The sequence below is a fragment of the Callorhinus ursinus genome, unplaced genomic scaffold (genome assembly GCF_003265705.2).
Source record: "Callorhinus ursinus isolate GAN/ISIS: 27379988/994484 unplaced genomic scaffold, GSC_fseal_2.0 scaffold57, whole genome shotgun sequence".
In the NCBI taxonomy this organism is placed as follows: domain Eukaryota; kingdom Metazoa; phylum Chordata; class Mammalia; order Carnivora; family Otariidae; genus Callorhinus; species Callorhinus ursinus.
In genome coordinates, this window is record NW_027397119.1 from 8,287,916 (window position 1) to 8,359,028 (window position 71,113).

The window sequence follows — 71,113 nt, forward strand, 5'->3', positions numbered from 1 at the left end:
GAGGAGAGAGCAGCAGGATCTGAGCCCTTGAGCATCCTTCTGGAACCCTGGCCTCAGGCTCCTAGCCTCCATCTCTTTCAGGCTCACACTCCCCCTCCTCCCAGTGCTGGACGAGGGCTTGTCACCAGGAGAATGTGTCTGCCTGCTCAGCACCCAGGGGCCATTAGCTCTTCCCTGGACATCACTAGGAAGAAGTAGAGGGACACCTGTACTCAAGCCCTGACCTAATGGCTGGCACCCCAGCAGAGGCTACCATCAGGAATCCTGTGTGTCCTTTGGTCCTTGGTAGTCTGGCCCAGAAAGGGATATTTGCTTTCTTGGATGACATAGCTCCCCTGTGGTCCTAGCCTCAGGAGTTACGCTCCGAGGGGTTCCTTGGTACAGACTCCACCCAAATCCCAGGTGAAGGTTTCTTGTCCTATCTCAGGGGAGGGGTGAGCAAGCGATTACTTGCTGGCCAAACCCAGCCTGCTGCCTAGGGCTCGTGATATCAGAACGGTTTTTAAATGTTGGGGGGGGGGAAATCTAAAGAAAAATATTTTGTGATGGGTGAAAATTGTATGAAATTCACATTTCAGTGTCTTTAAATAAAGTTATATTGGAACACAGCCACGCTCATTCACTTACGTGTTGCCTGTGGGCTGCTTTCCCGCTCCGACAACGGAGTGGAGTCACTGCAACAGAGAGAGAGCATGTGGCCCGCAAAATGCAAAATATTTACTATCCGGCCCTTTACAGAAAACGTTTCTGTTCCCAGACCCCTCCTCTGGGTTATTTTAAGGGAAAGAGGGATACCACCTTTTTCTTTTCTTACTTACCTTGACAGGTTAAATCGGTACAGCAATATCTTGAGACAACGGAAGGAACTTAACATTTGTTAGGCACCTACTGTATACCAGGCACGTTTTTTTCTGCTTGTCCCATAATCTTTACAGCAATCTTGAGAGGCACAAGCAATAATAGTTGCTTACATTATGGAAGCACGGAGGCACCAAGAGATTGGGAAATCGCCCGAGCTCTCAGCTACTCAGAAGAGGATCCTGGATTCAAACTCCGGTCTGGCTGACGCCAAAGTGCATAGCCTCTCTAGGCCACCATGATGCTGAGATGACCTCCAGCAGCCCAGTAAGGGCCCACCCAAATGGCTGCTGGTTTGGAGATTCCACCCCTCCCCCCACCCCCTGTCCTTCCCCTGAACAGACAGGGGAAATTGAGACTCAGGTTAGGTACCCAGGCCCCTCCTCTGGCTCCCTGAGCCTGATCTTTGGGTGAGGGGAGTGTAGACCACAGGCAGCAACAACATGGCAACTGTAACAACTCCACATCTGCTCCCCTTCCCTCCTCCTGCCTGCTTCCTCCTCTCCTACTATCTATTTTCATCACTTACTAGCTTTCCTTCAGGGAAAGTTCAATTTGCATTTAAATAGAAAACCTCTGGAATGGCTCAGATATAACGTTAAGGTGCTAATTACAAATTCATTCCTTCTTAAATATTAAGGCACTTCAGTTCATCTCAGGGGTGATGGAAGGTAGAGGGAATGCTTGGTATTTATGAGTAATGAATATTGAGCTGTTTACTGCAAAGCCCTTACAACTCCCCGCCAGTAGAGGGCAGAGAGGAGGTGTTCTGAAGACCCACGGGGGTGGTGTGTCTTGGGAGCCTAAAATCAACTAAAAATAAATGTCTAACAGCAGTAAGAAGCCGGAAGGCGGCCAGGGGAATGGAAGCTGCTCAAGGGGCACAGGGACATCCTCAGGCTGCCAGTTCCGCGAGCTGTTTGTAAGCATTTCAGAGCAGGACACACGCCTGTCTCATTCAACCCCCTTTCCCATCACCAAGCCTGCAGTAGGTACCGAACGAACATGGAATGAATGAATGAATGAGTCAACCAATCAATTATGAGAGAGATCATTCAACTAGCACTATGAGTCAGGCATTGTACTAGATGATTTTCATAAGCCTCCTTGTTAAATGATTTAGTCCTTTGCATTTCCCCCAGAGCTGAGCTGATGATACACGTAATTCTCCTTTATCTTGAAGAGTAGTACTTTGCATTTTACATACTGATTTACAATGGCATACTCCTATGCCATGGTTAATAATGATAGTAAAATTGTTAGGTATATCAAGTTTCAATATTCCCATTTCATAGGTGAGTAACAAACCCAGAGCAGGTGAAGAGGTTAGCCTCAGAGCACCCAGTTCAACTGAGAGCTCAGCCAGGACCCGCCCCCTGGTCTCAGGCTCCCAGCCTGGGTCCCCTTCTTCCCAATGCTAGCTAGGTTACTCCAGTATTCACAGTGTCACACCCCAAACTTGGCCCTGGTCCTCAAGTTGCTGGGGAGCCCAAAGTGCAGCCCAGCCTCTGGCCAGGCTCAGTGCCTGGGTCCCAGCCAAACTGCTCTCTGGGTCTCTCTTTTCCTTTCTCCACACCTCAGCTTAGTGCTCTCTGCTGGACACACTCCTCGCTGCATGCCAAAATCCTATTCATTCTTCAGTGCTCAGTCTCAATGCCACCTTCTCCAGGAGCTTCACACTATCCCTGCAGGTGAGAGCAAGCTCTCCTGTGTTTCCATAGAACTTTCTATAAGTGCCACCGTGTTAGCACTTAATGACTGCCTTGCATGATAATAACCATCCTCACCAGTATTCAGAAGGCTACGCTGAATTCTTTACACATTTTCTATAATTTAAATAATAGTTAGCAAGCATATGGTGATCATTACACGTCATGAACTGACCTAAATTTTATGATTGTGTGCGTGTGTAATTTAGCCTATAAGGTAGGCACTATTATTATCCACATTTTACAGATGAGGATACTGAGACTTGAAGGTCTACGTGACTTGGCCAAGGTCACATAGCCAGACTAGGGTATGGAGTCCAGCATACCTGATTCAAGGAGTCCATATACCCATCTGTGTAGGTGTTCTATCTTTTTCACCAGATGGTAAGCATTCAAAAGCAGAACCCCGTTGCGGGCCATTCATGCAGCTCCTTTGGAGCCAGGCACAACAATTTGTAGCGCTTGATATTGAATACGTTGAACTGAATTCAGACCAGAAGCCAGAAGCCCTGGATGTTGGGTGTACGTCAGTCAGTCTGTGCCCTAAATGCTGATCTCTGAATGTAATTATCTGGGTTAAAACCAGCTGGGAAGGAATCCTTAACTTCAAAGCCAGAGAGGCCCAGCTGAACAAGAAAGGCACTTTGAGACCCTCGCCTCTCCGCATCTCTGCTGGCCTGTCTGGGCGGAGCAGCCCTCCTCCCGTTACCACCACTCCCTGGCAGGGGCCGCTAGGAATGCCACCACCACACTCTGCATAGACAGACTGAAATAGAACTTACCTGACCTGGGAATAAAGGATATCAGGTGATCATCTGCCAAAGACAAAGCAGGGGAGGGGGCTGCAGAGGGTGGCGCAGGGGTTGGCTTGGAGTCTCCTCCCAGGAGCCGGCTGGAGCCCCAGGGTCCTGAGGGGCTTCCTCCACAACGGACAAGTCCACGGCTGCTGCCTCCAGCCGCTGAACCAGGATAAAGCCAGGGCGGGCTGCAGAGGGCCCCACCCTGAATGCACGGAAGCTCGGGGGTCCCTGAGCTCCAGGAGGCCTGAGCGCATGGGCCAGAGCCCTGGAGTCTTTGCCTGCCTCCCCCGCGGCGAGGGCCCGCTCTGGAAGGGGGAGAGGGTGAGGGGCGGACTCGCTCGCACACACAGACAATGACTGCCATGGAAACTAACCAACAAAAAGAAGATTTAGGGAGCCGGACTCCTCTGCCAGATGGAAGAGAATGGAAGGAAAAGGGAAAGGGAAGGGCGTTTAAGCATGGGGCAAAAGCCCACCCCAGCCCTTAATCCATTGATTGCAGGTTTGCTCCCTCTGCACGGGGCGGCGGGGGGGGGTTGCTGTGGGCAAAAGGGGGAGAAGGGGGGTGACCTTTTTGTGCTAGAGTCCCGAAGAGCCACCCCATACCTTTGCCTTTCCGTTCTCAGATGGGGCAGCAGCGTTCAGAGAGGGTGAGCACCTGCCTCAGAAACGCTCAGCGCTGCTGGCCAAGCTAGACAGGCTCTACCAGGTCGAGTTGAACCTTTCAGGACAGTGTGGATCAGGCTCACAGAAGTTTCTTAGATGAAAAGCCCAGTTTTTCAAGGGATAACAAAACACGGCTGCCTTTTAAGCCCGGCTGCCTCTGTCCGTGAAGTTAGAACAGTGTCTGGAGTGGAAAGAGAGCAGGTGCGGGCTCACAGAGATGTGGTCTGGGTGCTTCTCCTTTCTAGGACTTTGAGTTCTGTTTGGGGGCATTATTTCTCTGGAGTAAAAGAAAATCTTAACTAGGGGAACGTTTTTGTATTCTCTGAGGAGGTACTGTTGGGGTCAGAATGTAAACTGAAGGGGCACCTGGGTGGTTCAGTTGGTTAAGCATCTGTCTTCGGCTCAGGTGATGATCTCAGGGCCCTGGAATCAAATCCTCCCGGGAGCCTCATGTCAGGCTCCACACTCAGCAGGGAGTCTGCCTCTCCCTCTGCCCCTCCCCCCGCTGTGCTCGCTCATAAATAAATAAATAAATAAATAAATAAATAAATAAATAAATAAAATCTTTAAAAAAATGTAAACTGAACACGAGACATCCACTCCAACTATTTAGCTGTGAGACCTTGGGCAAGTTCTTCACCTGTAAAATGAGACCGGTGGCGTTGTGGAGAAGATTCAATGCGGGGATGTGTGAAACGGCCTTGGAACAGCGCCTGGCCTGGTGTGTTTGCCATTATCATTGCTATTGTCATCAGGCTTTGGGTCCTGTTTCCTCAGCTTTAAAACTGAGCCGGTAACACCAATCTGTCTCATGGGCGTTCAATGTGAGGATTCATTATGAGCTCAGACTTGATGGGGTGGCTGCAAGGGTCTATACATTTGTCAAAAAAACATCCAATGATGGATTTTTTTGTATGTAAATGACACCCCGATGTTCATGTGAGTTTATGTGACCAGATACATCAGCATGAGCATTTCAACGTAGGGAAGAGTCACTCCCTCCTTATGCCCTAGCCTTCTCCCCATAATGAGAGGACAGAAAGGGAGCATGAGAAGTTCAAGGGGGCGGTTGCAGAGGGAGGAGGTGCTTGTACATCAGCCCTATTGATGTTGTCAGTAATGGGCCACCTATGGAGACTCGAGATATTCTGGAGGTTTCCTGAGGCTTGAACATCAATCTCTCAGCTGCAGAGGCAACACCTGGGTGACTGAGTTGCCTTTAGTAACGCAGCTCCTCATTTCATGACCTGGTCTAAGAGAGCAAACGGTACTCCAGTTTGCTTTCAATATCTGTTCCAGGAGCCATTTCTTCACCATGGCCTCGCTGCCAGAACTATCCCTTTGTCTCCCAGACTCCCCTCGGAGCTGCACTTTGGCCCCTGAACAGGGTCACATGGTGACCATTGGCTTCAGGCTGTCACATCTAATGAAGTGTTGGCCTGGGAAAACAGCTGTCCATCAGAACAGCCGAAGAACGAACTATGCACCACATTAGAAATGCCTGAGAGATTGCTACAGCCCAATTAAAGAGAAGGTGTGTGTTTGTGTGTGTGTGTGTGTGTGTGTGTGTGTGTATAAAGCGACTAGAGGGGGTGGAAAGTAGAATATAATTAAGAATCAAGTGAAACTGATCCCTGGAGACAGATTATAGACCACAAGCAAACAGCTTGCCTAAATGAGATCTGCCAAGTTGCCAAACGGCCCCAAACCAAAGGGAAGCTTGCCGATCCCTGTTTGTCCTGTGGGGAGATGCCTATAAATAAATAAATTCCATAATCCATAATCTGAGAATAATTTGAACCTCAATTGGTGATGGTCCATTCTAAGCAAATATTTGGAGGCGTTGGCTCTTCTTTCTTCTCTGTTTTGTTCGGGGTTTCAAGACTGAGTGAGAGACAGGTGTGAAGATGGTGATGGATGAAGATGTTTCAAACGTGAAATCCATTGGGGAAAATTCTCATCTCTCCAGTGACGCTCACACCCAGGGCCAGGGAAGAAAAGGGGAGGAGGCGAGACCATGACAGCAAAGGTAGCCATTAAGATGATGGCTGCCCTAAATGACAGTTCTGAACGTGAAATCCTGGGGACAAGGAGGTCTGATGTGCAGCCCAGAACCTTTCCAATGATGAAAACGACTCTTTTGGCAGTGATCTGATATTAGGTGATGAAATAAAGAAAACGTGTTCCAGGGGCGCCTGGGTGGCTTAGTCGTTGGGCATTTGCCTTCGGCTCAGGTCATGATCCCAGGGTCCTGGGATCAAGCCCCACATCGGGCTCCCAGGCTCCCTGCTCCGCAGGAAGCCTGCTTCTCCCTCTCCCACTCCCCCTGCTTGTGTTCCCTCTCTCGCTGTGTCTCTCTGTCAAATAAATAAATAAAAATCTTTAAAAAAAAGAAAGAAAGAAAGAAAGAAAGCGTGTTCCAGTTGAAATTAGCAGGCTGGGGTCCAGGTTAAAAAGCAAACAAAGGAAAGCAGCCCGGAGTCAGCTGGGGTTCTGGGATACAGATAAGTCACAAAGCTGGCTTTATCTGCAGGTGTCAGAATTGATCAGCCCAGGGTCTATTTCCAAGGCTCTTCTCTACTCAGCCACCACCCCCAGCCGCTCCCCACCCCGACCCTCGCCAAAAAAAAAACAAAAAACAAACCAAAAAACAAAGAGGCCCAAGCTGAAATATAAAAAGGTGCTGGATCTGAAATCCTGCCTAATTTAAGATCTGCTCACAAAGAAGGCCAGAGAGCACAGGGAGGGGTGGAAATCAAGTAAGTAAATGTCAGCCCTGCAGTTGGGTAGAAGCCATTAGCCAGGCAGAGCATCCAATTAGAAGGCATTAAATTAGAGCAGTAAGAGAGGAGGCCTGACATCAGAGGGCACGGCGGGGAGGGCCAGTCGAGGGGGGGGGGGGGGGGGGGCGCGGCACAAAGCAAGGCAGGCAGTCAGGAGGGGATTACTGTAAGACGTACAAATGGCAGGAGCAGATGCCTTCCAAATGACAGAGCCCCCAGTCCAGACACCCTTCATAAAATGCCCACATGATGCCTTTGTCCTCCCCCAAATCCTGCCTCGGGGAGCCCAGCCATCCTATGGGCTATTTTGGAAAAGATTCCTCCCTTCTGCCTGAACCCAGAGACAAATGGGTAGCTTTCAACCACTCTGGGGTTTACACGCCAGACAAAGGAAGGGAGCAAATCCCTTGGCAAATAGTGCCCGGGAGATTTCATTTTTCTCTCTTCAGTCCAAACCTACTCAAACAGATGTAGAAATACACCTGTCCGCTTGCACACACAAGAGAACTTTGTTCACAGGGAGATGTTTTCATTTAATGTTATAATAATTATCTTATTTTGTAACGTGTTGTCAATGTTGAGTCTTTTTTTATTCCTTTTTATAAACTCGTGTTCCTTTGTCCAGAGAAGGAAAAGATGAACATTTCTCCCCTTTCTCCTAAATTGGAAGATTTCAGATTAAGTCTCTTAAAAGCCACATATGTCAGGGATGCCCATGTGCCACTGACTGCAGGATTTAACAGGGGAAGATCCACTCTGAAAATGAAAATAAAAAGTAGCTTTGATTTAGGACAATCAAGTCTCTTTTTTTTTTTTTTTCACTTAACACATAGCTACTGGGCACCTCCTGAGCACAAAGCATGAGGAGGGGTAGCAGGGACGATCTGTGTGCTTGGGAAGCTTTCAGGCTCTAGAGGGGATAAAACACAGGACATACATTTCCAGAGTGGAAGGGGCATGGGTTGAGTGACGTAAGACCAGCCTGCTTTTTTGAGGTGGAGAGGAAGAAGAAATCATAATTATTTGAGAGTACCAGAGAACACCTTTGTTTGTTTTTAAGATTTTATTTATTTCAGAGAGAGAATATGAGTGGGGAGAGGGGCAGAGGGAGAGGAAGAAGCAGAACCCCGCTGAGCAGGGAGCCCAATGCAGGGCTTGATCCCAGGACTCCGGGATCATGACCTGAGTCGAAGGCAGATGCTTAAGCGACTGAGCCACACAGGTACCGCCAGAGAACACCTTTTAAGAGAGGTAGTCTCTGAACCAGGTCTTCAAAGGTATGTCAGAGCGGAAGGCATTTAAGCAGAGACAAAGTAGATCCATGTTTGCAGACTGACTATAGGTTGTCAGATAAAATACAGGACACCTGGTTAAATTAGAATATTTAGGATATACTTATACTAAAAAAGTATTTGTCATTAATCAGAAATTCTGATTTAACTAAGGGCATCCTATATTTTTATTTACTGAATCTGGTAATCCTATGACAGGAGCAAATGACCGCTCTCACGTCAAGTCCCTACAATATTTCAGGTGCCTAAATGTGTTATTTGTAACCCACTGCGACGACCTCTACAAAGGCAGCACCCATTTTACAGGTAAGGAAACTGAGGCTTACAGAGTTTAAGCAGCGTGTGACTCTAGTCAAGCATTGACGGGTGCAGAGACAGGCCTTCGCCCTCAGCCTGACAGACTCCTGAGATGCCTTGGGAGTGCTGAAATGCCAGGTGAGGGGAGGCTGGGAGAGCCAGAGCCAGCTCGTGCTTGAGTGCCAGGCTACGGAGCTGGGCTGCTCCAAAGGCAATAGAGAATCCTTGAAGGTTTTTGAGCAAGGGAGTGAAATGATCAGAGCAGTGTTTGGAATCTCAGTCTGGCTTCAGACTGTAAAATGGGTTTGGTCCAGGTGAAGAGCTGAGAGAGAAGGATGCCATGCTGTTTTCCTTTCTATAGTGGTTTATGGAGCATCCACGAGGCATCAAAGTCATGCTGATGAAAAGGAACGGCATAGTCTTTGTCTTCTAACCTAATAGATCGACAGGCAACTGATTTCAATACAGGGTGATGAGTTCCATGAATGAGGAACTTGGCCTGCTTTGAAGACTGTGCAAATAGCATACTGGCGAAGAGATGAGGACCTGAATTAGAGCCATGGAGATGGGATTGTTTGTTGCTTTTGTAAATCAAGATTTTACAATATATTCAGGACATGCCCAAGTGGTTTAATTCTTTTTAAACATTTTAAAATTTATCTTTATTTTTTAAGTAGGCTTCACGCCCAGCATGGAGCCCAACACAGGCTTGAACTCATGACCCTGAGATCAAGACCTGAGCGGAGATCAAGAGTCAGATGCTTAACCAGCTGAGCAACCCAAGAGCCCCTGATTCTTAATTATAAGGATAGTTGGAGTGAGAGAAACATAGATCACTAAAATCTAGCAGTCACTCTAAATTCCAATTGCATAGTGTCTCATGCTCCCTGCTCCTCTATGGGCTATGGATGTATTTGTGTCTATTCAAACAGTAAAGCATAGTGGCTAAGAGTAAAAGCTCCAAAGACCTAAATATAAGAGCTGCAACCATAAAACTCTTAGAACAAAACAGGGACACAAATCTTCATGACCTTGGATTAGGCCATTTTTTTTCAGCTTTATTGAGATATAATTGACATATATGTAAGTTTCAGATGTATAAGTGATGATATGATTGATGCACGTATATATTGCAAAATGGTTACCACAGTAAGGTTAGTTAACGGCTCCCTCACCTCACATAATTACCCTTTTTTTTGGTGGTGATAACACTTAAGATATATTCTCTTAGCAACTTTCTTTTTTTTTTTAAGTGTAGGCCTTTTTTTTTTAAGATTTTATTTATTTGACAGAGAAAGACACAGTGAGAGAGGGAACACAAGCAGGGGGCAGTGGGAGAGGGAGAAGCAGGGAGAAGCAGGAAGAAGCAGGTCTCCTGCTGAGCAGGGATCCCGGCGTGGGGCTCGATCCCAGGATCCCCGGATCATGACCCGAGCCGAAGGCAGATACTCAATGACTGAGCCACCCAGGCGCCCCAACAGCTTTCAAGTATATGATACAGTACTGTTAACTCTAGTTAGGCAATGGTTTCTTAGTTAGGACACCAGGAACAGAAGCAACAAAAGAAAAAAATCTTTTGTATCAGTACTTCATTTCTTTTTTCTTTCTTTTTGCCTAATAATATTCCATTGTATGGACATGACACATCTTTTTACCTATTCATCAGTTGACAGACAGGGTTTCTTTGGGGGGAGGGTGTGATGAAAATGTTCTAAAATGGATTGTGGTGATGGTTGCACAGCTCTGTTTGGTAAAAGCCACTGAATCATACACTTTAAATAGTTACATTGTATGGTATGTTAATTATATCTCTAAATCTTTTGCTTTGTTTTTTGTTGTTTATTTATTTTTAAGATTTATTTATTTCAGAGAGAGAAAGCACGCATGTGCACCCATGTGGGTGGAGAGGGGTGGGTTGCAGAGAGAGAGGGAGAAGGAGAATATTAGGCAGACTCCCCGCTGAGCTCAAAGACTGTTGGGGGGCTCAATCCCATGACCTGAGATCATGACCTGAGCCAAAATCAAGAGCCGGTCACTTAATCAACTGGGCCACCCAGTAACCCCTTTTTCTGTTTTTTTTTTTTAATTTTTTTATTTTTTAAAGATTTTTATTTATTTATTTGAGAGAGAGAGAATGAGAGAGAGAGAGCACATGAGATGGGGGGAGGGTCAGAGGGAGAAGCAGACTCCCTGCCAAGCAGGGAGCCTGATGTGGGACTCGATCCAGGGACTCCAGGATCATGACCTGAGCCGAAGGCAGTCACTTAACCAACAGAGCCACCCAGGCGCCCTCTGTTTTTTTTTAGGAGCAAAGCTGTCAGCATCATGTAGATATGGGTTTGTATCCCAGTTCTCCACTTGATTTTGAATAAATCAACTTTCTGGGTCTTAATTTTTCCTCATCTGCAAAATCAGGATTATTATAATACCGATTTCACAGCACTGCTGAGAGAAGTAAATGAAATAATGCATGTAAAAACACTTAGCACAGCTTCAAGCATACAATAAGCTTTTAATTAACGTTACCTATGCCACTAAGTTTGAGTGAGTACCAAACTTATTGTGTGACCACAGACCACACTTAATTCTAGCACCTTCACTTATACAAAAGTATGCTCTGGAAACTTCATGGGCCTGTGTATACGTTTAAGGAAGTTACAACTGTGTCATTCCATATAGCATTTCGAAACGAGGGAATATACTTCTCAACTGTTGAAACTCAATCCTCAAACAAACAAAGACAGCCATGGTTTAACTTAAAAGTTTCACAGCAAACTCAGCATGGGGCATTTATGTCAACGTCACACCCTTTGAGAGGAATTCAATGAAGACATCTTAGTAGGTATGTGATTGACTAAAAGAAGGTATAACCAGGGCCAGAACAGCAAGGAAAAGTTCTACCAGTTTCTTCAGCCTCCACATGTGTTTATTTTTCCATCATTCAAACGTGAACCGTGAAAATTAAGCATTTGTATTTACACGTGCAAGGTATGCTGGGCAAACATAATTGCTTATGAACATATGAGAAGATTGGAAAATAATGTAAAAAAGCATAGAGCAAAAAAGAAATCATTTGGAGGAACAACTTTAACAGTTTAAATTTCTTCTAATCCTCTTGTCTGACTTAAATGGGGAAAGACTTACAAGTGTAGATAAGACAACCAACCAAAGGGATCTCAATTGGGGCAAAGAAACATTATATTAAGAAGAAATGCTGCTTTTTGAATACCTGCTATGTACAAAGATTTTTAATATATTATCTACCGCACAAAACCCATGTGGGGGGATTATTTTAACTCCTGCGTTATAGATGAGAAAACGGAAGCCCAGAGTGAGTTTCCCAAGATCACAGAGGTAGGAGATGGTCGCACCAGAACCTGACCCCCATGAGTCTGATACCATACAGAAGCTTCTTCCCCTTCTACCACAGATCACTGGGGCCTCTCTCATAGTTGGCCTGGTTCTCCAGTGAAGACCAATCTCAAAGCCACACCGCCTCCTCTTCTCTGAGCTAGATCATTTGAAAGGTTTTAACCTTCCCCACAGTGGCCTTCACCTAAGGCAACTCATTTCCAAACTTGCCTGTGTCCCTCCACCAGAGAATCTTATGTAATTGGTCTGGGGTACAGCCTGGGGTCAGAGAGCACTTAAAAGGTCCCCAAGTGGGGCACCTGAGTGGCTCAGTCGGTTGAGCATCCCACGCTTGGTTTCAGCTCAGGTCATGATCTGGGGGTCCCAGGATTGAGCCCCGCCTCAGGCTCTTCACTTGGCACAGAGTCTGCTTGTCCCTCCCCCACCCCCCCAACTCTCTCTCAAGTTTAAAAACAATGAAGTCCCCAAGTGATTCTAATGGGCATCCAGGTTGAGGACCACTGGATCAGGGGAATCTGTATGGTAAGGATTCTGAGCCTTCAGTCCAAACCTGCATCGTGAAGGACCCTGAGGAGATGCCCCATCTCCACTTGCGTGGCCCAATCAGATTTGCGCAGAAGCTGCTGGGCCTTTAAGATAAAGAAGAAAAATACTTCCTTACCAGGCCTAAAGACAGCCTAGCCAATACTCTTGCATCGTAGGCTCCTGTTAGATAAGAAGACCAAACCCTAGGCTCTGAGCCAGCAATCCCGGGGTCAGGCAGTTGCTTAGTCAGTTCAATAGTTGCATGAACAAAATGCACCCCTGCAGCAGTTTGTGGAATTCGATGCAAGGAAAACCAGCTCTCCTCCCACACCTACCAGGTGGCCTGGACAGGAAAGACAGCTGATTAAGCAGCCTACCTCTCTCATCTGGCTTCTCTCCAACGCTTCAAGAACAAGGGATGACTTGGCCCCCAAACAGGCTGGGAGGATCTGTGTCATTTTGGGAAACACAGGAGAAAGACATCCAAGGAGAATGACGGGCAGGCGATCAGGAACCAGAGGAGTAGGGAGCCCGTGTGATTTTCCCTGGGGTTTCTCTATTGTTGGCAAACCCCACACTGTGAGGACACTCTGCCCATCTCAGGGATTGTGAAAAAGAAAAGCAGAATGTTAACATTCTGAATTTTAGCCCTCATATTAACATTAATTGAAAGGTAAGATTCACCCTCCCCTTTTCCCTTTCAGGATCCACATGCGTATAAACACCTAGTTTAATCTCAAAATCATTTACGCAGAAATCTCAGCTACCCAGGACAAAAACATGGGCTTGACTTCTGTGACAGAGGTTCAGGCCCTCGTTTTGAGCCTCTTGACCTACATTTTCTCTCCAGTCCTTATTAGAATTGTGTTCCCACTAACATTTACCGGATCCTTACTCTCCGTCAGCACCAGCTAGGCACTGGAGACTTATCGCGGATCCAGACACGGCCCTGGTGCTCTGCGTTCACAATCTAGTTGAAAGCTACACATCTGCCCCTTACCAGGTGATGAGTCCGACTAGGCTAAGAGATTTAATAATAATAATAATAGTAAAATCCCAATCAATTATAAGTCCAGTGAGAGGGTTTCTCCATGTTGGTTTGTAACCTCCTCGGGAGCTACTCCGGTGAAATCTGAAACTGCACCCCCCCACCTCCCCCACCTTCCCAGCCTTCCCCACCCCCACTTCCCCAGCCCCACCCCCATCCCATACTCAGAGGGCAGGGAGAGACCAAGGAAGAGGCAGGTCACTCCAAGTTGGTAGGTGACAATTTTAACATGCCAAGGGAACTTACACAGGAGGCTTGTCTTAGGCAGCGGCAAGATGAATGGATCCCCACAGCCGCCCCCTACATCTGAAATTTAGAGAGAGAGAGAAGCCTTAACTGGGTTCAGGCAAGCATACTGTCCAGGTGTTCTCAACACCACTTCACCATCTCAGGGCTACATCGTTGGAGCAGCCTCTGGGAGTGGAAAAGGCAAGGGGAACCCACACTCTGAGGACAGGGGAGGGGGTGAGGAGCCTCTGAGTACCCGGATCCAGCTCACGCATCAACTGGCTGTCACATCTTCTCGATGACCTTCCACAACATTCCAACCTCCAGAAGATTACAGCCAGAAGATGCAAATGCAGGGAAGAACTGCTGGAAATAGTTGGAAGTCTGAAAGCAGAGGGAAAAAAAAACAAACAAAACCAACCGCTCAGAAAGCACAGCAGTCTGGGGCTTTTAGTGCAGGGCAAGCTGTCTTATAGGCCTCTGTGGGCACCCCTATTTTAATATGGCAGTAAAATATAACTAATAATAACAGCTATGACTTATTGCTAGATGCCGCACCATGTGGGGGCTCCGGCATAGACGGCTTCAGTGAGCCCTCACAGCAACCCGGCGTGACTCTCAGTTCCCCACTCAGCAGAGGGGGGACTGGAGCCCAGCCACGCAGCTTCCCGGCCCCCCCGGCTGGCGGGTGCTGGGTCAGAATTGGAGCCCACATCTATCTCGCTTTCTACCCATCTCCAAAGTGATGCTCACGGTCATGAAGTCAAAAGCACATGAGAGTTGGCAGGGAGGTCCTTGTTTGAGGAGGAAACAGAAGGGAAAGTCATTCCGAATATGCAAAATTATATTTATTAAGATTCTTTGCTTAAAAGGGCAAAGAAGGGTATAACATTTCAGGAAGATTTCTACCAAATATTATCCCCATAACACTGCCACAGCCTGGGTTCCCCAGGCGCAGAGCCTGAGATAGACACTTGGGGTCTCTGACTTGTTAAGAAGTGTGCTTCAGGGGGCGCCTGGGTGGCTCAGTCAGTTAAGCGTCTGCCTTTGGTTCAGGTCATGATTCCGGGGTCCTGGGATCGAGCCCCGCATCGGGCTCCCTGCTCAGCGGGGAGTTGGCTTCTCCTTCTCCCTCTGCTCCTCCCCCTGCTACTGTTCTCTCTCTTGATCACTCTCTCAAATAAGTATATAAAATCTTGAAAAGAAGAAAAAAAAGAAGTGTTCTTCAGGGGGTGCCTGGATGGCTCAGTTGGTTGAGCAGCCAACTCTTGGTTTCAGCTCAGGTTGTAATCTCAGGGCTGTGGGATTGAGCCCTGTATTGGGCTCCGTGCTGAACGCTGAGTCAGCTTGTCCCTCTCCCTCCGCCCTTCCCCACTCTAAAAATAAAAAAGAAGTGTTCTTCAGAAAGACCTGTGAGGCTCTGAAGAGGGATAAAGGGAAAGAGTCACATAGAGCTTTGGTGCCAGGCAAATTGTAGCCCTGGCCTGACTCACGGTAGATGGGTGGGCAGGCAGGGTCCTCTGGATCATAAATAAAATGGCAGAGTTGTCCTCTCCCCACTTTGATGCCAAGGGGCTGCCCTTTCATTTTTTCCATATCGGTTAGTCTGTAGGTCTGGGCAGCTGTAGGCTGCCCAGGGTGGGTATAGACTGAGCAGGAGAAGTAGCCCTAAGCAGCTGAGGACAACTCTCAGAAAGAGGGGTCCTCCATGAGCTTTTAGCAGCCAACCCACACAGTAGGGCTGGGTACACTGGGCCAGGGAGGAAATCCGGGCAGAACACCAAACAGCATCCACTGACATACTCTGGACAAGGTGTAATCCTCTGTGTCTTTGCTTTTTCCACCCGATCGTGAGCTTCTGTGTCATTATATCTCAGTTCTCAGCACAGGGTTTGGCACATAATAGGCTCTGTGTAAATATCAGCAGAATGATTCACAGGAGGAAAATTACCACTGCTTTCAAAGAGGCAAACTACAGTTATCTGGAAAAAAATTGCCATTTAAGTGAGGTATCACTGGGCTTAGGGCCACACTGGAGCTCAAGAGAGGACTGGCAGAAAGACTCATTGAATACGGGGCCCCAAACTTCCATCAGCAGCCGGGTTTGCTGAGAATGCAGATCTATTCATCTAAGCAATACTGCTTCCCCACTTTGGGAGAGCATATCACATCAAAAAGAACGTTTTGATAGCTTCTCACAAGCAGGAGACTTATGTGCTGTCACTGAGAATTAATTGTCAAAAGTCTAGCCTAAGGAAATGCCCGATTTTCTCCTTTTTGCTACCAGACTTGGTATAAGCAAGAAGTAGACTGGCAGATGATTAGTGATGTGTTCTCTACACCTCTCCAAATGGCCTACTTTTGCACGCAACGTCCCACCTTTAAATAAAGCTGCTAGCAAATGCAGAAAGCTGTCTATGTTCTCTTGCCAAGCTGCAGTACTGGAGTTATAAGTGAAATACAAGAGACCTCTGGAATCCTCACGGCCGCTACTACTCCGATAAAGGAAAATCCCTTGACCCTGGGATCTCACATACTGGGATGTACTTCCACTTTCCACACTTGTCAAAAATCAAGAAGGATGCACGATATTGTCTGACCTCTGAATACAGTTACAGGAACGGACACCAGATGCAGTGGGGAAGTGGATTGGTTTCAAAACAAAAATCAAGAGATGGAAGGCATCAAGTGAGATGGGGCTGTTAAGGGCTATTTCACTAGATCTCCATTAAAACCAAACAAAATAATGGTAAGCATTGGTGGAATTTGGGGGGTGAAAGTGACTTTGGGGCTAGAAAATGCACGTGGGTACCTCAGATCTCAGATGGGCTCTGCTAGAACCACCCCAAGGTTGATGCCCGCATATCCACGAGTTACAGTACCTGAGTGGGCCCTTCCTGTTCTGGCACATTCTGGTTGGGTTCCCATGGGCACAATGTGGAAAGTCAAGGGCTTATCCAGATACAGTTTGTCTCGGGGGGGAGGCTGCCAAAGGAAGAAGAAAAGGGCAGCAGGTGCTCCCACGTGGCATTTCCATAGACGGAGAACACTGGAGGTCTGGAAGCAGAATATAAACTGTAGATGTATTTTGTTTGGCCCACAGTTTTGTTTTGTTACAAATTTTGAATGAGTTGCCAATTTGAAGACTTCAGAGATTTCACCTAAATACCCAGAACTTTCGCTCTTCTAGAAAAATCTACCCACATCGCTACGCATGGCACATCTTGGTTGGGCTGGGGAGCCACTGCTCCCTCTGGCATAATGCACGCCCTGCAAGTCACGGGGCTCACACTTCCCTTTGTGCACCTTGCGTGGCCCTTGTGGGTGTGTGAGTGAGTTTGAGACCCCTGATACTGTGGGCAAATGCTGTGGATAATTGCTTGGTTTCTTTTTTCTTTTTTTTTTTTTTAATTGTAGTAAAATATACACAAAATTTACCATTTTAACCGTTTTTCAGTGTACAGTTCTGTGACGAAGCACACTCACACTACTGTGCAACCATCACCACCGTCCATCTCCAGAATGCCTTTCATCCTCCAAAATGGAAACTCTGTGCCTATTCAACTCTCCACGCCCCCTTGGCAACCAGCATTCTACTTTCTGTCTCTAGGAATTGGACTCTTCTAGGTACCTCGTAGAAGGGAAGTCCTACGGCACATGTCCTTTTGTGACAGGCTCACTTCACTTAGCACAATGTCTTCAAGACTCCTCATGGCTTAGGTTCTGACTCAGAATTCTGGGGCTCAGTTTATGGATGAAACTGAGGCCCCAGGAAAGCCCTACATTCTTACAAGCAGCGCGGGGCGCAGATGGGATTGGAACCTGGATCCTCTCGGTCCCTGCTCAGGGCACTTTTCCTCCATGTCACTCTTCTTCTTCCTTCTCTTCTTCTCTTTCTCCTCCTTCTCCTCCTCCTCCTCCTTCTTCTTCAAGATTTTATTTATTTGAGAGCGAGAGAGAAAGAGAGAGCACACAAGCAGGGGGAGCAGCAGAGGGAGAGGGAGAAGCAGGCCTCCCCGCTAAGCAGGAAGCCCTATGTGGGCTGAAGGCAGATGCTTAACCCACTGAGCCGCCCAGGCGCCCCACGTTGTTCTTCTTAGACCAGACTTCAACTCCCCAGGAGGGCGAGTCGGAAAGATGTGTTCTTCACAGCAGCAGAGTGATCCTTGTGCATACGGGTTGTGAACCTGCCCTCCTCCTGGTTGGCCCCTTGGAGGGGTTGCCCAACATCGGTCTCGTGAAAGGGGAAAGAGGTACCCTCTAATGAGGACAGTGATGGACATTAATAACCTATTCCCCTCCTAAAGGCCAAAACATAGTTGCAACCAAAAAAAAAAAGACAAACTCACCCTGTCCCCTGCACATACTTTTAGTGAATCCTTGAACTCCAAAGAGGATTTTAACAATGGCTCTCTAGGAAATTGTAGCTGTCACACCATTCTTATTGCCAGGAAATGAGAGCCGCCCTCATTCATGTCTGAGTGTTTCTAGAATAACCTCCTTCTGGCTCTCCGGAGATTGATTCGCGAGGTTACATCCCTCCACCCCCACCCCAACACACAAGAGAACATTCGCAGGAGCAATTATTTAGCAGCGAATGTGGTCTTCTAAGGCTGAGAGGGAGCTCGTGGTAACCATGCTGATGAGCATGCATATGTCCTCCCCGCTCCCTGCTGCACCTCCGTGGCACCTGGCCCATCTGCCCCCCTCCTCTGCACTCACCTGCTTTGCCAGAACGCACCAGAAGGATGCGGGGGCAGGCTGCCTACCCAGGTGGGCACGGGAGCTCTGGGTGGCAGCAGCACTGACATTCTGTACCCTCTTAACAGGTTCATTCCTTCTTGAGCAAGCTTGTTAAAAATTAGGGGGCTTCACACAAACTAACTGGCTTCTGTCTCATTTTCTGCGTAGAAGGAAGGCACGCAGGTTTCTACGGGGAGTCTTCCTCCGAAAGCACACGCTACGGTGGTTAGGCACTTTCTCATTTGAGTCTGGAGATCATTTCTTGCTTCAGGAAAGAGTGAGGTTTAATTTTACTCCAAACATCAGCCCCTTCACATTACTCTAATCAACAAGACTTTTCTTGGCTGGGGTGGGGGTGGGGCCTGGGGAGAGAAGGAAAGTGGGGGCGAACAAAAAGCAAGAAAATGCAACCTCCCCAACGTTAATAATCTTTTTTCCTTGCATGAAGAATTATCATCGGCTACTATAGATATGAATAATGTGGTCTAGCACTTCTTTATTTATGACTGTGGCAATGAAAATAACTTGGTACTTAACCAATTATTTTTAAGAGGTGGTAGCACAGTGTTTCTTTGAATGTTGCAAACCAGAAATAGAGATTTTAAGAATTTCTTCCATCTGCCAGCCTGGATGTTGGCTGGGTAGAGATTTTAACAGCACACATGTGATAGGATGGGCCTCCTCGCCCCCTATGCAGAACACAAGCCCATGAAACCCAGCGCCCCTCTGTGACATGCAATTAGCTGGATTCGGCTTTGCCAGCCAGCACTCCAGCGCTGAACTGTTTGGCAATCAGGAGAAACAGAGCCCCCTGTCTGGGCGGCAGGTCTTCCCCGGAGGTAAGTAGTGACATTTACAGGAATGAGCGCTCTGCTGCTCTGGGGATGACAGCCTGTTACAGGGGTAAACACTGCATAATGAGGTTGATTGGGAATGCCTTTCGGCAGCAGCGGCTTGCTCATTTTAGGAACTTCTCACAGGGATGAAAAGGAGGCAAAATCTGGGGTATTGGTTTTGTGGTTTCACATGTCTATTTGGGTTGGAAAAGGCTTAAAAAGGAAGTGGGCTCGTTCTGCATAGAGTGAAGCCGGCACTTGGAGAAGAGATCCAGAGATGATTAAGATACAGTCCCCAACCCAAGCAGCTCCAGGATTTGTAGGGGAAGGCAGACGAGTAGTTAGGACTGGAAAAATACAACATCCTGATGACTGGGAGTCTGCTCTTGACAAGAGGAGAATAAATCTCTATACAAATTCCCTTTCTATTACTGAGACTAGGGGGAGAGGGAGGCTTGCCTGAGAATTTGATTTGCCCCAGGGTAAGAAAATCTCAGTGTCGTGGCTTCTGCTGGATCCATCTGGAGCTGGAGGTGGGGTGGGGGCAGGTAGTGACTCTGTTGGGAAGAGCACCCATGTAGGCTTACGTCTCTCCTGCCCACACTTTAGCTTCCTCTTTATGTCTGAAATTTCCGAAAAGCCTATTAGATAGCTCAAGTTACAGTGCTGTGAAGAATTTGGGCCCAGGGCCGTGGTGGAAGTGGCCTTCTCTGCTCCAGCCCTCTGCTGAGGTCAGCTTGGTGGTGGCCGTTTCCTATGGACGACGCTGTCTTGGGAGGACAGTCAGTCCCACTTCCCATGCACAGTTTCCCCACATGACCAGGGGAAGGTGAGCCTTGAAGAGAGGGTCATGAAATACTTGAGGGTCATGAAATACATCACCAATATTCAGAAAACAGGGCAAGTGCATTTTTGGGGGTTTTAACGATTTCCTTTCATTCCCCACTCTATTTGCCCTGGGCAACCGTGGCCACTCCTTTTCTCCCTGGGTGGCCCATGGAGGTGCCCCCCGCTGCTCTCCCGATGGATGTCTTCTCTCCTGTTCTGTATGCTTGAGTCTCTTCCTTTTAGACAAATTTTTTTCCCAGAGAGGGAACCAGTCCCCAGAGTACATAGATTCTGGATGGACCTACCCCACTGGTCCTCTGGCCTAACTCTTAGGGTCAGCCTGGCTGAGGCTTGAGCTAGGACTCTTCCTACATAAGCAGCTGATGGTGATGAACTGCAGCAGTACTTTTTAAACCTTAATATGTGTGGGAATCCTGGGATCCTGGGATCCTGTGAAAATGCAGGTTCCAGCTTAGTAGGTGAGGGTAGGTCCTGAGATGCTAATGCCGCTGGTCAGGGACTCACACCTTGAGGGGTAAGGCAATAACCAGGTGCCTTGTGCAGTCTCTTTAACTGATTCCAGGATTCTAATTTACAAAAATTTATTAGCAAAAGTGGAAAGCACTAAAGCAGCCTTTCTAGGAGACATTTGGGTTTTTTAATGCTTAATTATATTAAGAACCAAGTGTCCTTTTTTAAGAACATGTGACCATCTCTGTAGGTTGCTTCCTCCTATTCTTGTACCGAATCCTCTTCTCCCCCTGTTTGTCTCAAACAGCGGCTGCTAAAGCTCAAACCCTCACTCTCCCCAGCCTCCCTTACTGTTCTTCTTCTTCTTTTTTTTTAAGATTTTATTTATTTATTTTGACAGAGAGAAAGTGGGGGAGGGAAGGAGAGAAAGCAGAAGCAGGGGGAGCAGCAGAGGGAGAGGGAGAAGCAGGCTCTCTAATGAGCAGGGATCCCGATGGCGGGGCTTGATCCCAGGATTCTGGGATCATGACCCGAGCTGAAGGCAGACGCTTAACCAAGGTGCCCCCTTCCCTTACTGTTCTTACGGATAGGGATGTGGTTAGCCCTTGTGTTCTGCCTTAAATGCTAATGCACTGGCCTAAACTGCAGAACTAATTTCAGCAGTTCAAAGATAGCAGGCCAGGGGCGCCTGGGTGGCTCAGTCGTTAAGCGTCTGCCTTCAGCTCAAGTCATAATCCCAGGATCCTGGGATCGAGCCCCACATCGGGCTCCCTGCTCAGTGGGAAGCCTGCTTCTCCCTCTCCCACTCCCCCTGCTTGTGTTCCCTCTCTCGCTGTGTCTCTCTCTGTCAAATAAATAAATAAAATCTTAAAAAAAAAAGAGAGCAAGCCAATGTCTTTGTGATTCTCTCAGCCTTTCTCATATGCTTTTTACCTCATGGTCACAGAATAGCTGCTGCTGCTCAATAAGATCTAACATCTCTCTCTCTTTTTCAGTAATCTCTACACCCAGTCTGGGGCTCAAACTCATGATCCTGAGATCAAGAGTCACATGATCTACCACCTGAGCCAGCCAGGCAGTCCCCAACATCTCTTAATGTCACTGAATAGCTAGTCAGTTTCAGATTTTTTTGATCATAATTTTTTCTACAGTTGATTTAGTTGAATCAGAATCATATTATGTTTGGTTATTTTTACCAATGTTGTATGTCTTAAGCTCCAAATTTCTTATGAGATTAAAAATAAATTCTTATTTAAGTCCCCTTACCAGAGTGTTATGTTCCTTGCAGTCGAACGGTAATACAGTATTACCATTTTTAAATATTAAAATTTATTCTCTCTCATTAGCAAATTAACTCACGCTGCTTACGAAATCTTTACAAATGTGGAAAAGTAGGAATAAGGAAAAGAAAATTAGAGAATCCCAGGGCGCCTGGGTGGCTCAGCTGGTTAAGTGACTGCCTTCGGCTCAGGTCATGATCCTGGAGTCCCAGGATCGAGTCCCACATCAGGCTCCCTGCTCAGCGGGGAGTCTGCTTCTCCCTCTGACCCTCTTCCCTCTTGTGCTCTCTATCTCTCATTCTCTCTCTCGCAAATAAATAAATAAAATCTTTAAAAAAAAAAAGAAAATTAGAGAATCCCATCATTGAAGTACTGTTAACATTTTGTGTATTTTCTTCTGGTGTTGTGTGGACAGTGGGATAACACAGTAATAACAAACCCGTGTCTTTTGTGTACCGTTAACAAAAGTAAGTTAAAAAAATAAAAACTTTAAAGTAAATTAGGGGTAGGGAACCTGGCTGGCTCAGTCAGTAGATGTGCAACTCTCGATCTTGGGGTCATGAGTTTGAGCCCCACATTGGGTGTAAAGTTTTCTTTAAAAAAAAAGCATATTAGGGGTGATGAAAATATTCTAAAACTGATTGGGTAATGGCTGTACAACTCTATGAATATACTAAAGATCATTGAATTGTACACTTTAGGTGAATTGTATGACTTGTAAATTATATCTCAATAAACCTGTTATTAAATTTTTATAAATAAGCATTTTCTCTTATGATAAATTCATTGCTAGTATTTTTAATTGTTGTATAATCTATCAAGAGGCTATACTTCCATTTATCAAACTATTCCCCTATTGTTGGATATTTGGGATGGTTCTACATTTTGGTTATCATAAAAATTGCTACAGTCAACTTATTGATACTTAAGACTCCTCTTGGGGCACCTGGCTGGCTCAGTCAATAGAGTGAGTGACTCTTGATTTCGGGGCCGTGAGTTCGGGCCCCATGTTTACTTAAGAGTTTACTTAAAAAAAAAAAAAGACTTCTCCCTCTTAACTATAGAGAACAAATTCCGGGTTACCGGGGGGGAGGGGGGGGGGGGGATGGGTTGAACAGGTGATAAGGGTTAAGGAATGCCCTTGTTGTGATGAGCACCCGGTCTTGTATGGAAGTGTTGAATCACTATATTGTACAAAAATGAAACTAATATTGCACTGTATGTTAACTAACTGGAATTTAAATAAAAACTTTAAAAAGAGAGGGATGGGGGAAGACGTCTCTGTATCTAGAATTAGTCCCTCCAGGAAGTAGAAATATTGTGCTGAAGTGTAACATTGCTTGAGCATTTCTTTTTTTTATTTTTTTAAAAAAGATTTTATTTATTTATTTGACAGAGAGAGACACAGCGAGAGAGGGAACACAAGCAGGGGGAGTGGGAGAGGGAGAAGCAGGCTTCCCGCCGAGCAGGGAGCCTGATGTGGGGCTCAGTCCCAGGACCCCGGGATCATGACCTGAGCCGAAGGCAGACGCTTAACGACTGAGCCACCCAGGCCCCCCTGTTTGAGCATTTCTTGAAGGCTTATTACCCATTAGGTGTGGATCACACTAAGTACTTTGTATGGATTATTTCTTCAAATTCTTCATTCCCTAAGAGGTCTATTCTATCCCTACTTTCAGAAGTTGAAACTGAAGCACAGAGAACAAGGAACTCACCCAAGTTCACAGAACCAGTAAATAGGGGAGCCAGGCGCCTCCCCAGCTCTGCCTGCTCCCGGAGGCCACAATGCCAACATTCCCTCATCGGGCATTAATTTCTTCAAACCTTGCTAGTTTGGCAAGGTTGGCAAAAATGCTGTCTTGTTCTAAATTGTTTTCCTTTCACGACTGGTGATGCTGGATACGGCTCTGTGTTTGCCAAACCAGACACATTCTTTTTTTGTTATTTACCTGTTGTGTTGTGGCCTTTCGCATAGTCGACTCTACCATTGGAAGAGTGAATAAAGTGGGACCTATGGGCTTAGCACCGCAGTTCAAAAGAAAAAACACCAGGCGTGGTTTTCTTTTCAGAAGTATGCTCAAATGTGGCAGCGTTTTTAATGATGGCCAGCATGACTCAGGGAATTCCCTGTCCTCAAGCTCTTGGACAAGAGTGCTTCGTTCTCTCCCTCGCTCCTGCCACCGTGGATGCTGGTTTCAGGTCATTATGACTTTTGTTCATTCCCCTCTACCGCCCTGGCCTATTTCCTTATCTTGAAGCACGAGTGGTGAACTAGACAGTGTGTAAGGCCCTTCGGCTTTGAGATTATGAGCTGGGTACGGATTTGTGAGAGCAGCATAGTGGGAAGCTATGGGGCTGGGCATCCCCCTTCGGAGCAGTCTTTCTGTTCTCTCCTGCACCCGGTTACTTCCTAAAGCACTTAGCCAAAGAACGGCTTCCTTTCCACCGTTATGTAGACAAAGATCACAATGATGAAGATGCCAAACATAGCAAGCTTCAAGCCCACTGGAAGAATTTCTAGGTTCCCACACTCAAAACTCCTGTTCACGGGGCAGTAGTCTGTCTCTCGGGTGCTACTCCATCCTTTGAATCGGGTGTCTGATGCTCTTGAAGGTAACCTGTGAAAACATTAGTGGCTCTTAGGGTTGTGGACAGCTATGATTTGAGCACCCCCTTAAAGAATGTGGCCCTTGAGCCCCAAGGGAGCAACCGTGGTGGGGCTAAAATTTAGTGAGCAGCCCTCTACTTGTTTAAAACCTATGCTGATTTCAACAAGTGAGATTAACAAGGTATCACAGGGATGTGAGATCCCTAAAATCTCTAAAAGCATTTATTTAGTATTACCACCTGCTTGCATAACATCTTTCAATGCTGGCCCAAGGCCTGCCGCAGGGAGCCGCAGATCCTTCAGTCCCCACTGGAAACCGGTACAGGTGGATGGGGGACACCAGGACCCATGCTCTCTCCTTTCTCTCTTCACAGGTGTGAATAAGGGCTACCCCTCAGGGGTGAGATGGGAAGTGCTTTTGAAATCGGCTAATGTTGGTTTAAAAGGACAAGATGGTACGTTCTGAAATCTCTTAGAGTTCTAGGTACCCACTTGTCTAATCCTGGAAATCTGCCTTTTATTCAGAAGTTCTGGAACTTTCCAGAAGACTTTACTTTCTGAACAACAAATAATACAGCCTGTCTTGAGCTCTTATTTCAGCTACCTGCTCCTTTTCCCCCCCTCTCTCCCTATTTTCCAAGACACAAATAGGAATAAACGTCTCCAAAGACTACAAATCAAGACACATGACTTCTGGTCTCAGTTCATTGTGACTTTTGGCATCCTCCTCAGCCTTTCTGGACTGTTTCTTTATCTCCAAATATAAGTGGTGAACTGGACAGTATGCAAAGTCCTTTCAGCTTTGAAATGATGAGATACAGGACGCCTGGGTGACTCAGTCGGTTAAGCATCTGCCTTCAGCTCAGGTCATGATCTCAGGGTCCTGGGATCGAGCCCCGCATAGGGGGGGGGTCCTTGCTCAGCGGGGAGCCTGCTTCTCCCTCTGCCTGCTACTCCCCCTGCTTGTGCTCTCTCTTTCTCTCTCTCTCTCCCCTTCTCTGACAAATAAGTGAAAATTTAAAAAAAAATGATGAGATACTATGAATCTTTCTTCTTTCTCAACAGATTCTTTTCAGCCTCAAATCTTTCACAGAAATCTGAATAACAAATTTTCCCCAGGAGTTATATAAGACAACAATATCCTCTCGTACACTAAGAAAAGCATTACCTTATTCTCTCAGAAGTCTTACAAGCCAGGCAGTAGATATCTAGGGCTTTTTGTTTAGTGATGGAAGTCTCGGGTCTCTAATGAACAGAAAGAAAATATCAAGAAGAATTTATTGTTTCCAATGTCTTGTACAAAGGACTTTATTTTTTTATTCTAGAAAAAGTCATATAATCTGAGTCCTGATAGATGTTTTTGGTATGTCAGGTATTTAGCCACCTCATAACACGAACTTTAAGTTTGCCTTTACTCAGTAATTAGCAAAAACATTCAAGTGCCATGGAGTAATATTTTACTTCAGTGACTCACACATTAACAATAGACACAAAAGAGGGTCACATGATGGAAGTAGCATTCTGGTCTTAAACATCAACTCTTTATTTTGCTCTTACTTGTACTTTATTGCTTGGAGCTTTCTCTACGAGCAGGCGTCATTTGTATATAAACAATAACGTCATTTTAAAAAACAATTTCGGGGGGCGCCTGGGTGGCTCAGTCAGTTAAGCGACCAACTCTTGGTTTTGGCTCAGGTCATGGTCTCAGGGTCATGAGATTGAGCCCTGCGTGGGGCTCCGTGCTCCATGGGGAATCTGCTTGAGATTCTCTCTCCCTCTCCCTCGGCAACCACCCCCCGACTTGTGTGCTCACATGTGCATGCTCTCTCTCTCTCAAAAAATAAATAAATCTTTTAAAAAATTAAATAAATAAATAAAAAATACAAATAAAATAAAAAAGCAAGTTGGCCATGGACAAAAACTGGAAAGTAATTTCAGAAAATGAAAATGTTGTCCTGTAAGAGGGATAGAAGTCGGGACTTCAGCTCAGGTCATGATCCCGGGGTCCTGGGATCGAGCCCCATATTGGGCTCCCTGCTCAGTGGGAAGCCTGCTTCTCCCCCTACCCCTCTCCCTGCTCATGTTTGCGTGCTCTCTCTCTGTAATAAATAAATAAAGTCTAAAAAGAAAAAAAAATAACATACGCAAAATGATGAAAACATCTTCTGGCATATAGTCAGCATTGAATGAACATTAGCAATAATAATTATGATTCTGGTAATTATTATTCATTAATAATAACATTAATAATAACAGCATATTAATAACATTAATAATAACAACAACAGCGCGTTGCTGTTTTTCCTCATATGCCTGGTTTTCCTTGATTGTCCACTCATGGTTATGATGCAGGCCTCCTCATCCTCAAATGTCTGCAATGTCCAGGCCAGGTGTGTTGTGTCTGCAGGACCGATGGTCTCAGCCCAAGGTGGGCTGGGGAGGGCAGGGCCTGGTGTGCCATCATTTACGGCTGGTCACCCCTTTCCCGGTACTGGCCACAGATGCCCAAGCAGCTACGGCCTCCACCCCTCGCCTCCACTCCCTGCCTCACCTTCTTAAAGAAGTTGTTCTTTTTTTTTTTTTAAGATTTTATTTATTTAATTGGCAGAGAGAGAGAGACAGCGAGAGAGGGAACACAAGCAGGGGGAGGGTCAGAGGGAGAAGCAGGCTTCCCACTGAGCAGGGAGCCCCATGTGGGGCTCGATCCCAGGACCTTGAGATCATGACCTGAGCTGAAGGCAGTCGCTTAACCAACTGAGCCACCCAGGTGCCCCAAAGAAGTTGTTCTTAAAAGTGGTTTAGTGGTACCCAAGCCAGGCCTTTGCCGATGGTGGGAAGCTGTGCCTAGCACAGGGGTGCCGCATCCAATGAAGCTGCTCAGTGTAGACACTGCACACGTACACACCTCTACGATTTCCTGGAAGAGGGGGACCCTTGAGGAAAAGGGACTTTGAAAATTCTCACCAAGGAGCCATGTGGGCTAGTGTTTGCTCATCGAGAGACACTTCAAACTATTTCCAAGGGTGTAGGAAAAATTGTTTATAAGCACATCATTTGTTTTTCAACCTTTTTAATTACAGAAAGCTTCAAGCAGACGCAAAAGTAGACAACAGTATAATGAGCCTCCACGTACCCATCACATGCAACTTCTTAATTCTCTTACATGTAAAAATAGGTCTGTTAAATAAAACACTGGGGGTAGAAGCTTTTTGCAAAATCAAATTATAGGATTTCACAGCTCTTAGGCCATCCAATACTCCCTCCCTTCTCTTCTCCCCTGCCACAGCAGGTTTGGGTCTTTGATTGCCTTTTCTTTGATCATTGCTGTCCTTTACTATCATTCACATGTAGAGTTCTCCTACAGCATGTAAAATGTGGACATTGTGATTTTCAAAAAAGGAGCAATTATGGCCTATTAACCTGCCTGTGCAGCCATCAATAATAATAATAATTGTAAAGTCAGGGGAAAGGGTTATTGATCACAGTAAACAGCGTATAGACTTGTACACACACGGTGATGGCAATTGGCTAAACTTACCCAGCATAGGCACATAAACAACACCTAGAGGGAAATAGAAACAATGAAACGGTTTTTGTGTCAGGTGGCGTGTTTAGAGTTAATTCGTTTTTCATTTAAAAAAATTATTTTAATGTTGTTAAAATACGGTTTTCAGATGAACACCATTTACAATGGAACGAAAAAATATTGGTGTTCATTAAAGCAATGGCTTAGTGGGGGTGAAATCGTACCCATGGGGGAGTGTAATGCTCCTTTCTCCCTATGCCCAGAGCTAGAATCTGCAAAAAAAAAAAAAGCTGGCTATTTCCAAAGCATTCACAGCTGAAGGTGAGGGGGGTGTGGGGCCGCCTCTGCTTCCCCACCTTCTTCACTACTGCCCCTGGCTTTCAAGTCAGAAAATGACACCCATCCACATATCATTGATCACAACTGTAGTTACAAATATAATAATTCTGAGATATGCCAATGCAATAAACAATGAGTGTCTTAATATAATCCTAGCTGACACTTATATAGTTATTTCCTGTGTGCCAAGCACCACTCTAAGCATCTTACATAAATAAACCCATTGAATTCTCAATACCACCCTATGAGGAAAGTGCTTTTATGGTGCCCATTTCACAGATGACAGAACTGAGGCATGGAGCATTTAAGTCAAGTGCCCTCGGTCACACAGCTGGTGAGATGGTGGAGCCAGGAGTCAACTCAGGTAGTGTAGTCTCAGAGCCCCTGCTGACGATCACCCTGCTGTCCTGCAGAGGGTGGATAATGAGGCTTTACTAGAAGAGAATTAGAAATACTGTGTTCTGAGCATCTGTTGTCTTGGGCATTCAACATACCCCGAGCCACGTAATCTTTCTAACAACTCTGTAGTGACCATTTTATAGATGAGAAAAGAGAGGTTTATGGGAGTGAAATTTTTTGCCCAGGTTACACAATTAGGAAAAGGCACAACCGTAACTGAAACCCCCATATTCTGTCTCCAGTGCCCCGTTGTTCTTGTTTTATAATATTTCTATTGGGGAAACATCATGAAAAATAGAGCAAAAACATGTTTCTAAAAACTGTTTTCACTAATTGATAAATGATCAAATCATTAATTCATTTCCCGTGGAAGTGACACTTGTAGCCATCTGATCTCTTCTTAAATATTTTCGATGAATTGTTTTTTTTTTTTTTCAAGAAGATTTTTCTAGGTAGGCTAATTTTGTGCTAATTCTGGCCTACTTAGTATATCTGTGGAATCCGAAAGTGGAGCGTGTATGAGGTATTATGTTCTCCTGTATTACAGGGAAGTACAAAACTCTGGGCTAATATCCAGAACCAGAAGAACAAGAATCATTTTGTTTTCCCATTCAATACTTACTCATCAAAAAACGTATTTGGTTTTTGAAAATGATCACCTTTGACTAAAGCCATTCATTTTGGGGCATGAGGAAATACAAGTGTGTTTGCATTTCCACGAGATGTATATTTGACAAGGTAGGACCCAAACCAAGCCAGAGATATCATAGCCTGACCCCTGTAGTTAACAGGCAGTCAGAGAGGGCGTGTCGTGGGCTGTGCCAACTTCCTCCCCGTTCCTTTCTCTTACTCTCCCAGGACTTCTTCTTCTTTTTTTAAATTTTATTTATTCATTCGTTAGAGACAGAGAGAGCACAAGCAGAGAGAGAAGCAGACACAGGGAGAGGGACAAGCAGACTCCCCGCTGAGCAGGAAGCCCGATGCAGGACTCGATCCCAGGACCCTGGGACCAGGACCTGAGCCAAAGGCAGCCGCTCAACCGACTGAGCCCCCCAGGCATCCCTCTCCCAGGACTTCTTACTGCTGGCCTCTGAGGAGTCAGGAGGCAGTGCTGTTCCTGGCGGTGGGGATGAAATCCTCTCCTAACTGCAATGCGTTACACTTTCCACTCTATTTCATGGACGCAGTTTTTCAAAAACAGCTTATATTATAGAAGCAGACATTTTTACCAATGGCTTGGCAAACTGGCACTTGTGAACCTGCTCCCAGTTGGGAAAAAACCTTTTGATTTAGAGCTCTTTAAAATTGAGTTAACCTCAAATCCCTTTATTGACTAAAAATGATTCTGTTAATAAAAGATCCTACAGTAATTTCAGACTCTTCGTTGTTTTTACCTCAGCCTTGATTTAATAAAGCTCTCATTTTCAACATTGTGCTCTGTTAACCTAAGTCATGATTTTGAATTTATTAAAAGCCTTCTAAAGTAATCTGTACCACATTAACAAAAGAAAGGTTGGTAACCTTATGATCATCACCATTCCTGGTTTTGTTTTGTTTTTTTAAAGGGAATCTTCTAGCAAACCAGGAATAGAACGGGAACTTCTTTAACTTGACAAAAAGTGTCTTCCAATACCTACACCAAAAACCATACTCAAAGGCAAGATGCTAAATGCATTTCCTTTAAAATCAGAACAAAGGAAAGAATTCTTTGTTTGTTTGTTTGTTTGAGAGAGTGAGAGAGACAGAGAGAGTCGGAGCAGGGGACGAGGGAGAAGCAGATTCCCCACTGAGCAGGGAGCCAGCCGTGGGGCTCGACCCTGGGACTCCAGGATCATGACCTGAGCCAAAGGCAGACACTTAACTGAGCCACCCAGGTGCCCCCAAGGAAAGAATTCTTATTATCACTCTTACCTAATACTATAATAAAGGGGTCTTAGCCAGTCCAGTAAAACAAAACAAGACCAAAAAAATGAAAGGTATACAAACCGGACTAAAAAAAATCTAGAGAAAAATTATTATAATTGCAGAGGGTCATTGTTATAAGATCAATATGCAAAAGTCAATTTTGTTTCTATATACTAACAACAAACCATTTAAACATAATTTTTAAAAGATACTATCCCCAATAGTAACAAAAATTAAAAACCTAGCACAGCTACCTACTAAAGCTAACAAAAGATGAGCATGACCTACACTGAGAAAATTATAAAATCTTACTGAAGGACATTAAAGAAAATGTAAATTAATGTGAAGAACATGAACAGGAAGACTCAACAGAGTAAAGATTTAGCTCTTTCCAAATTAATTCATAAAGTCAATAACATTTCAATCAAAATTTCAATATGAATTTTTCATGGAACTTGATACGCTCATTCTAAAATTTATATGGAAGGACAAAAGCATAAGTTAAATAGAGACACTATTTTAAAACAACAAGGAGGATAGGGGCTTGCTAAGATCATTAAAACATTCTGCTGTCGGCACAGGCTGGACAAGCTGATCAGAATAGAGACCCCGTTGAACTAATCACGGCTTTTGTTTTCCATGGTTTATGATGCTTTGACATCTCGAGTCTTGTTAATCGTAGAGAGAATGCACATGAGCAAGCCTTTCATAGGCAAGTCAACCAACCCCAATGCCATATCCCCAGCTACCTCCTTTGTCTCTCATATGCCAAGCCAATATTTTCCCCTGCTGTAATTCAGCCCAGTTACCGGCCAACTAGGAACCAGTCTTGTAGCCCGGAGTCCACTGAAATTGTTCAAACTAGCCAATCCTAAAATGCATACCTTGCCTGACCAATTTCTTCCTGCAAAAACCACAGTAAAGTCGGTGCCCATACCTTCCCCTCACTGCCACCCCCCCACTTGACCCTGATACTTCCCCACGTGGCCCTGCATGCCATGAATTCTTTCAGTGGTAGTGCCTCATGTCTGTCACCATACCTGATGGGTACATTTTGAAACACCCATGTAGGTATGGAAATTTGATATAGGACAAAAACTAACAACGCAGAGCAGAAGAAAAAGGACAGACTTCAAAAATGGGATTGGGAACAAGATGGGATAGATATGCTTCTCTCAGTTTCTTCTGCTGAATATCTCTCCCAAACCTGGACATTATATATAAAGCAAAGGTGAGAAGACACTGAAAGGTGGAGAGAAGCAGAGGGACTAGGGACCTTGGCACCCAAGGACTGATGTGTGGTGAGTGCCCTGGGTCTTCTTTTTACCTCCCATACCCCAGAGGCAGTGCTGGAAAAACTGGCAACCTGAAAACGGTAATGGGTGCAAATGGAAAAAGCCCCCAGAAAAGCCAAAGGACAGGAAAGGAGAAAGGGGCGGCCAAGTAAGACAGAAGACTTTTTGACAGTCACTGTCCTACCCCAGCCATAGAGCCTACCCCCGTCCCCACCAGCCAAGGTGCAAGGGGGAAGCCTGGACCACCAGCCCCAGGTGTCAAACCCTCCCTCTTGCCACAAGGGTGGAGTCAATGGAGGCCACGTGGGAGCCACCCCAGCAGCCCAGCAACAAGGCACCCCACATGAAGACCAGGGTGGCTGTGGAGGCCCAGTGGGGGACCTGGACTTCTATCCCCACCTGACAGCAAAGAGCTGACACCCCTCTATCCCGACCAGTGTGGAGTCTGAGGAGGCCTGCTAAAACAAAAGATTTAACTGAAATCCAGAGTCTCATAAACATCAACAAATGGAGATGACACAAGTGTTGGAATTATCTAACCAGGATTTTAAAGCAGCCATCATAAAATGCTTCAAGGAGCAATATGAAAAGGTTTGCAATAAATGAAAAAAAAAATCAACTCCTTGCAGAGAAGTAGAAAATATACAGAAGAACCCCATGTAAATTTAGAAGCGGGAAAAAAAATGCAACCACCAAAATTAAAAACTCACTAAGTGGGCTTGACAGAACAATGGGGAGCACGGAGGAAAGAATCAATCCGTGTGAAGACAGAACTGTATAAATCACCCGCAACAAAACACAGAGAAAACAGAAAAAAAAAAAAGCACAAAAAACAGACAAACAGAGTCTTGGGGGATTACAATAGAAGATCTAACATTTGTGTCATCAGAGTCCCTAAAGGAGAGGAGAATGAGGTCAGGCTGAAAAAGATATTTGAAGAAATAATGGCTGAAAATGTCCCAAATTTGGCCAAAGACATAAATGTACAGATTCAAGAAGTTGAGTGAATTCCAAACAGGACAGATGCCAAGAAATCTATGCCAAATCCAAATCATAATCAAACTTCTGAAGACCTTTGTGCATGAAGAGACATCACCAAGAAAGTAAAAAGGCAACCCACAGAATGAGAAAAAATATTTGCAAATCTTTCATCTGATAACAGCCTGGCTTTCAGAATATATAGAACTCTTCCAACTCAACAATAAAAAGACGAGCAACCTAGTTAAAAAATGGACAAAGGGCTGGACTAGACATTTCGCCAAAGAAGATACATGAATGGCCAATAGCACATGAAAAGAAGGCTCAACATCATGAATCATTAGTCATCAAAATGTAAATCAAAACACATTGAGATACCATTTCACATCTTCCAGGATGGCTACTAAAAACAAGTTGGCATAGAAGGACAAGTGTTGTCAAGGATATGGTGATACTGGGTCCCTCAGACATTAGTGTGAATGTAAAATGCTGCAGCTATTGTGGAAAATGATTTAGCCATTACTAAAAATGTTAAACCCAGAAATACCACATGACCCAACAATTCCACTCCTAGGTGTATATCTGAAAGAATTGTAAACAGGTACTCAAATACTTGTCCTTGAATTTTTACAGTATTACTTTTCCCAATATGCAAGAGGTGTAAACAAGCTAAATGTCCATCAACAGATGAATGAATAAACAAACTGTGGTCTTTTCATATAATGGAACACTATTCACTCAAGCCCTGATGCAAATATATGCTATAATGTGGATGAAGCTTACAAACCATCAGCTGGGTGAAAGGAGGCAGTCACAAAATATCACATACTGAATATTCCATTTATATGAAATAGCTAAAAGAAGTAAATCCATAAACAGAAAGCAGATTAGTAGTTGCCAAGAAGGGGCTGGGGAGGATCTGCTTAACGAGCACCGAGTTTTAGTTTGAGGTAATGAAAATGTTTTGAAACTAGATAGAGGTGATGGTGTCACAGCACTATGAATGCCCCAAATGCCAGTGAATTGTGCACTTTAGTAAACTTTAGGGGCGCCTGGGTGGCTCAGTCGTTGAGCGTCTGCCTTCGGCTCAGGTCAGGATCCCAGGGTCCTGGGATCGAGCCCCGCATCGGGCTCCCTGCTCCGCGGGAAGCCTGCTTCTCCCTCTCCCACTCCCCTTGCTTGTGTTCCCTCTCTCACTGTGTCTCTCTCTGTCAAATAAATAAATAACATCTTAAAAAATAAAATAAAATGGTGAATTTTATGTGAATTTAATCCTGGTAGAAAAATTTCTGGGGCATCTGGGTGGATCAGTTGGTTAGCATCTGCCTTCAGCTCAGGTCATGATCCCAGAGTCCTGGGCTCCCTGCTCAGTAGGGAGTCTGCTTCTCTCTCTCCCTCTGCTGCTCCCTCTGCCACTCCCCCTGCTTGTGCTCTTTCTGCTCATGCTCTCTCTTTTGAATAAATAAATAAAATATTCTAAAAAAAAGAAGAATTTCTGATTTTTGTCACTGTAGTGTGAATATCCTTATGTCTTCAGTCTAAAGAAATACATACTGAAGTTTTGGGGAGGGAGTGAAATGATCAGGATGTTTACAATTTAGTCCAAGAAAAGAATAGATAAAATTATAAAACAAATATGGCAAAATGTTAAAAATCAATAAATCTGGGTGAAGGCCACAGAAGATTTGTTAGAAACTTTCTGTAAGCTTGAAATTATTTTTTTCATTACTTGTTTTTAAAGGCACTGAGGAAAGAGTGAAAGACAAGGCGCAGGTGGGGGATGGTAATGGAGGAGGCTATGCATGTGTGGGGGCAGGGAGTAGATAAGAAATCTCTGCACCTTCCTCTCAATTTTGCGGCGAACCCAAAACTCCTGTAAAAAAAAAAAAAAAAGATAAGCCCAGACTACTAGAAGACATGTGCTACACTTATGACTGACAAAGACTTAGTATCCAAAATATATAAAGAGATGCTGTAAATTAACAAGAAAAAGATAACCTAATAGAAAAATGAGCAAAAGACACGAACCGGCACTTCGTAGATGAGAAAACACAAATGACCAAAAACATGTAAGAAGATGCTCAACCTTATAAGCAATAATGAGCAAATTATTATTATAATGAAATACAACCTTATACCCACGACTTTGACAAACACTAAGTGTGGCGGTACTAAATTTTGAAGAAGATTGAGAATGACGGAGCTCTCCATGAATTGCTGGTAGGAATGTAAGACGGTGCGGTCACCTTGTAGGGTGATTTAACATGATCTCTACAGTTGAACAGGGCTGTGTCCCTGGCTATCTAGCAATTGCACTCCTAGGTGTATTCATTCAATCAGAAAAAAATTCTTGCACATGTATATAATGGTTCACACATCACAATGTTTGTAGCAGCATTGCTCATAACAGAAAAACTTGGAAACAATCCAAATGTCCAATAAATAAGGAATTGACCAATATATTTTTACAATAACTATATAGCAGTGCAAATGAAAGAACCAGCACTACAAGTATTGGAAGAAGCCCATGGCATAATGCTGAATGATAATGGGAAGTTATAGGAGAATACTTACATGATGATGTTATTTATTTATTTATTTATTTATTTATTTATTTATTTATTTACTGAGGGAGCGAGGGAGCGAGGGAAAGTGGGGGGCAAGAGCACGGGGGCAGAGGGAGGGAGAGAGAGAATCCCAAGCAGTCTCCACGCATGACCTGAGCCTAAATCGAGAGTGGGATGCCTGATCAACTGAGCCACCCAAGTGCCCCATGATGATGTCATTTAAATAAAATCTGAAATCAGGAGAAACTAAAGTTGTGGATACTATAAAGAAAGGAAAAGAATGAGAAGTAGTAAATTCAGGATAGTGGTAACCTGGGGGGAAAGGAAGGAAGAGGAATATGATCAGGGAGGGCTACATTGGTCTTCAACGGAATTGATTTATTTTTTTAATCTCTGGGATGGGAATCTAACTGCTCATTATAGAATTCTTTATATCTTTTTTGGATGCATAAGATCTATTATCATAAACCATCAAAAAATATTTTCAGGTTTGAATTTTTTTCTATTCCCTTGGGCAAATTCCAGCTACCCATCTGCATATCTGTCAGCCCACTTAAACTGTGCTGATTTCTGTACCAGGGCTTCTATGTGTGAATGGAAGGGCCACCAAAGAGTGCCTCGTATGGATTCTCATTACAAAGCAATCATCAGAAAAGAAGCCTCTTGCTTCCATGGGTGAACAGATGTCCAGGAGTCCTTCTGCGATATCATGGAAAGAGACACTGGGGGGAGCTGTTTCACTACTCAGGTGCCTGGTTGTCTTTCCTTGCCTTATGGCAGCCTGATCTAATGGAAACGGCAATAGGATGGAAATTAGGAGGCTGCAAGTCCATTTCCGATTTTTCTGCTACCTCTCTGTGTGGTCTTGGGCGAGTCATAATCCCTCTCGGCCCGTTTTCCTCATCTGTAAGGAACCACACAGCCTCCTTCAAGAAGACTTTCAAATAGGAAATTCCATGATCAATAATTACAATAAATCACTCCTGAACTCATGAATTGTGATGAACAGGGCCTGGTGCTTGCAAAACCTTAACAAGTCCCAAGAGATTAAAGTAATCTGGGGTTCTCGTATGGGAGGTACAACGGGGAAACTCCTCTCCCTAAATTGATACATATAGCCATAGACCCATAATGCAACGGATAAATTAGCTAAAGTCAGGGTTATATTCGGAGGTGAAAAGGAGAAGCTGAATTTTCTAAATAAATTCATATTTTCCAGTAGAAAGAGAACACCACTACTCATAATTCAGTTTTATGAAAATAACTTTACCTTTATTAACATATTATCACTGTAATCAGAGTTTGGTTTCACTATCTCTTCCTGCTGTTCTTGTATTTCAAAAACTGGGTTCTATTACATCAGCATGTGATCAATAAGATAAAGTCATATTGATCATTAAGCATATTTAAGCATATCTACCAGGGGGTTAGTATTTTTATAGGGAGAATGTTGAATTACATCCCTTGTAAAGACAGCATTTAGCTCCCATTAGCACATGTTGCAGGTAAGAACAGAGGGCTTATTAAGTAGTTATAGAATATGTAATTTACCCTTCACTTCATCCCAAGTGGAATATACAACTACTACTGGGAATAAGGATGTTTTTCAATTGATTACAAAACTGTTACAGCGATGTTTAACGTCGGTCTCCTAAAACCTTTACATACAACTCAACCTAAACTGCACACTTAAGTAGTCCTTTAATACATATTCCCTTGGCACATCGGGCTTCCCGATGGCAGCATTTGGGGTAGTCAATGCACCTGCTAATTATAGACCTACAAGGTAACTTATCAGCAATATTAGGAGAGTAAAAATCTTATTAAAGTTTTGGCACAAAGATATGGAAACAGACCTCAAAATTGGAAGCAAAAAAGAGAAATGAAGCTTTCCTTCCCTTCCTTTTCCTCCCCTGGGAGTCAGCGTGGGAAGAGGGGACATGGACGCAGAGGGTCAGCATGTCCAGAGGCCAAAGAGATGGAGTGCAGGGGGGCTGCGTATATGGAGGGGGGCACTGGAGTGCCTCGTGGCTGAAGAATGGGAACGGTAGGGGAGGGGACAGCAGGAAGGCATTAGTGTGCCCTGTGTCCAAGGAAGAGAGACGGTGAGGGAACGGTCACGTGGAGGGTTTGGCAAGTCCAGTGGTGGGGGAAGGGGTGATGGGGGTTATGCAGAAGGAGTGGTGGCTGTTACGATGGGAGATTGGTTACACTGAGTAAAATTTTTAAATTGAGCAAAATATATTGAGGATAATGGAAGCCAGGTTTCTCACAGTTGTAGGAAGGGGAAAGGTTAGAAGGGACACTGAAATGGTGGATTGGAACTGGAGATCAACATGGACTCATGGCTTTTAACTTTATATAGAGAGAGTTATAGGCGTTTAGCTGTATGTGTACATTTGCAGACATTTATTTTTTATCTCTATTCACTGAGAGGGCCTGGAAGCAATGACTCCCCAGTAGCAATGAGCTCCCTAAAGGTCTAGATTTGGGTTTCCAAATACCACCCTGCAATAAAAGGAACCAAGGCTCCCAGAGCAGGAAAAGCACAAGAAGGGGCTGAAATATCTTGTGCCAGAAATTAAGAAAATCCTCAAGGAATAATGAGGACATGTTAAAAGGACACAGTATCTGTTTTGAAGGGGCTCCCACTGGCCAAATCTGAAACAATTTAAGCATTAAAATGATATCAATGTATACAACCTACTGAATCAAAAGGAATCAACAAGTCCATGCTAATATATATATGGATTAATGAACAAGGGGAGCTCTTCCTTACAGTAGAATGTCAACTAATAAATATAGAAGGAAGGATAGAAATAGAAAATCTTTTTATCCTTATTTTTGATTTTTTGAGTAATCGCTCTGCCCACCGTGGGGCTTGAACTCACAACCCCGAGATCAAGAGTCACATGCCCCACCAACTGAGCCAGCAAGGCGCCCCTAGGAATAAAAAATCTTAATGGGCTATCATCATAATGGAGGTGGAATCAGGCAGTCCTTCACGGGTGCTGGGGCTAACGGATGAGGTTTGATGAGGAACACTATGTTGGTATCATTTCAGAATAATTCCCCACAAAAGACCATTCAGTTACAAAGGGGAAAATGACGGCTTTATGGAGAAATCTGACAGATGCCAACTTTCCCAGGTGATTTAGGTTACCATCACCAGCAGTGGACAGGATGACATTGTTCCCCGTTGTGACACTCTGAGAAGAGCATAGCACCCCGTCTGAGGAATTTCTGCCCAGAATGCAAGGCCTCTATGAATAGTCAAAAGGAAAAATCAGACAGAAAAAAAATCACCCAACAGAAATGAAAGACCTGTACTTTTTAAAATAGTCAAGGGCGTGAATGACAGGAAAAGATTGAGGTACCGCTCCTCCAGACCGAGAGGCAAAGTGCATTCCTGGATTGGTCGTGGAGCAGAATGCAGAAAGACATTTTGGGGACAAGTGGTGAAACTTGTATGGGGTCTGAATACTAGACGGTAGCATTGAATAAATGTGAATGTCCTTCTTTGGAGTGTCACATGGTGGTTATGGAGGAAAGTGTCCTTTGGTGGTAGGCAGAAGACGTGCAGGGGAGCTGAGAGACTTCCCGTCTACAGCTGGCCCTCAAACGGTTCAGACACGATGGTAGGTCGCGTGCGTGCAGACGCACATGCACGTGCACGCATATGCACACAGAGCAAATGCAGTAAAAGCTAACCCCTGGATGATCTGGGTGGAAGCAACCTAGGAGTTCCTTATACTAATCTTGCCACTGTCCCTAAATTGGAAGTTAGTTCAAAATAAATTATTTTTTCAATGTTTCAAAAGGCAGGGGAAGGATTTAGCATAAAATTAAGAAGGAGTCCTTATATACAAGGAGGGCACATAGGACTTTTTTTTTTTTAAGGTTGGTCTGCCTCATTCAACACACAGCACTCACAGGGATTATTATCACAGATAATTATATCTGTATATTGGGTGCCTGGGTGGCTCAGATGGTTAAGCCTCTGCCTTGGGCTCAGGACACCACGATCTCAAGGTCCTGGGATGGAGCCCTGCATCGGACGCCCTGCTCAGCGGGAAGCCTGCCTGCTTCTTCTTCCCTCCCTGCCTCACCCCCTGCTTGTGCATAAATAAAATAATAAATAAATAAAATCTTGTAAAAAAAGATAAATATACCTGTTATATAATTATATAATAGATAAATATACCTGTGGGCACTCTGATAAATCCTTCTCTGCAGCACTTAGGAGTTCAATACTGAGATTCAGTTGCCATCATATTATTTTCCATTAAGCAGTTTGCTTTGTTTTGTAGATAATTAAATATCGTGCTTTTTCCATGATAGTACTGATGATAATAGTAGTTATTATTGTACTTATATGGCTCTTACGGTGTAGCATCACTACTCTGTTTTACATATGTTAACTTAATCCTCGCAACGCTCTATGAAGTTGAGACCATTATTGTCCTGATTTACAGATGAGGAAATTAAGACTGGGAGGTCAGGTGTCTTGTCCAAGTCAGTCTCAGAACTGGGATTTGAACCCAGACAGTCTGGCTCTGGAGTCCAGATTTTTGATACACATATTCTTTGTTTCCAAAGCTCATTTTAAAGTTTCTCCAGGGCAGGAACCATGGCTCCTTTAGCATCTATTTTCTTCCTCAAAAAGGTCTAGCACAATGCCCAGTATAAATAGTTGTTAACTCACAGGCTGAGACCCAGGGGTGGAAGGTCTGTTCCAACCGTTCCCTGGGTGGTCATCAATTCACTGTGCCCTAAGCATTGTCCCTCAGGAGAATACGTTAAGGTATGTCTAAGAGACAAAAGAGATAGTACAGAATAGGAAGTCAGAGAAAGGGAGAGCATCAACATAAATATATAACAAAGGTTCCCTTGGGTTCAGCCAACAAAGACTGAGTAACTCCCTCCTCCCTCTCCCCATACGGCTGGCACTGGATTCAATGCAGAGGATTCAAAGACATAGGTTTTCACGCTCAGAGTTTTACAACCTGAAGCCAAAGCTCTTAGGCAGAGGGTGGGAGTTGGGGCAGATTGAAAGGGCAGATTGCTAGACCCAGACCCACAGAACACATTTTTAGAAGCTCCTAGAGGAATGTGTCGCATAGGTGGCAAGATGAGAAGAGTATTCCGGGCTGGGAGAACAGAGAACCAGGATTCTGGCAGGAATGAGCATGCGTGTCTGGAAGGGAACAAGGAGACACCCAAGGGGCCAGGAGCGCTCCAGAGCACACAGCTCCCAGGCCCAATAGCCCTCTGGGATTGGACAAGCAGCCGTCCAGAGATGGGAGTGCATGTGCAAACATCTCCACCCCTGGAACCACTCTTAAGCCCAGGGTGCCCAGATGCCCTGGTTTGCCAGGACAGTCCTGTCTGATTCCTGTTATTCCAGCCTCTCTTCTAGAAGTGTCCCCTTTCATTCTCAAAAGCATCCTGCCGGGGGTGTAAATGACATGGTCGCCTTACTCAGAGGCCACTTTATGCAGCCTGACGCTGCAGATCATTCTGCTTCCCGAACACCCCAAATCCCATTTCCCCCTCTTTGGTAGAAGGGACTTAGAGCCTGCATTACACGCATTGGCTTTCCTGCCTTCTCCATCACAGGAGGCACCTGCTGCGCCCCAAGTCCATCTGATGAAGAAGTCCCCAATTAAAAAATATGTATTGGCCTGACTTTCTGGGTGATCTTAATCTCCAAAGCAGTGGGCTGCCTTCGCGATCTGATAAAACACTCACACATGCAGGATTACAAAGCATCCGGAAATGGACATGATCAAAATCTCAAAGTGGTTTGTATTCCACTGGAAACCCTGCTAGGATGAGAGGGAAATATGTATTCGTTGATGTTTCAAAAAAATGAGAATTCTGCCTCTCCAGCTACTCTGAGGGCAGTTAGGTACACACCACTGCTCTTAAGTAATTAAAGTCTATGGTGTTAGACAATTGACTCCATAAACACACTTTTTACCACCTTTTACATGGAAATTTAAATGCTTATTTACATTTACTTCAGAATTTAAAGTTGAACAGATGTCTTGAGGCCCTTCTGAGAATCAGAACGGCTTATATAAATCCTTCAGATCCAAACATTTCGGGCCCTCACAAACTTTTGGTTGAATTCTATTGCCAATTCAAAATATTGATGTGGTTTTATTTCAGGTTTATGGAAAGCAAAGACCCGAAGGGCGCTGGCCCCGCCCCCATGCATTGCAAATACTCAGGTTGCTTTGTTCTCCCCTCCGTGTCTGTGCAGGATCTAGACAAAGGGGTGCTCTGCCCACAGGAGGTTTTTTGAATGGAAAGGATTCCTCTGATGAGCCATTTGGGAGATTTAAAACATCCTTTTAGAAAGTTTGATAAGCTATCAGAATTACTTCAACAGATTTGAATTCTGTTCAAACGGGAAGCCAAAGCTACTACCAACTATAGGAATGTGTACTTGGGGTTTCCTTTTCACTTGCTGAAACTCAGTGAGGAGTTTAAATACTAGACCATACTGGGGCACCTGGGTGGCTCAGTGACTAGGTGTCTGCCTTCAGCTCAGGTCATGATCCCGGGGTCCTGGGTTTGAGCCCCGCATTGGGCTCTCCGCTCAGCGGGAACCTGCTTCTCCTCTCCCTCTCCCACTCCCCCGCTTGTGTTCCCTCTCTCGCTGTGTCTCTGTCAAATAAATAAATAAAATCTTTTAAAAAAATAAAAATAAATAAATAAACACTAGACCATATTGGCAAACTAACCTGTTTGTCGCTAGAGGAGTTTGGCAGATGCGATGAGGTGAGCTCTGGGCTCCTACTCTGTGTGGGAGCCTGTACCAGCTACTGCGGGGGAGGGAGGGCAATTTTAAGCCGATGCACAGGCATGGCTTTGGAGTCGGGTCCCTAAACAGTCACAGGATTTGAACCAGAAGAAAAATGGGCAGGGGATTGGGGGTGCGGAGGATGAAAAGAACGCCAGACATAAGGAACGGCTGAGGCAAAGGCACATGGGAAGGAAGTGAGAGAGGTGGGAAACCAGGGAAGAGTCTGGAGGGTGATGAGGGAGATACTGGAGTCTCTTCGCGGTGTGTGGTAAGTTTGCGCCTTGTTTCCAGGCAAAGTGAATGTCATGGCTCAAGCTCTGCTTGTACATCTGAACTGGAATCACGAAAGGTTAGAGGCGGAGGTCAGTTAGGAGGATATTACAATTGTTCCGATAAAAAATAAAAAATAATATGGGGGCGTCTGGGTGACTCAGTCGGTTAAGCGTCAGACACGGAAATAGTTTCACAAAACAGAAACCTGCATTACAACAAGCTGCTGTAAACTAGGGTTTTACCGCTGGACCAGAATGGAGTCACTTGCTATTCCCTTTCTTAATACATAGGGGGAGTGCTATTTCCTATATTTAATATATTATGGGTAAAAGTATTCATGCGTTAGAATTGTACATACTTTTTTGGGTCCCTTGTTTTTTTCTGATGAGAGAATGGTATTTCCTTTCAAAATGATAGTGGCATTAAGCTCTGGATCATGGAAAACAAAAGGAAAATAGGCCATGAGAACATACGAGCTAGAAAGGGAAATAAACACCACTCATCGGGGTGAATTCTACCAATTGTAGGGCAGAAGAATTTCATGAGGGGAATAAAATTCACTTTGCCCTTCCGAGGGCAAAGGGCATTTCTGCAGTGGCCTTTGTGCAAAGCGCTGAGGCCTTCCCCGGGGGACACGGGGAGGGCTCCTAACAGGAAGGCCATCATGTCTGTCTGACTCCGGGAGAAATACATTGCTGAGCTCAAGCTGGCCGCTCCTCTGGGCGGCTGGTTTCAGTCTAGTTGGTGCCCCTTTGAACCAGCTGCAAGCCTCACGCATCCTTGAATGTCTGGATCGGGCGGGAGGATTTTCTCCTTCTGTGTCCGAAGAAGCCCCCAGAGGAGGGAAGGCCAGACCTGCGCTAAAAGGCTTTAACATCCGGGAAACTGCTGGGGGCAGGAAAGGTGGCTGTTCATCAACCCTTGGCTTCAGCCGGTGGAGAAGCATTTTGATAAACTCAGAGCAATCAGGGGCTGTTACACACTCAGAAGAGCTGTTGGAGGGGATTTTAAAGGAGCCCTACGACTCCAGAATATTTGGGAAGCTGGAAAAGAGGTTCGACCATTAAAGCTATGTCCACTCGGTGCCAAAACAATGAGTGAAAATGAGAAAAAAAAATCAAACCCACCCATTGTCTGGATAACCTACTGCTTCGCCTTAGGTCTGAACTGGGCCCCTGTCACAGGCTCCCCACCGCGACCCCACCCCATTACGAGGTGTTTCTGTGAAGCGCCCAAGGCTGGATCTCCCCAGGACCTTATCAGTCCCGTGGCAACCCCTTCATTCTGATGGCAACGGGGTCTCTGAGGATCCTCCAATGAGCAGACTCAAACATCTGATTCAGACCTGACCCGGAGACAGCAGTCATTGCCTACTTGACCTAAGCACTGTCCACCGGCACCATAGCATTGCATGACAAGGGAGGGACTGACCCAGAGCTTTCACCTCTGACCTGACTGCCTGCAGTTGGCTGGCATCAGGTGAATACAGTCTGTAAGGCAAAGGCAAAACTTACAAACTGAAGGACCCATTTTCTCGCAGCCTGGGCATACATGCCCCTCTGCAGAGTGCTGCGCGCTGGGAAGCAAGAGAGCTTGGCCTGGGACCACCACAGCTCGGCTGTGCTGCTTTGACCCGCAGTCCTGGGCAGCTGTGAGCAATAAGGACACAAGGCTTCCTCCCTGGAATCTTCCAACCTGGCCCTTCATTTCATCAGAGGGCTAGTCTAATCCCTTCAGTTCCTGTGTAGGGCAGGAAACACACGCAGTCCCAGGCCTGGGGCAGGACTCTGAACATATCCCCCAACCAGAAAGGGTCTGGGGTATGCTCAGGGGCCGGTGGGTCCATCCCCCAGTCCTGCTGCTCTTTCAAATGAGGCCAGCCACGCGGGACTTAGGGGAAGCTCTCAGAACTGCACCACCAGGGGATTTTTCAGAAGGCCCCAGGCACTTACCTTACTTGTTAAACTATTCACTTGAGCTGTATGAAATTGCCATTTTTTGGTAGGTCAAACATGGTCAAAAAGGTAATGTGTTCATCCTCACAATAGAAATTGTGAGAACAGTGTAAGGCGTGTGGCGGAAAGAGCACAATTATGAGAACCAGACCTGGGTTCAAATCTCAGTTCTGTCACCCTCTTTCAACAAACACATTGTGCATTCCTGCTCCGTGCCTGGTACTGTTCCAGGAGCTAGACGTGTAATGGTGACAGAGACAATGAATCTTGCTCTTCATGGCACATTCTGGGGGTGCTTCCTAGCTATTTGATGTTGGGCCGGTCACTCAGCTTCTCAGAACTTCAGCTAAAAGCTTGTGAGGGTTAAATGAGATATTGCACTTAAGGCCAGAAGTGCAGTGGTGGCCTTCAAGGCATGGTAGTCCCTGTTATTTTACTGTGGCTCACAGAGGACTCCTAATAAATATTTATTGAATGAAACAGCCTTGGAATGGATTGTAGGAATCTTCAAGCCCACCTCCTACAGGAGAATGGTGCCCGTGGGGGCAGGGGCCACCGGAACAGAAGCCCCTGGATCCCCACAGCTCTGCACCTACCCTGGGGCCCAGAAGAGACCAGCTGTGGTCAGCTCCCGTGAAGTCAGGAGGGCAGTAGGCATAAGAGTTCTGGAAGGTACCATTTGGTTCATCTTTCTGAATGGATTCGAAATCATTTAATCTGAAGAAAATAATTGTCCCATTTATTGATTGAGGCAAAGCAGAGGTTGGGACCTCAAAGGAGATGTGGAAACTACCTGCAGGAACTCGCGGTTTTAGAAATCAAACACAGAGTTGGCTCTGGCTAGTAAGAGGACATGCAAATTGACCAGATCCGCCCCCCTCCATTTTCCATCCAATGGGGTCGCTGGCATGAACATGGACATGGAATAACGGATTCCTCTTGCAGCCCAGGCACTGTGTGCAAACAGGCCATCTGGACATTTCATAGGTCACCCTTGCATAGCATTTCAAACTATATAGATCATCCCAGACAAGGTATGAATAAGCACGCAATTGCCATCTAGCAGCACAGCCTCTGATGGTACCTTCACTGTCGTCATCATCCTGAGCTCCGTCCATCTCCTCAGGTCCAGTCATCACAGGTGATGCACAGGGAGGTGAGACCAACAGTTGCACCAACTTTTTTTCATACACTTTTCTGGTGGAAGCTGAAGAAGAATGTGGAGAACAGATTAAGTTATCCCGTTTGTGTAGGCGATCCCACTGCACATACGGTATTTCACCACGGGATCCTTATTCTTGTAACTTACACTGTTGGTTAATTATGGCCTTTTACAACTGGGCCCACCCCACAGCTACTCAACGCACTCCTATCCTTCCACAAACAATTAAGTTGAGGCCTCCATGGATTAGCCAGGGAGGCAGGCATTTGGATATATCCAAAAGTAAGACTGACAAAGTTGCACTTCCCATCTATGGGGAATATGAACAATAAGTACATAAACAGTTAACATAGTGCACATCCTAGAAACGATAAAAACCAACAGGGTGATACAACCAAGAATAAATGGGTTTTTCTTGTTGGAAAAAAACAATCCTTTCTCTCAGGCATCATACATAGTAACCTGTGTGTAGCATCTGGGTGTATTTATCACTTCTTCCCCTTTTATGGTTTTCTGTGTTTTAAGAAATTTTTTCTATTTCCATTTTAATGTTTTTTATTGCATATGTTCCTTCCACTGTAAATAATTTTAAATCTTGGGAGGTAGTTTATAAGTAATAAACAACAAGTCTCTAATATTTGCCTCATACGTACGTAGTATTGGTCCAGGTGAAAATCCAAGCTTATTAAGTTCATGCTGTAATTCATAGTCACTCAGACACTTCACATCCACCATGGTGTGACAGGAGTTCGGTCTCTTTCAGACAGTGGAATTTATGAAAGAGGAAAACATTAAATTCTTTTTTTTTTAAAGATTTATTTATTTATTTATTTATTTATTTGACAGAGAGAGACACAGCGAGAGCAGGAACACAAGCAGGGGGAGTGGGAGAGGGAGAAGCAGGCTTCCCGCCGAGCAGGGAGCCCGATGTGGGACTCGATCCCAGGACCCTGGGATCATGACCTGAGCCGAAGGCAGATGCTTAATGACTGAGCCATCCAGGCGCCCGGAAAACATTAAATTCTTTAAAGCAGCCTTACAAATAAGAACTAAAATTTTCCCGAAAGTCCACAGAAGTGCTTACAACCCAATCTCTCCTGTTTTGAAGGTACACGGGCAATAACCCCCCAAATCAGCATTCTCTGCAATAAATCTCTCTTGGGTTTGGGTGTCACTTTCCCCAATGTCTCCGGGGTTGAATTATTTCTAACTTTTCTACCTAACTCATGTGAGAAAAAGTCTTCTGCACCAAATGAACACGTGAACAAATATTTCTATGACTGCTCAGGAACTCTGAGTAAGACTCAGGCTCTGAGAAGATAAGAAGTTAATTAAATACGAAAGAGCTGAGAGAGATTTTCTAGTGAGTTAAATAAAAGTTATTTATCCCTGCCCTCCTTTTGATGAGAGTACAGAGTCCAGAGTGTTCAGTTATTGCAAACACTAGTAGTTTTCGCACTTGTAATTTAACTCGGAACATAACGAGATGGTAGTTTTTAATTAACCGCCAGCAGACTTTGTAATTGCTGAATTGGCATTTGAAAAAAAAAAGTCAGCTATTCATTCTCTGGCACATAAATTGATTTACATAAGCTTACACAAGTCTTGATTGGCTTTCCTGTCCTACACCAGTCTCAAGTTCAATCACATTTATGCACTTGATCTCTTTATCCCCCCAAAAGGACCCCTCCACCTACTTAACAAAATCCTGAAAAAGACGCATTTGTTACACCTTTCAACAGAGATTTGTAATGTAGAAGTTTATTTATTGTACCTCACTGCTATTACATTTCCAGACTTTTTAATATTGCAGTGAAAACAACCGCAAGAAGATCACTCAGCATCAGAGGATCTGGACCAATTTTAAGTAATGACTTTGCCTTTATTGGTGATCAATCAATGTCCAATTAAGAACATTGTATACAAGCTGGAAGAAGCTGTGAGTTGTCATGTATAACAGGGTTGTTGGAGAACACCTTGCTTTACAGTTCTCCTTAAAGCTACACTTGGACCAGAGTCACATTCTGGCACAGAGTAGGGGCTTAGTAAATGAAAGTTTCCTTCTTTTCTATGTGTTGGGGAGGCTGAATTAACATTTTTGGCCCTTAGGAAACGATCTAATATAGAAAGGAAGCCAACAATACACCTCAGATTATTTTTATTGTTATTACCATTAGAAGCTAGCTTAGGCCCATCCTACAACATTTCTTCCTGAGAACAGCTGTCTGTTGTTTCACAGCCTTCTCCAAAATAACCTCCAAAAGAACCCTCATCAATTTCAAGTGACACTAGACAACCGCCCAGAGGAAACACACATATGGAAGAAAAGTATTCAAATGGAATCCAGCTGGATGATTAATCTACTTACCCCTTTACATGGTTGTTTAAAGTCTATGCAGTTGGGTTGGGTACTAAAGCTGGAGGAGTTTCACCCAAGGGTTTCTAGTAGCAACCAGTCCCTTTTTGCCTGTTAGATATTATGATAATCACAATATGACAGTGTGACATCAGTAAACCCCATAGCAACAGACTGATGTGAAAGCCAGATGATTAATTTAACCTACGTTCAGACAGAAGGAGTCACTGGTTGACTTTATAGGCAGCCTGCCATGATAAAATGTCAAGAGATGCAGAGAAGTTATCATTATGCACAGGAAGTGGGGGGAAAGTGCTGCTACCCAACCAAACAGTAAGAGGAAACTGGGAAGATAAAGGAAAAATCAAACAAACTCAAGCATCTTGGCCATCCTCAAAAGATCCACGGTAGTAGATGGGTAATTTGGCCACGGACTCTAGGCAGAGTAAGAAAGGAGAAGACAGCTGTATTAACTTGTCAGGGGATTGCTCATTGAAGAATAAGAACATTCTTCAGACTATTAGCTTGAGTCTTTTTAAAAAAGACTGCTGAGACTTTAGAGGGCGCCTGGGTGGCTCAGTCGTTAAGCATCTGCCTTCGGCTCAGGTCATGGTCTCAGGGTCCTGGGATCGAGTCCCACATCGGGCTCCCTGCTCCGTGGGAAGCCTGCTTCTCCCTCTCCCACTCCCCCTGCTTGTGTTCCTGCTCTCGCTGTCTCTGTCAAATAAATAAATAAAATCTTTAAAAAAAAAAAAAAGACTGCTGAGACTTTAGAAACAATTATGCAAGACGAAATGTAAATATGGGAGAACACACTGCCTTAATTAAGTGCCAGGGATAGGAGGGAGTCACCTGAAAGGGTGAAGGGGACAGTGAGCCAGGCTGCCTGGAGTCAAATTGCAGCTCTTTCTCTTCCCAGCTGGGTGACATCGGGAAGGTAAGTTACTAACCTCACTGTGTCTCCTTTTGCTCATCTGTAATGGGGATGACAATGGTACCTACCTTACAGGATTGTTACTCGGTGGCAATGAGTTTATAATACACATAAAATGCTTGGCACCTAGTAAGCACTATATAAATGTTTCCCATTATTCTAATTATTCGTGAGCCATATCCTCAAAGTCTCCACGTCTAGTTTCTTCCTCAGGAGGTCCCATCCCATTTACACTTGCCCATGGGACTTGACCATTTCAACATTATCAGGATTCTGGGAAAAGATTAAGCATCTTTGTGTGTATCATCAGGGAGACTCATTGACTGATTCCAGGCTGTAGTTTCGAGGGCTATAGCTCCAGAGTTTCTGAATAGAGCATCAGTTGCCAAACAAACATGTAATGCAAACATTTGCCAACATCCAAACATTGGATTCACCAAACAAAGACTTGGAAAATTGACACATTTGTTTCAATCAAAGCAAATAAATGATAGGCTTGGGTTATTAGGATGCATAAGCATTTTGTTTACATTTCCCAGAATTGCTTTCAACAAAAAAGCAGCCAGCAGGTGGAACTGCTTGCATTTAAACAGACTATTAGGATGAAACAGGCATTTCTAGAATATTTTCTTAGACCTCTGCGGTTTAAAGGAAGCTAGGATGACAAAGGATCCAATCAGATGATCTGATTGGGTTGAGCCTCCTATTATGTGCAAACTATTCTGTCTGAAATTATTCTCCTGAAGAGCCCACTAGCCTATCCATGATTCTGTTCTCAGCATTATTCTGTTTAAGAATTCCTATACTCTGCAGGATCCAGAAATACTTGGTTTTGATGTTTGCAGTACCCCTTTTCCTCGGTTTTATCTGTGAAATCCTGGGTATTTGCTTGTTTTTCATTTATTATTCCCTCCATGGCTGCAAAGATATTTTATTCCATTTCTTGAGGGAAGCAAGTTTTAATTGCCAATCGAGTAGGTATTCAACATGATAAGGTATCTAAACCCTGAGAGCTTCCTCTTTTCATTAAAATGTAGATCCAATTTCTTTTCCCTTAATGCCACATGCTGTTATTAAACCGAAATAACGGAAATAGTAAAAGCCAGATGTCACTTCGGTCTCAGGTTTGACGTGGGGCACAATTTCCTCTCAAGTTTAATCTGCTGTTATTTACCAACCCCATCCTTTGGAAGAATGCACAATTTAAATGTAAATGCAATTTACATAGGGGAGCAGATAGTAGATTTGCAGTTTCAATTGCCAATAACCGTTTGCAAAGGGGGAAATCAACTAAAGCAAAGATCAGCAGCTGTCAGGCTGAAGTCTGCATCACTTGCCATTATCCTAGACTTTCCTCCTGAAGGCACCTGCCTCTGAGCCTCAGCGAGGCGGGCAAAAGGAAGTGGAGAACTGAGGCATCTTCCCAGATATTTCAAAATGCATTTACTATTGACTAGGGGGAAAAGAGGAAGTTTGGATTTCAAATGGGCAAATTCAGTTGGCGTCATCATTGGAGTCATTAACTGACTCCATCCCTTTCAACAAATATTTATTGATCATCTCCTATGGGACAGACATCAGGCTTGGCCTAAATTAGGGAGTGGTAGAGGAGAATACAAAGATACAGTCCTCCTTTTAAGGTGCTCATTGTCTCCTTTAAGAAAAAGAGAACAAATAATGATGGGAAAATCAGGTAAGCTGTTAGCAGAGGGCTACCAGAGCCCAGATTCTGAAGCCCCTAAGCGTTGAAAGATTCATTTAGGCTGAGACTTCCAGAATGAGCAGTAGTTTGGCCTATAACAAGGGGACTGAGGAGAGCTATTCTAGGAGCATAGTGATAGAAGGGAAGCGAGGGAAATGAGCTGGGGGACAGGGTGGGGATAATTTGTGAAGGAGCCTGTGGGCCATGTGGAAGAGTTAACCCTTCACCTTTGGGCACATTTGGAAGTTTGGAAGTGGGACACCGCAAGATTAAATTTCTGTTTGACACTGGCTGGGGGGTTCTGTGTTCATGCATTTGATACACTTTAGGTTTGGTTCTGAGCAGAGGCTGAGCTGGTGGTGCAGAGTCTGGAGGCTACTTGGGGGAATTGTTACAACAGTCCAGAAAAGAGTTGATTCAGAGTTGGACCAGGCCAGTGGGAGGGAGGACTGGAGAGGAAGATACAGGATTCGGGAATGATTTAGGAGCTAGAAGAGCCAGGGCAGGATGTCTGATTGGATGTTTCCTCCTGACTTCAGTGGCGCAGGCACGAGCTCCCTCTAAATCTTTTGTCTCAGCCATGAGACCACTTACGGAAGGAACCGTATGGAGTGTGGTCTACACAGCATTGACACTGAAATGATTCTGTTCTCTTCTCATCAGCCCTTGATTATCCACACTACTTGAAGGCAGTAGCAAAGCAGATAATCCATAACTCTCTTCTACTTGGCTTTGGAATTAATTACACCTTTTAGAGCAAATTTGCCTTTCTAATTAATCTTTCTTAGGCTAATATTAAAATTAACTAATACTCTCCGAGCCTGTAACAGCTGTGCAGGGGAGGGGGAGAGCGGGGGAAGGGGAGGGCAGGGTAGCTGCTCAGACTCAGGCTGAGCAGCAGGAGAAAGCCACTTCATATTTAAAATTCGGGGTGGGGCGCCTGGGTGGCTCAGTTGTTTAAGCGACTGCCTTCGGCTCAGGTTATGATCCTGGAGTCCCGGGATCGAGTCCCACATCGGGCTCCCTGCTCGGCAGGGAGTCTGCTTCTCCCTCGGACCCTCTGACCCTCTTCCCTCTCATGCTCTCTATCTAAATACAATCTTTAAAAAAAATAAAAATTCAGGGTGAATCATCCGTGGGGGCCATGAGTTGGGTCTAGCTCACTGAGAGGCACCTATAACTAGAGACTCAAATCCCTTGGGAGTCCATGCACTGAGCACCTATTATGCGCCAAGCACCTGGCTAAGCCTGAAGATAAGACAAACACAGCAGAGTCTCTGCTGTCAAGGAGCTGCCTGTTTAATGGGGACAACGGAGGAGTAAACAGATCGTTTAAATCAAATGCAGTCAGGGCTCTGGCAGAAGCACCTTCTCAAGAGAATAAGGCATGAACAAGGTTTATGGAGAAAAAACCAAAAACAAATTCGTATGAAACAAAGGGGAGAAAGTCATTTAATTGCTGTTTTTTAAACATACCAGCAAATATGCTTTTTAAAAAAGATTTTGTTTATTTATTTGAGAGAGAGAGCATGAGAGGGGGGAGGGACAGAGGGAGAAGCAGACTCCCCAACGAGCAGGGAGCCCCAAGTGGGACTTGATCTCAGGACCCTGAGATCATGACCTGAGCCGAAGGCAGACGCTCCACCGACTGAGCCACCCAGGCGCCCCAGCAAATACGCTTTTAATAAAATGAGTACATACGGTTTTTTCTTTCAGTAACTCAAATTTATAAATTCCTCTTATGTGAAGATGTGATGCTCCCTAATGATTTTTAAGCTATAATACTTCAGCTCCAAGATTTCCTCCAAGCTACCATGGAGGGGTGGAGGCACAGAGCAGCCCCACTTAAGTGTAACCAGAGCAACCTCACCCCTGTCTGCTTTCCATATTGAGCTCCTATGAAGACTGCCTCTGTTTTATTTATTTACTTATTTATTGAGAGAGAGCATGAGTGGGGGTGGGGTAAGTGGCGAGGGGAGGGAGAGAGAGAATCTTTAAGCAGGCTCCATGCGCAGAGCGGAGCCTTAACTTGGGGCTCCATCTCATGACCCTGGGATCATGACCTGAGCCGAAATCAAGAATAGGTTGCTTAACTGACAGAGCCACCCAGGCGCCCCTGAAGCCTGCCTTTAAAGGGAGAATGTCACTACTACACAAAGTTAGGAAGCTACTAATCTAGACCGTTTTCTGCACTGCTTCTTAAAAGCAAAATGACTTCTAGTCGTGTTATGAAGACAAACCAAACCTTAGATACTGACAAATTATGATCCTGAGGGCTTCCTTCCTGGTGTCCTATAAGTCCTGCATATGGAGATTTATTGTGCATAAACCTGCAAGAAATTTTAGATAATCCATGGATTGTCATCTCAAATGTGGCGGCTCCTTAGTGAGTGTTCTGAGTGCTCCTCCTGCCGAATGAACACTCTCCCCTGACTGAGCTGGAAGCCCATCCCCCCCCCCCCCCCCCCCGCCCGGCCCCACCCCAGTGCAGTCCCTCTCAAAGTTTCCTTGGAAGAAAAGCAGATCCCTGACTGTTCTTTATAGAAGGACAAGCTGCTTTCATTTTCCCTGGCTTTAGGAGGAAAAGTGGGGTTGAGGTTGAGAGATGCCCCTGTCATACCTGTGTCCCCTCCCCACAGACAGCCCCGGGATATGTCCCTAATGCATGGCATAGTAATGAGGCTTTACTTACAACTCACACTTTTGAGCGCTTATCCATGGGCACTTATTGGAAATAGTGTTTTAGGGGCGCCTGGATGGCGCAGTCAGTTAAGCAACTGCCTTCGGCTCAGGTCATGATCCCGGGGTCCTGGGATCGAGTCCCGCATCGGGCCCCCTGCTCAGTGGGAAGCCTGCTTCCCCCTCTCCCTCTGCCTGCCTCTCTGCCTGCTGTGCTCTCTCACTGATGGTTTTTGTCCTCAAAGGGATTATGTTCTAAATGGAGAAATAAAAAACACACAAAGGAAAAGGTAAATCAAAGTTCATAATCGAATACCAACACAGTGGTACCCATGAGTGCCACAGAAGTTCAGAAGCAGAGGAAAAAAATCAGCACTGGTTGGGAGTGGCAAGTGTTCAGGGAAAGCTTCCTGGAGGAGGTGGAATTCAGAGTGTGAGCTAACGCATGGGCAGGGTCTGGCTAGGTAGGAAGCAGGAGGATGGGCCTTCTAGGCAGGGACACATTATGAACAAAGGAATGGAGTAGGCTGGCTTCGGCAAAGGATTTGCTTAGAGAAGCGGACAGATGTGGTTGAACCAGAGAGCCCGAGGATTTCCTATTAAGGTGTAGGCCCCCAGGACCATTCTGCCTCCAGGATCCTCCCATTCTGGGGCCCTCTGATGACAATGATGGGTTGCCCCTTGAGGCCACTGACAGAGGGTGCTCAGTGATGAGAGCAAGGCCATCAGGAAGACTAGCCTGAGAGTGCAGGGCAAGATGCATTTTGGAGGAAGAGACACCAGCAGGGAGATGCCGTGGGTTCTTGGCCCTAGTCTCCCCATGAAATGGTCATGAATGGTAGTGGAGGGAACGCAGTGAGGTTTTGGCCTGCCAGAGTCCCAATCAGGAGCTCAGAAGCCACCAGAGGACCTTGGGAGGCAAATGCAGAGTGGTCAGGAGCACAAACTCTCAGGTCAGATTGCCTCTGTTTGGATCCTGGTCCCGCCACTTACTATAAGCTCTGTGTCCCCGGGCCCTGGCTTTCACATCTCTACAGTGGAACTATAATAATAATAGTACATTCTTCATGGAATTACTGAAGACTGAATTAATGCATCCCAAGTGCTTAAAACACTTTTTAAAAAGATTTTATTAATTTATTTGACAGAGAGAGAGAGAGAGCACAGCAGGCAGAGAGGCAGGCAGAGGGAGAGGGGGAAGCAGGCTTCCCACCGAGCAGGGGGCCCGATGCGGGACTCGATCCCAGGACCCCGGGATCATGACCTGAGCCGAAGGCAGTTGCTTAACTGACTGCGCCATCCAGGCGCCCCTAAAACACTATTTCCAATAAGTGCCCATGGATAAGCGCTCAAAAGTGTGAGTTGTAAGTAAAGCCTCATTACTATGCCATGCATTAGGGACATATCCCGGGGCTGTCTGTGGGGAGGGGACACAGGTATGACAGGGGCATCTCTCAACCTCAACCCCACCTTTCCTCCTGAAGCCAGGGAAACTGAAAGCAGCTTGTCCTCCTATAAAGAACAGTCAGGGATCTGCTTTTCCTCCAAGGAAACTTTAAGAGAGAGGGACTGCATTGGGGTGGGGCCGGGGGTGGGGGGGGGAGATGGGCTTCCAGCTCAGTCAGGGGAGAGTGTTCATTTGGCACGAGGAGCACTCAGAACACTCACTAAGGAGCCGCCACATTTGAGAAAAGACTAGACAAACCAAGTGGAGAGGGCATGGTGGGAGATCCAGACCTGTCCTGAAAACCCAGGAGAGGTCAATTCTCATGGCTTACAGGAGACTTCTGCAAGAGTTTAGGACAGCCACAGAAAGGTAATCAAGGTGGAAGCAAAAGAAGAAAGAACAAGTAGGAACATAAAATGGAGCCAAGAATGAGGCTAAGAGAGAAGGAAACCCTAATGGCCTGTATACACAGTTACTGCACTGGCCGGAGCAGTTCCAGTTTGACAGAGCTTTCCAGCAGCCACACAAAAATCTAGTCCGTTCCATAATCATAAAATAAAAACAAAACTGTTCCAGAGAGTTCTATCTGTTCCTGGTACTAAAAAGAAGTGTGGATGTTTCTTGGGGAACCTCTGAGTGTGTAGAGCAATGGCGTGACAGCTAAGGGGCGAGGCTGAACGGGCAGTGGTGGGGCACAGGAGGGAGGGGTGCTGGGAAACACAAGGAGCTCTCAGCTCTATCCCGAGAACAGTGGGAGCCATTTTTTATTTCCATAATTTTTTAAAGATTTCTTTAAGTTTTTTTTTTTTATTTATTCATTCGAGACACAGAGATACAGAGAGAGAGAGAGAACATGAGCAGGGAGAGAAGCAGAGGGAGGGGGAGAAGCAGGCCCCCCGCTGAGCAGGGAGCCCAATGCGGGGCTCGATCCCAGGACCCTGGGATCATGACCTGAGCCGAAGGCAGACGCTTAACCATCTGAGCCACCCAGGTGCCCCTAAGATTTTTATTTTTTTAATGTTTAAGTAATCTCTACACCCAACATGGGGCTCAAACTCACAATCCCGAGATCAGGAGTCGCATGGTCCACTGACTGAGCCAGCCAGGTGCTCTTCCATAATTTTTTAAACCTAATTAATTTAATTTAACTTAATTTTTTAAAAGATTTTGTTTATTTTTATTTTATTTGAGAGAGAGAGAATGAGAGATAGCACGAGAGGGAAGAGGGTCAAAGGGAGAAGCAGACTCCCTGCTGAGCAGGGAGCCTGATGCGGGACTTGATCCCGGGACTCCAGGATCATGACCTGAGCTGAAGGCAGTCGCTTAACCAACTGAGCCACCCAGGCGCCCATAACCCAATTAATTTTAAACAGTTTCAAGCAGGGGTGCCTGGGTGGCTCAGGTGGTTGGGCATCTGCCTTTGGCTCAGGTCATATCTCAGGGTCCTGGGATTGAGCACCACATTGTGCTCCCTGCTCAGTGGGGAGCCTGCTTCTCCTACCTGCCACTCCCCCTGCTTGTGCTCACTCTCTCTCTTTCTGTCAAATGAATAAAAAAAAAAGTTTCAAGCAGAAGGAAATTATAAGCAAGTAAAGTGAAAGTTTAATGAAACTCACACATACCCTTCACTCTGCTTCAGCAGTTGTGAACATTTTGCGTGTCAGCAAAGAGCTTTGAGCAAGGGAGTGACGTGAAGGCATTTGTGTCTGAGAAGGATGCCTTTAGATGCTTCTGAGAGAAGAGTGCACAACTGGACGCAGGGGTATCATTAGGTTGCAGCAAACCAACCAACCATTCACTCATTCATTCAACAAATAATTCCTGAGTTCTGCCACGTGCCTGACACTGTTCTTCATGCTGTGAATTTAAGGGTAAATAAAGTAATGGTGTTCCTGCCCTCCTAGAGCTCATGTCCTAGGAGGGGAAAACAGACAAATAAGCAAATGAAGTGAACATTTCAGAGTGTGACAATGAGACAGTCTGATGTGACAGAGAAGGACTTGGGGGGGCAGGGGGCTAATTCAGATTCAGTGGTCAGGGAGGGTCATGCTCGTGTGCCCGGAACAAGAAAGCCAGGTGGCTGCAACAACATCAGCGAGAGCATGGGAGAGATGAGACCAGAGAGGCAAGGCAAGAAGGGGTGATGGCCCGGACTGAGGTGGCGGCGGTGGAGGTACAGGTAAGTATATTTGGGGGAGATTTAGGAGGGAGAACCAACAGGATTTGGTGATGATTCGAATGTAGGGTGGAGAGTGGGGGTGTCAAGAACGACTCTCCAGCTTGAATGAAAGGATGATTTCTGGCTCGAATATCTAGGTGGACAAGGGTGCCCTTTACTGAGACAGAGAAGAGGGGTAATGGGCGGAGCTCAGACCCCCAGGGAGCCCCCTCACAGCTTTTCAAAGTGAGGGCCTGGCAAAGTGAAGCCACTCCTACCACCAGCTCCAGTCAAGAAACCACCTATCTATGCAGCTTCTGGATCAGACAGTTGCCTCAGGAAATTCCAAATGTCACCACTGTTACCCCTAACCCTCCAAAGTTGGTACTAACCTACCTCCACTTCCAATCACATAGAGATTACATAGAGAGTATGGAAGGATGCTTCTGCGTCCAGCTTAATTTGCTTGGGCAGTGGAGGAGATGAAGGAGATGCCACAGCCTCTGGGGGAGGGTGGGAACATTAAGCTGAATCAGAGGAATATGGTCTCCATGGTGATGCTTTTATCATCATAGCAGGGGTCCTCTGAAGTCATGTCTGTGTCTCATGCCATGTTGGGGCTTGGCTTATCTCAATGTCCCCTGTCTCAGGTGGTTATGATGGCTGAGATTCAAAAGGAGCAGGATTTGGCTGGGAAGCAATATGCAGGTCCAGCTAGAGGGAAGCCTAGCATTAGAATTTCAGTCCTGTGACTTTTGCATGGCGCACAAATTAGCAGGGACATAAAAGATGGCCCGTGAAGACAGCTGGGGTAGGGAGGAGGATGCCCCAAAACGCAGTCTAGACAGGAGACCACGGTGGCTAGGCAGGTGTCTGTTTCTGGAAATGACACCTCCAACTCTCCTTCACCTGATTTTCATCAGTCCTTGCATTTTGCCCTAGAAGGGCATTTTTTCCCCCAGCTGTCTATTGGGGGGAGGGGAGGGCAGGGATGGGCATTCAGAGTCATTGTCTGGGAATGAATCCTGGACAGCAGGAGGCTGCTACTCTCCCTCCTCATCCCCATCATCTGTCACCCAGCGAGAGCCCCCGGCAGCCAGGCTGCGGACTGCCTAATGAAGACAGAGAGGTGGTTCTGGCTGTGCACAGGTGCCGCTTCCCCATTAACAGAGGTGACATTCCGAAACACTACTCATTACAGGGCAGACATTGGACAGGGCTGGGACACATATTGATGGCAGCAGGGCCAGCCAGCGTCTGTCTCAAATCCTACTGCCCCTGAGAGAGCAAGCGAAAGAGCCAGAAAGAAGTGTCATCAGTGTCAAACCCGCAGGCCCCTCACTTTGCCGAGAAAAATTAATGCTTGCCACTCCGGACATTTAGGGCTAAGTCGTTCTCACCACTGCCTGCACACCCGAGGGTCCTTATCTTCAGGCACCCCCCCCAACGCTGACCAGCTCCCGAAAAATCCTTCAACTCCTTCTCTCCTGGGAAGGGCTGATGGTGGGGATGGCTGTGTGTGGGTGGGGGGCTGGCCCTCAAAATCGGACCTGGATCTGGAATGGGCCCACGGTGCAGCTAAGAGCTACGGAGACGGGCTAAGGAGAAGAACTTGCAGACTGAGGGCGATCAGGGACCGGGCGCGTGGAGAACCACAGTCGTGGCAGCTCCTTTCCAGCGGACAGAAGTGCACAGAGCTCCATCTTGGCTGGGATGGGCCGCGCGTTCCCCCTCGAGCCGGGGACCGCGTAGCCGCGAGCGAAGGGGCGGCCGCCGGGGGCGCAGGCACCCCGCTCGCGCGCTCCGCGGCCCGGACACCCCCCACCTCCCCCCCGGCCCCTTGGCGGGGACAGATGGCCCCGCCGCCGCCGCCGCGCGCACGCGCGCTCGGCCCCGCCGCCCGCCCCCTCGCGCCGCCGCGGGGCGCCCCCGCCCCCGTCCCGGCCGCTTCCCAGCCCGCAGCAGACGGAACTCGACTTAAAAATAACTATTTTGACAGTTCAGATGTAAATATGTGAGCGGCGCGTGGGGCTGTTTTTCCTCCACACTTCCCTTCTCCCCCTCGCTCCCTGCCCCAGCCGAGGCTGAGATGATGGGAGAGCGCCGCCTGCAGGACGCGCCCCAACATGCAGCTGGGGGAAGTGACTGGTCCGAGAACGCTCGGCTCGTGGTGGGGGGCGAGAGGGGGGTGCGGAGGGAGGAGGGGAGGGGAGGGGAGAATCAGAAGTTAGAAGTTAGAAGATCCCCAGCTCGCTTTTCTCCACGCCACACGGCACTGCATTTAGGGGCCAGCATATCTATGCACCATTTCTTGTCTATTACCCGAGAAAGAAGTCATCCAGGATACCGGTGAGCTCATTTAATAACTCTCCATATGCGTCTTCAGTTCAGTTTGACCTGTGTTTACTGACTTTCTGTCCTGTGCCCCCAACACTGTGCTAGAGGCAGTGGAAGATGTGAGATATGCAAAATCTTTTGCCATCTGGAACTTTTCTTTCAAATGACCCTTTCAGTTAACTCGTGTTTACTTCCTGAGCTAGTTAAGTAAGCATTTCAGCACATGCTATCTTATTTGATGCTCACAAAAACTTGGGGGGGGGTGGGCATTATTGCAAAACAGAGGTTTGGGGAGATTAAGTGAGTTCTCCAGACTGCCACAGCTAGTGAAGACAACTGAGATCAGAACACAAGTCTGGTGCTCTTTCCCCCATAGCCGATTCAGAGGAAGGGAGGTGAAGGCAGAGATCCACTCATTCTACAAATAGGAAAGCCCAGGTCCAGACAAAGACACGTGTCTATCTGACCACCAACAAGCATCTTAGCTGGAGCTGAGCCAGTACAAAAACACAGGAGCTTGGGGCGCCTGGGTGGCTCAGTTGGTTGGGCGACTGCCTTCAGCTCAGGTCATGATCCTGGAGTCCCTGGATCGAGTCCCACATCGGGCTCCCTGCTCAGCAGGGAGTCTGCTTCTTCCTCTGACTCTCCCCCCTCTCATGTGCACTCTCTCTCATTCTCTCTGTCTCAAATAAATAAATAAAATCTTTAAAAAAAAAAAACAAAAACACAGGAGCTTTAGGGCTGCCAGCCGATGCCTCTGTCCTCAATCTTCTGGACCCAGGCAGTACACTGGGAATTGATGGGACATCATAAGGTGTCTTTGAGGTTTTCTGACTGTCTCTTTGGAGGGAGGGAAGAGGAGGGAGGAGGTCTGGAGAATGAAGGAGCACAGCCGTGCACAGCCTGGCTGGGCAGAGCCATGAGGTAGAGGTAGTTCCTTGTCAGACCTCCCAGCTACACTTTTCTTTGTCCCCTTTTCCCCACCACGTCATCCCCAGCCAGATGCCCATTGATGCTATCAGGCCCCTCCCATCCGAATGAAACCTGCCTCAGGAGGGCATCTGCTGTAGTAACTGATGCAGTAGGACAAATGCCTGATAACTGACCAGTGTTTGCCTCCCTCCTGGATTACAAACCCGAGGAGATCAAAGCCTAAAGCTAAAGAGAGGAAGCACTAATGAAACTTCAGGTATCAGACTCTTTGGGAGAGGAGAGGAATTTGGGAACAGTAGGGCCCACCTGCAACAGAAGAGGCTATGTACAGCACCTGCTTGCAAGGTCATTGCAAGGCTGGCTCTGGCTGTGCATATGATCACGGGCAGTGCTCACTTCGGCAGCACATATACTAAAATTGGAGCGATCACGGGCAGATGTCTGTAGATTGGCAAGGAGAGAGGGTCCCAAGGATCTGTGCTTTGAATGTTCTTTCCTCTTCATCCTTCAAGGCTCAGCTGAAATTCACCTCTATGAAGCCTTCCCTGATCTCTCCCCACTTTCCAAACAGTTCTGCTCTCTCAGACCCCCTGTGGCTTTAAAGCACTTTGCTGTATACGCTACCTAAGGCATCTTGCATCCTTCAAGCCTTGGCATGTTGCTTTTTATTAAATTGTGAGTTCCGCAAGGGGCAGAGCAACGTCTGATTGCCCCGTTTCTCCGGCAGCTTCTCCCACGGGACTTTGCGCAGAGTCAGAACTCGATCTTGATCCAAGGGCTTGAATTGACAGCAGTACAGTGCACACTTTCCCCACACAAGGAGGTAAGGACCTGTGCCAATAGCAGAAGGGCAAGAGGCAGGAGTCCCTGCTGACTCCTGAAGACTGAAAGTGTGAGGTACTTACCTGCCCCAGACTATTTAAAAACACTTAATTGAGGGGCACCTGGTGGTTCAGCCGGTTAAGCGTCCAACTCTTGATTTCGGCTCAGGTCATGATCTTATTAGGGTCAAGGGATTGGCCTGTGTGGGGCTCCCTGCTCAGCGGGGAGTCTGCTTGGGATTCTCTCTGCCTCTGCCCCTGCTCATGCTCTCTCTCTCTAAATAAATGGACAAATAAATCTTTAAGACAAAACAAACACTTACTGAGTGCTTCTGTGCTAGGCAGCCATGGCAGCTGAAGCAGGAGAAGGGGTGGCCACCTCCCTTTCAGGAGCAGTAAATCCACTGTTCTAAACTATAGATTAGCAGGATATAGATTATATCCTGCCCCAAACCACTCCATGCCTACAGGATGCTGGCTTTAGGGTTAGAACTTATGGCTGTAGCCCCCCGAGCTCCGCTCAGGTACCCCTGTTTCAGTGATAATTTGGAATCTCTGTCCCACCGATCCAAGTGGAGTCATGGTATAATAATTCTTTTTTTTTTTTTTTTAAGATTTTATTTTTAAGGGGCGTCTGGGTGGCTCAGTCTTTAAGCGTCTGCCTTCAGCTCAGGTCATGATCCCAGGGTCCTGGGATCGAGCCCCGCATCGGGCTCCCTGCTCGGCGGGAAGCCTGCTTCTCCCTCTCCCACTCCCCCTGCTTGTGTTCCCTCTCGCTGTCTCTCTCGCTGTCCAAAAATAAATAAAATCTTTAAAAAAAAATTTTTTTAAAGATTTTATGTTTAAGTAATCTCTACACGCAACATGAGGCTCGAACTCACAACCCCGAGATCGAGTCACATGTTCTACCAACTGAGCTGGCAGGCATCCCAAAGGATCTTTCAAAAAAAACTTTTATTGATATATAATTCACAAAGCATATAATAATTCTTTTTTTCACCATATAATCATCCTTATTCTTAATATTATGCTGTCTTATAACATCTTGCTCTCCTTGTAAGTCTGAAAATTCCCATTTGTTCTGTCAATAGTCCTGAGAAACCTGACTTAAAGGTCTTTATTTTTTCTGTAAAAAATAAAAGCACTTTTCAGTCTATGCGATCGTATTATAATCCTAAACAACCTTCCCTGCTTCCAGCCCACCTCCTCCAGCCAGCTTGATCCCACTATTTCTCTGGGGCTCCAGGAGGTAGGAGGCCTGCCTTCGCTCAATGTATTATGGGTAGCACAAGTGAAGCTCACAGCTCTGGGGGCTCAGTGTGTCTCCCAGAGCTTCCTTCTAAGCCCTATCACCTCACTTTATGTCCATGCTCCTGACTTCCTCCTGGTGTCCATTCCCCTTTCTCTCCCCACCAGAGTTGGTAGGAATAAATATTTAGCTTCTGCTGCTGGAGCGTATCCCAGTGTGAAATAAACACGGATGCCCCATCTACCCTGACAACATAATTCATTGACTGCAAAGGGATATAATAAAGTCTGTTTATTACAGCAATTAACAGAGCAGCATTTGCCGGCATGCTTTTCAGAGGCAACCAGAAAAGTGCTTACTCCAGGTGCATAGATTCAGGAAGCCATGCAACTTGAGCCAAGATGAAACCAATTAGAGGCTTAGTGAATGCATCCCAGCCACCCTAGAAAACTTAGCCATCCCCGAGTCAGTTCAGCTGAGGTAGAACCTCACTGTAGGAGTCCAGCACAGTATGAGTGCCACTTTGCTGGGTTAAGACCTGGACCTGTCTGCAGGGTCATGGTCTTGAGGATGTGCATGAAATGCTCCCCGCAACCCAACCACCCCAGCTGCTGGGTTCAAATCTCACTGACCATGAGAGCATGTAGGTGGGGAATGTTAGCATATCATTGACTCTCAGGGTACCACTGGGGGCATAGGGAGAGGACCAGAGGCTGGGCCAAGGAAAAGCGACAGAGTATGATCAGCTCTAAGAAATCCTTTCATTAAACCCTGACTTCAAGGGCATTGTCAAAATTTAAGGCCTTAAGCCCCTGGAGAGAAACATGGCTGTATGGGGGTGGGCGGGGGTAGGAAGGAGAGGAACTCAGCCTGGAGGATGTATGCTAACTTGCTTTGGGCATAAAGCCTGGACGAAGACACGAAGCCCAATTGCTCTGGTTCTTTGGTGGAGGGGCAGAGGAAAAGGAAATACTGGTTTAGATTTCCCAGGGATATTAAGTGTGTCTGATTGCTATTTAATCAAACTTTGCTCTCCACCCCCTTTCAAGGGGCCGGGGGCTGGCTCGTACCAATAGGACATTCTTCAGGATGAGGTCTGGCTTTCCCAAGAGCAGCAGCTACCCACCCCTAAATCACCATCAGTGTCATCGCCCTGTGGAAAAAACTCATCTAGAGTGACAGCTCTTCTTTTTTTCTCTGGAGTGGCCTCTCAGGGAGACCATGGGGAGTTTTGATCTCCTTGAAAATATGAAGCGGAGTGCCTAAGCCAGCTAGAAAACCCAAGGCTCACAAGTGCAGAGGTGACCCACCGCCAAGCAGTTCCTCTAGTTGAGGCAAGACCCGGTGGGTTCCCCCTTTCCTCCATTACTCTTTTGCCTTCTCAGGCCTCTGGGAGAAGGTGCTGCATTGAAAGATGAGGGCAGAAGCCTGCCTCGCCTCTCTGGAGCAGAGAAAGTCAGAGCTTTGAGCATCATGAACAACGGGATAAAAATAGCAGCGTTGCCAAGGCAACGAAGGCTGGGGAGAGTCCTGAGGATCTGGCTGGGTCCTGCCATCTCCCCCTGCAGCCTTCCTCCCGCCTTTGCTTCTTGGATGGAACAGAGGAATGAGCTGAGGGCGGGGGCGGGGGGGGGCGGGGGGAGGCTGCCCAAGAAGGGCAGGGAGACAGACCAGTACCCACGAAGAAACCCTTGAACTTCAGAGCCTGGAGTTGCTGTGTGAGAGCCGGTGCTGCCCAGTTTTGGGGGTTTCTGGCTTTTGGATATCCTTCCTCAGTATCACGAGTTCCTCCAGGGATGCCCTGGATAGCTCCCCAACCTGACCTTCCTGCTGGATGGTCCTGACCTCCGGGCTCCCCTGTGGATAGCCAAGGTTTCTGTTTCCTCTTTGTGATCTGTGGCTCTGATCCCACAGGACTGTACAGAAGGGAGCCCAGGCTGGACTGGCCACAACAACCCGACCCAGTAGACACTGACCTGGGGGGTGTGGTGTGGCGGATAGTGGGGGATAGAGGATTCACTCGGACCAGCCAGCCATCCCGATCCTAGATTGTTTAGCCACATAGGCTGAGGGTGCTGTTTGCATTGGGAACAGGGTGACGATGATGACAGCTAGCTCATGCTCTTGTTTTTGTGCCAGAGGGATGGAGCGTTCATTCTCTGGGAACAGATTCTGGTTCTTGGTTCTGATGGTGTTGTCAGCCCCATCACCTGCTGGGCACAGCGGCTACCTTCAGGGTGAACCCCAGGCTTTCTGGACCAGCCTACGAGGAGCCCACCAAGTGCAGCGGCGAGATTTCCTTCTCTGGTGGAAGCCCATCTTCATAGTTGTAAACCAAGTATTTGTCTCCAAAACTACAAGTCACATCTAGGCACCTCTGATACAAAGTGCCCTTGAAACCCATGCCTTCCTGTGAGGTAGGGAGGAAATGGGTCCTGTCACCACCTTTTATAGAGTCTGGGAGAGAGGAGGCAAGTTGCTGAGGTCAGGAGGCAGCCGCGGCGGGCGCTGGGAAGCTGGGGGCTGCCGCTCTCCATCCAGCCGTCGGCCCATCCCACCACACGCACGTCCCAAGCCACTGGGCCAACCGCACATTCATTCAGGAGATTGGGCAGATGGCAGCCTGAGGATCCTTCCCCTTCCAGAAGGCAAGGTAACGAGGTGGGGTGGGTCAGGCAGCTGCCGCCGAGATCCCATCCCACCTGCAAGGGCTGGTGCGTATGTGTGGGGGGGGATGTGCGCGAGGGGGCACCTGGGGTGGCACCGACAGGCCTGGCCGTTGGCGGCAGGAGAGGCAAGAGTACACAGAGCATTAGGGCAGGACTCCAGCGGGAGCTCTGGGAGCCTCGGCTTCCCTCTCACCAGCCGCAGCAGTTCTCGGATCTCCCGTCATCGCTGCTGTCGCCCTGCCCACACGTGTGTGGCATGCACGGAGCACGGAGCACCTGCAAGCTCTCCACTTCCACGGCGGCCCCGAGCCCCACTGAGGCTCAACGTCCCAGGGCCACAGGGCCCTGGCCTCTGGAGGGGGCTCTTTTGAGGACATTCGTGGAAAGAGGCTGAGTCCCAGAAGTCGGACAGGATAACGAGCCTCAAGTCACACTGCCATCAGTGTCTAAGCAGGGCTAGAACCCGGGAGATCCGGTTCCCAGCTCAATGCCCTTTGCGTCCCGCTGTGCTACCTCATGCATATTTCAGGTAAATGATTGCTCTTTTTATTTTTTTCAAAAATAACAATCTTCCTATATATTTCTATGGACTCCTGTGCGACATCCAGAAGGCCCTTCCCTGGGAATGGAGAAGGAAATGACATTCTAATTAAAACGCCCTGAGACAAGAACCCCTGAGGGCCAGACCCCAGACAACATTAGAGGCACAAGAACCTCAAGCACCCGTCATATTTCTTTATCCCCCATTCGGCGGCCCGCAGCACAAGAGGGGGAAACTGAGGCCCAGGTAGGCCAAGGCCTCCCACCCTCCTACAAGGACTCAGTGCGACACAGCCAGAATGAGAGGCCTGCCCCCTCCCCGAATCATCTACTCTCTTGCCCCCTGCCTCCACTCAGGAGCTCCTGGCCCCCTCCTCGAGGTGAAGTCTTGGAGAGAACCATGGAGTGGAGAGAATTAGAAACAGGGAGGGCAACATTGTCCCACCTGTCCTCTGTGAAGGAGCCTCAGCGCAGGGCAGGAAACGAGGTGGCCAGACCTCGCTCCCCCAAAAGGAACAGAAGGAAGAGAAGCCTGGACTACAAGTCAGAGGCCTGGGGGGCATGGTCTGGGGACCCTGGGGCTGCTTCTGCCTTTTGGGATTAAACCTCTTGCCTGGGCTCACCCAGGGGCAGAGAGCAGGGCACAGGCCTCCAGACTGGTTCTCGAGACGCTGAGAAGAGCAAAGTTGCCATTTCCCTGAGAAGGAAGCCGAGGGAAGACAGAATGTGGGGTGTGTCTGGCTCAAAGCTGTTGCTGTTCTCCTACTCCCACATTTCGGCACGGGCCCCAGCTTTCACCCTGATGAAGAAGGGGCCACCGGCTTGGGGTCAAGGGCCGCTGTCTGCAGGCATAACTGGGCCTCCACTCAGAGATGCCTTGACCTTGGGACCTCTCCCATGTTCCCATAGCAGGGGCTCCAGATATCCAGTATCCCTTTGGAGCCAAAGGAGTTCTCCCCGGGGCAAGAAGCGCTCTGAACAGGCTCACTGCCAAACCCCTGCAGCTGAAATTCCTGCCAAGGCCTGAGAGGTGCGCAGGGGCAAAACTCTCCTTCACCTCCCCTCCTGACCTTTCCTCTGGGTGAGCCTCTGTGGTCAGGACCTAACACCCAACACCTCTACGGCTCCGGGGATACAATTTCATCCTCCACCACAAGAGTGACTTCTCTGGGGCTGCAGCCTCGCAGGCGACCGCTAGGGACACACGTGCCCTCCAGGCGGGACCAAGGTACCCTTGAAAGCATTTCTGCCCACCTCTGTGCCTCATCCAACGCCTCTACTGTCTAAGAGGCCAAAGAACTGGGGAGTTTTTCTTCTGTCCCTTGTGACCCCACTGGCCTTTATTGCTGTTTCCTTGAGGGAAGGACTTCTGTTTATAATTCTTTGGATTTAAAAGGAACTAACAGATTGTATAAGGCTGGGGCTGGGTGGCAGGGGCCAAGGAAGGGGTGCAAGGAAAGAAATTGTAAGCTGTGCACCGGCTTCACAAAGATGACCCGGATCCCACCAAATCTGCCAAAAGCTCAGGAAATCTCCCTGAGCATGGGGCATGAGCTGGACAGACGAAGGTTGCCAGGATAGAAAGTGCCTTTGCTTCTCCCAGGTTCTGGGTGAACGAGCAAAGGAGGTCTTCTGCCCTCCCAGACTGCCCAGAGAGGCACATTCCAAGGAAGAGGGCACACAGCTGCTCCTTCTGTCTTAGGGCCCTGACGTCCTCTACCCAGGCCACCTGTTAACTATCAGAAAGGTTATTCCGTTCCTGGATACTACAGGGGATCTGACTTTGTTCCTGGGCTGACCTGTTCTGTAGTGAAGCAGAGGGCAGATTTGCTAAAGCTACAGAATCGGCCTGAAGTGTCTCTGCGGCCGGCCTTGCTGTCCGCGTGACCCTCTAGCACCTAAGAGGTTCAGGCACAGTGACAGAAGCTAAGTTATAGCAAATGGGAGGAGGGAGGAAGGAAGGAGATAGGTTTTTGTTTGCTTCCTACCGGCGGGAAATAGGCTGGGGGAGGGGAAGAGACTGACCCTGGAAGATTGAGGCCGGCAGAGAGATTAGGGGAAAAGTCAAGGCAAGTCTTGAGGGCGCCCTCTGCCCAGATTCCCCTAAAGGCACAACATGCAAGCCTTTCCCTCTCTATGGCTTCTGAGAAGAGAAAGAAGAGGCAGGTAGGTGAGGCAGGGGGACAGGAGAATAAAGGGGGGACACGGTCTAGTCCAGGAAAGGGGTCCCACAGTCCGGTCCTGGAAGACAGTTCCTGAGAAGGGGAGCAGGCGGGGCCTGGGGAAGAGGCTCCCACATCTGGGCTGCTGGGGGGAGGCATGGTGGGAGAGGGTCCACGAGGCCACGGCTGGAGGGAAGGCTGCTTTCTGGTGTGCGGGGGCCACGCAGCCGGCTTCCTGCCACCAGGACATGGCCTGTGTCTCACTGTCCCGACTCTGCCGTCCGACTCACGAGCAGGCTGCCCACCTTGGGCAGGGCTGCACCTGGCCCAGGAGAACGCTGGGAGGAGGGGACAGGAAAGCAGTCCTGACTCGGGTACGCTGCCCTGTAGACATTCCTGCCTCAGGTCCTGGGGTCCCAGGAGCAACTGCCTCCTGGGTTTGGAGGGGGCTCGTCTTACACCTGTGCCCTGCCCCGGCTGCCTGAGGCCTTGCCCAGGGTCCGGGCTGCTGGGAGGTCCTCTAGCAGAACAGCCAGTTTTGCATCCGGGAGCAGTGCTCCTAGCCCAAGGTGGTACATGCCCCCGCGTGGAGGAGTTGCCCTGGGTGGGTGCCTGGAGCCCTTGGCCCGAAAGCACTTTCACTCCTGGGGCCGTCCCAGGGCTTCTTGGTCTCCGGAGGGCCTCTGGAGGGCCGGGCAGGTCCTGCCAGAAGTGGGTGCCCTCAGGCCTGGCACCTGCCGGAGGAGGCCGGAGACGGGACCCGGGTCCTGCTCACACGGCCGTTTCCCGTTCTCTGTGAACTTCCTCCTTCTTCCTCTTCATCTTGCAGAAGCCGTGGAGGCCACAGAAGCAGGCGAAAGTGAACTGGGGCATGCCCTGGGCCAGGCTGGGGGGATGCTCACCAGAGAAGATCTGCAGGAAGAGGCAGGGGAGGAAGAGGGGCAGGAGGAAGGCAGGAGAGAGAAGCAAGCTGGGGTTAACGTTCCCAGAGCCCTCCAGGGCTGGCCAGTCACTGGCACTCCCTGATTGTCAAAGCCCTGCCAAAACTCTCACAGGCCTGGGGGGGGGTGGTGTGGGCGGGCGGCACTGGACAACAGCCTCTGTGAAAGCTGAGTGTCCTGATCTCTGGGGAGCTGATGTCATTCCTCCAGTTGGACCCTGGGTGAGTCCAGGGCAGGGAAGAGAAAGCCACAGCCCCTGCTGCCTCTGTCTCCCTCCTGCCCCCTTCCACTTCACCTCACCGCCGCACACCTGTGTTTGGGCAACAGGAAGCAAGCAGCTCAGAGTAAGCTCTGTGCTACCTGACACGGGTTAGGGGTGGGGCTTTCCACTAGCCCTTTTAGGTCACCCAGTCCAGTGATCCCAAGGCGGGACTTGGTGGGCCTGCATCCCACACAGCCTTGACCTTGACACCTGGAACTAAGTCACGGGCAGGGAGTGGAGAGTGGGGGCCCTTCCCTAGCAGGCCCAGTTTGTCTGATACCCCTAAGGAAATCTATAGAAAACAGAATGGGGTGCCTGGGTGGCTCAGTTGGTTAAGCGACTGCCTTCAGCTCAGGTCATGATCCTGGAGTCCCGGGATCGAGTCCCGCATCGGGCTCCCTGCTCAGCAGGGAGTCTGCTTCTCCCTCTGATCCTCTTCCCTCTCGTGCTCTCTCTCTCTCAAATAAATAAATAAAATCTTTAAAAAAAAAAAAAAAAAGAAAACAGAATGGACTTTGACTGCTCAGAGCAACATAAATCCCGGTCCTCCTCACGCAGAGAACAGACAGCAGAGTCCTTTCAACCAACAGGCTATTTTATTGAACACCTATGCTGGGCAAAGAGGTTGGGAGGTAAAGGGCAAAGACAGAATTTCTTCCCTGGCACAAAAGTCAGTCTGAGATAGAAGCTGAGGCTGGATTTGCCCCAGCTGGGCATGTTATCCCCCACTGGCTCACACAGCACTCAGCCCTGAAGGCAGGGCCGCCTGTGGTAGCTGGGGCGCTCTGGCCAAGGGCGGGAGGGGGTTTCAGGGGATCAGCACTCAGTCTGCAGGTCCCTCCGGCTCACTTCTCCACCCTGGCCTGCCCTGGAGGGGGCACACATATTTTCAAGCCGGCTCCAGCAGAGCAGCTGGGCCCAAAGGGAGCGCCTTGCATGGAGGTGAGGCCCACATCAGAGGCCTGCTTCGAATCACTTCTCCCTCTAGAAAGAAGACGGGGGGATGCAGCCCACATGCCGAGAGGAAGGAGGGAGGTGCATGGTGATGCTGGAGTCTGGAATAAGGAAGCACGAGGCCGTGCTTTTTTTTTTTTTTCTGCCAATAAAACTTTATTTGACCATAACAGGCCAGGGGGCCAGATTTGAACAGGCCAATTACCAACTGGCCTGAGACTTCGTGTACCAACCCCTAGTCTATACCAAGGGCAGAGATGAACAGGAAAGCAGTGTTTTCTTCACCTACTTTTGGGGCGTGGCAACTGCAGCGGTCAATGCCTCCTACGAGTGGGGTTCATCAAACAATTTTAGGTGTTTATTTCTAAAAACCTGGGTTTCTGTTAGCATCCCACTCTGCCCTAGGACTTTTCTGATTCACTTGAAGGGCCAGACACTTGCATGCTGATTTCCTTCTTTCAGCTGAGCTCAGAGGTTCTCAAGCTTCACCTTGCGGAAGAATGGCTGCTCAGAGTTGCATAGAGAAAACCACATGGATCTATGGTAGGTGCAATTTAAAAGTCTGTTAAGAGTCATTTTCACTCTAGGCCTTTCCCCCCTTAATTGCTGACTTTGGAACTCCATCCCCCGAGAAAGCAACAACAGGAAGGAGTGGACAGACCCCATCCTGCTTCTCTCCCAAACCTCAAGCATGTTTTCTAAAATCTGGTTAGATCATGTGAGTGCCCAGGAGAGTCTGGGGCCAGCCACAGAGGCCACAGCCAGAAAGGAAGGAAGGAATAAGGAAGACTCTCGGGCCGAGAGATTGCATCGGATGGCTCAGGCCCCAAGGCCCCAAACGCTAACCACACCTGCAAGTGTTCCACTGTGTTTGAGGAACCTGGCCAGCCCCAGGTGCCGGCTCTCTGGACAGTTCCACAGGCCTGGCCAATCTTGCTCCTTTGGACAAACGTCAGGTTTCTCCAGGCAGAGCAGAGGGCCCAGCAGGCAGGCCCTCATCGAACACAGGGTCTACAGTGGAGCCGGTTCCGATCAGGATCTTCCCCCCCGCATCCCCTCCAAGGGTCCTGCTAATAGCGCTAGTGACTAATTAATAGGTGTGATGCGTTTCCAGTGGCCAGCTGGGTGGGCGGGAGGCCCAGCTTGAGTCAGCATGGGTAGGTAGACTGGTTATTTAATCACCCACTTTCCAGCATCCTCTGCACACCCACTCTCCTGGAGTATAATACAGAGAGCAGAGAGCAATCTCCAGGATATATATAGACAGAGCCGAGACACAACTACTATATTTCTAGATCCCTCCTGTGACAAACCTAGAGAGATGGGGATCTAAACTGGGGCTTCGATGGCCTGGGTTCTATTCTTGGCTCTGACGCTGGCATGCTGTGTCACCCTGGCAAGTGGCTGTCCCT

At 47.0% G+C, this 71,113-nt stretch overlaps 2 protein-coding genes across 6 annotated transcripts in view; both read right to left on the bottom strand.

The window, feature by feature from the left end:
- Window positions 1-23,793: 23,793 nt before the first annotated feature.
- Window positions 23,794-57,340, bottom strand: LEMD1 (LEM domain containing 1). Of its 2 annotated transcripts, none has more exons than XM_025855225.2 (6): window positions 57,230-57,340; window positions 46,211-46,330; window positions 45,480-45,602; window positions 42,799-42,869; window positions 25,513-25,589; window positions 23,794-24,354 (listed from the first exon to the last, which is right to left on the bottom strand). In XM_025855225.2, exons 2-6 carry the CDS (start codon window positions 46,290-46,292, stop codon window positions 24,156-24,158), a joined length of 552 nt encoding a protein of 183 aa, XP_025711010.1. In that variant the 5' UTR covers window positions 46,293-46,330; window positions 57,230-57,340; the 3' UTR covers window positions 23,794-24,155. The 2 variants fall into 2 exon arrangements, with proteins under 2 accessions (XP_025711010.1, XP_025711009.1); XM_025855224.2 differs by lacking the exon at window positions 57,230-57,340 and adding an exon at window positions 47,926-47,983.
- Window positions 57,341-67,607: 10,267 nt separating this feature from the next.
- The window catches only part of BLACAT1 (BLACAT1 overlapping LEMD1 locus), a 16,279-nt gene continuing 12,773 nt past the window's right edge, over window positions 67,608-71,113 (bottom strand). For 3 of the 4 annotated variants that reach the window (XM_073884565.1, XM_073884563.1, XM_073884564.1), the window contains exon 2: window positions 67,608-68,456. In XM_073884565.1, the coding sequence (XP_073740666.1) occupies window positions 68,316-68,417 (102 nt within the window). In that variant the 5' untranslated portion in view covers window positions 68,418-68,456 and the 3' untranslated portion in view covers window positions 67,608-68,315. Of the gene's footprint in view, window positions 68,457-69,487; window positions 70,713-71,113 lie in introns of those variants that run through there. The other variant, XR_012375818.1, reaches the window with a different exon arrangement.

Excerpts from the sequence above, each read along its gene's own strand:
- LEMD1 (XM_025855225.2), bottom strand. The coding sequence starts at position 46,292 with ATGGTGGATGTGAAGTGTCTGAGTGACTATGAATTACAGCATGAACTT. Across the intron at positions 45,603-46,210 it reads TTCACCTGGACCAATACTAC|CTTCCACCAGAAAAGTGTAT; the intron begins GTACGTATGAGG and ends ATTCTTCTTCAG. Across the intron at positions 42,870-45,479 it reads GGATGATGACGACAGTGAAG|AGCTTAATGCCACTATCATT; the intron begins GTACCATCAGAG and ends TCCATGATCCAG.